Raw genomic sequence first — 72,089 nt, forward strand, 5'->3', positions numbered from 1 at the left:
AGCAAGAGGATGGTGAGCTGTGTGCAGGGGACAGCAGCATAAAGAGCACACTAACAAACCAACACCGCAATTTGAACTTTAAGCACCACTTACAACATAAAGATCCACAGTGAGGACCCTGTAGCCCCGATACTGTTATAACAAATGAATAACATTTGCATTCAACCTGATTGAAAATGTAATAAAACCCAATAATGTAAAAACTTGACCAATTATGTTATTGACTGATAACATTAACATAACATTTATATCGATAACATAATTACGTTTGCACCCAATAATGTAACGGAAGTTGGGATTTTATTATATTTTCAGGTTGATGGAGTTCTACATTTTGTGTTTTAAGAATTTAATAATGTTATATACATTGGATTTGAAATGAAATAATGACTGTTAGGTTAAAGTGCATACTTTGAACATCATACATATTATGCATTATGCTCATTTTGGCCACTAGATGGAGCTCTAATGGAGCTAAACTATCTATGGATCCTATTATACATCCAAGCTATTCTGAACATAACTCCAGCACCAGCTGTTCCTCCCTGTAGGACATGATCCCTTGCCAGGGTACAGTTTGAATATCACAGCATCCTGCTCACTTCTGGAGGATATCAGAGAGAGTTTGAGAGGAAGTGAGGCTGAGGGACGGTCAGCTTACATGCTAATGAGAAGTTAATTGAGCTAAGTATTAGGTTAAGTGTCGGCCTATACCGTTGGTGGTCAGAATGTATTCTACAGTGCACTAATAACAACATGTTTGTAACATACTTTGACTAACTCGTCATTTAATTGACTACACATTACTGAAAGGTGATTGCTACATTGTGTAGTCCCCCAAAGTCAGTGCACCACAGGATGGGGGGCTGCCCAATGTTCCCAAGATCAATTATTTCGAAACCCCAACAGTACGAGGTGCACATTTTATTATATTTTCACGCATTTTCAGGAAATTGTTATACTATAGGGTGCTAAAGGTGTTACATGTGAAGCAAAACATATCAGTCAAGACATTGCATTACATTATTGGTGAAGTTATTACGTTATTAGGTTTAATTACATTTTCCTTCACAGAGCACAACATCTAATCAATAGCAACTATTTTAGAATTTTTGCTCTCTACAATATCTCTGAGTTGCCAACAATGGTATGGTTAAAAATAAGATCGAGCAAATAACTGTGTTCAAGGTATGGTTAGCATTACACAACTAAAGTACTTATAATATAATTAAAGGATTGTGGTTAGGTTAATAAAAAGGCAGGTGTCCTGTATGAAAGTCAGACATGCAGCTCCACCACCCACACCTCCTCCTCTTCTCTCTGCTTTACTACAACTACTTTGTAAATGGACTAAATAGAAATGCCAAACTACTTCCTGTATTGGCACTAGGTATACATGGAATCGCAGTTTCGGGCTTCCGGTGGAATCGCAATGCATTCTGGGGTGGCAAGACTAGAAAAGTGAGCACCAACTCCACAAGGGCCGCCATATTGGATTTCTTCTCCGCGTGTTTACATTGTATTTGGCTAGTTTTTAGTGTGTAATCATCGCTCTTCTAGTTATGGGATTTGGACACTGACATTGTGTGGTGAAAGGATGTTCAAACAGTGGGAGAAAGATAAATAAATGGGCATAATCTCATTGTGAGCTTCACGATTGCAAAAATTGCGACTGCAAGCCCCCGTTCGAACTATTTCCATTTCCAACAGCACTAAAGAACAATGATAGAAGGCTAGCATGGACCAAAGCTGTAAAGAGACAGGATTACAATGGGAAGTCTTGGGAGCCCAAGAAATCTTCGCGGATTTGCAGTGAGCATTTCATGCAAGGAAAACCAGCAAATGAATTCCCTGATCCTGAACTCGACCTGGAGTATGTAGTCTATCTACTTGATTTATATATTGACAAATGTACTTTCTATATATTGAGTTTTATAATAATTAACAAACACAAGTTAGGTATATATTTATAATAGCTTACCCTGCAACACAACTGCAATAAGCACTTATGATATCGCCAGTTTTCTTGACTGTGCAGATCCATGCCGAACGTGGCGTATGGGAAACTTTCATTGAATGAGTACATTTTGCTTTCAAAAAGCAAAACTCAGAATCTGCGAGAGGATTGAAAGATATGTTTCAACCAGCCAGAGTCAAACAGTCTAAATGCTTTGCCTTCTTTGTATTCGTTCAAAGTTCGTTTATGAAACTCGACATCGTTCCCCGGGTGGTCAGACATTAAAAATAATGTTATATCGCTGAGGTATATCGGCTGCCAAGAAGTCATGCTGTTGTTTTCATTGACCCAGTCATCCTGCAATGTCAAGGGATCAGGCACTGAAACGCCACTCGGCATAACCAAAAGCTTAGTCTTTTCTTTTTCTGTGATTGAAAGTCTTTCGTTAGCTGTTGGTTGCTCCTCAGTGCCCATCTCTGATGCAGCAACCACCTTGGCAATAAGCTCCAGTTTTGTTCCTGAAACCTTTAAATTCCGCTTGCGGCAAAATACTTTCAAAGCTTCGACTTTCCACATCTGACCCTCATCATAAGAAAGGAGTTCAGAACTCATTGTAGAGTAGTAGGTTTGTTTATAACACGCTTGAAGAATAAGCTTGCAGTCGCAATCTTTGATGGTGAAGCTCACAATGAGATTCTGCCCATTTAGTTAGTTTAGTTTTTTCCCACTGTTTGAACATCCTTTCACCACACAATTCTGGTGTCCAAATCCCATAACTAGAAGAGCGATGCTTACACACTAAAAACTAGCCAAATACAAGCTTGTGGAGTTGGTGCTCACTTTTCTAGTCTTGCCACCCCAGAATGCATTGCGATTCCACCGGAAGCCCGAAACTGCGATTCCATGTATACATCAGAATTGTCCAATATGGATGTAATTCCCAAGTATACTGTGACATCACAAGTGCCAGCTGTGGGGAACACTACATCAGTGAAACAGGACCCTGGACAAGAGACTGAAAAGAAACAGACAATATCAGTCTGTGAACAACAGACCAAAACCTCTCCCAGCATTCACTGGGAAAAGGTCAAAGGTCATGGACCAGGAGTCAGTGGGAAGAAGTTCCTCACTTAGGTCCCATGATGACAACTGAGCCAGCACCATTTGATGATGAAAACTGAGATGTAATTGGAACCTAATAAGTGGACGTTGCATTAGGATTCTTTTCAAACTACTATTTCCAAGAAGTAAAGTTCATGCTCACATTGTGTCATATATAGAAGGCTCTCACAGGACACCAAAGATGTGAGACAAACCAAGATGTGAGACAGACATCAAACGAACAGTTGCTTAAATACACATTGAGTCAACACAGAGCAACGTTAGCGTTCATTTGGAGTCATGTTTGTTCCCTCCTGATGAATGTCAGTCCAATAATCGCTCTCCTTTTACTTCTGATTTGGACTGAAAAAATATCTGTCTTTTTAGCTTCTGGTCTGATTCAACAGTTCACTGTGTTTGTCTTCTTTCTGGAGCAGGGCAGGAGTTCAGTGGTTGTGTTGCTGGAATACATGGGAACAAAACTAAACAATGAAATAAAAGAGGTTGAAGAGCTCAGTTAAAATTAGTTGGAAGATCATTCTCTGCAATTTCACTGCTGAGCTATGAGCTTTTACTTTACTCATAGTGAAATCACACATTGAAAGTGTGACATCAGACACTGCATTATTGATGAAGTCGTAAAAGATTCATTAGCAGACAAGTTGTGTCTTTGTTTGGCAGTTGATTCATTGGACATTTAAGGTCAAGTTAGCATTTTTACTTTATCCTAAAGTCCTGTCCTGTAGACGTCCCTTTGTCCAAATCTGCTTTATAACTTTAATATTTGATATATACTGATATATGCCGAACCTATCGCAAGGTAGAATTCCAGTGTAGGGATACTCTTAAAGATGCAATGTGTAATACCTCCACCTGCTCTAAAGAAATGGGAGCAGCATCTCACCTCTACTACTGAGTCCATACAATCTAAATGTACAGTTTTTGTTAGGCTAGAAAAAAGGTGTGATGATGAAGATACTCAAGGCCTACGGTGTCCCTTCCAATTTACTCCGGGCCATATGGACCATGTACAAGGTACAAGAGGAAAGGTGGTAACCCCAGATGGCAACAGTGAAGAGTTTGACATCCTGGCTGGAGTGTTGCAAGGGGACACCCTTGCCCCCTTCCTCTTCATCATAGTCCTAGACTATGCTCTCAGGAAGGCCATCAGTGTACGGGAGCTAGAACTCGGCTTCACAATAACACCAAGGAGGTCAAGACGACACCCCGCTCTAGTCCTAACGGACCTGGGCTATGCGGATGACATCAGTCTGCTCTCTGACCGCGTAGAGCAAGCACAGGAACTCCTGGGCAGAGTGGAGACATAGTGCGCCAAGGTTGGCCTTCAGCTAAATGCCAAGAAAACTGAGTTCATAACATATAACATCCCCCCGGACCATCCACCTCTAAAAACAACAGGATGCACTGCTCTAAAGGAAGTCAATGGTTTCAAATAGCTGGGCTCGTGGGTCAACTCGTCCGAGCAAGACCTTAAAGTGAGGAAGGCGCTTGCATGGAGGGCCCTGAACGGCATGACCTCTGTGTGGAACTCCAACCTCCCCCGACAAATGAAACTCAGCTTCTTTCATGCAACAGTGGAGTCTGTTCTCCTGTATGGCAGTGAATGCTGGACCCTGAAGCCCACCCTGCAGAAATCCCTAGATAGGTGCTACACAAGAATGCTGCATGTGGTACTTGGCATCAACAAGGATGAGCATGTCACCAACACGCACTTGTATGGGGGGGCGCTAAGGGTGGATGAGAAAACAGCGGTCAGAAGAATGAGGCTGGCAGGTCACTGCCAGAGACACCAAGACCTGCCAGCCAGCAAACTTGTGCTGTGGCAGCCAACACACGGGCACCGATCACAAGGGCGTCCCGTGGATACGTGGATGTACTCAGGAAAGATGCGGGAGCAGAAAATACTGGCGAGCTAGCCAGATGCATGGAGGATCAGGATGACTGGAAGCACCGATGGAGGGCCCGTCTGAGGACGACCTAGTAGTAGTAGATAGTGGATAGAATATCCAAATTTAACCAAACTGCTAAAACTGCAGTTCACAATGCAAGAGCATCCTTAGTGATGTGGTTGAGTTTAAACATCTCACTAACAATAACACATTTGCAATTAATTAATTAATTAAATGGGAATTTTATTGTGAAAATCTAAATGACATTCTTTTGAGGCCCCTGGCGGTCTGGGCTGGGAATGGTTGCCTAATTAATTGGCCTACATCAGTTAAGCAGGTTTATTACAATGACTACACACTGGACTGAGAAGGTGACAAGTATTTAATTGCAAATCAACAGTGTTAACATGTGCATCATTAATACTATAAAAAAACAGAGACAATAATCATACAGGAACTGTTAGTACATGCTGAGTATAAAATACAAAGGTGGAGGGTTGACACAGAGGTGGAGGATACGGAGCAGAGCTGAGCGGTGAGAGGACAGTCTGACATGATGTGTGTGCACAATCATTGGATGGTAACTGACATTTTGGATAACAGTGTAACTGTGTATGCTAACATATTAGCATGGTGCCTACTCTCACTCCACATTATGTGAAGTTAAGTTACAGAAAGTAGTCCCTTCATCTTCATTCACCCATGGAAAGACAGCTGAGCATGCTTTGCCATTTTAACATTAACAATCATTTTAGCATTTCAAAAGCCATTGTGGAAAATTCAAATCTGACAGGAGTAATGTCGCTACACGAGTAGCTGATAGACCTTTTTCACAGAGGAGATTATGACGTCACAGTAGAAAAAGTACAGATGTAAATAATCAAATGAATAACAGCATTAAACATTCAGAACATTATAGAACACCTGCCTTTATTACAAACCTTTTTAGAAACTTTCAATGGTTTCATCTAAAGTCATGATAGCTAGCTTGCTGCACAAGCATAAAGCTAAGACCTGAAGCCAGTCCGTACTTTCATGTTCATAGACACAAAGCTATATTTGCTTTATTTCATCTATTGCTGACCATTAGAGGCTAAAGGCGAATTATGCCATGGGGTGTCTACACTCACAGTCTCGTTTGCTCCTCCCACTGGACAGGCACATCTACTTGCAACATATGAAATATGAAAATAAGAGCCAACACAATGACTGTGCCATGTTTAGAATCTAACAGACTATAAGGATATGTCATTTAGTCAAATCTGATATTGTTTTCTTAAGGCCGGAGCTGGTCTGCAGCCGCAAAGTTGGGTACTAAGCCAGCGAGGAAAATTATATTATTTTCATCACGCATGATGGCAAAAAGGCACAGATGGTCTGACTTGATACCTTGTACATACAATCCAGCTCCAGCTGCTCAGTGGCCCCCAGTAGAGCAGTGCAGCCATCATGAAGGTTCAATGTGAAACAGAGAAAGCACGCTTGAACAGCTTTCCTTGGATACAAATGATCTTTGGAGTATCTGAATAATAAATGCAGGAACTGAAGAAGGGAAATTACTAAATTAATATCATGCAAATTGTCACTCAATCACAATCAGTTAATACTTATCTCTCTGTGTTAATGTTGGCCGGCAGAAAACAAGAGGCCGTTACATACAGTACATCACAGTTCAATTATTACAGAGAATACTGCAGCCGACTGAACAATACGGAGGGACAGCAGCAGGACGATGAAGTGACTCACACTAATGTGGTCAGAGTGTGTGATCAGCTACACTCAAACACTGAATAAGTGACAGAAAGAAGCTTTACCCTGCTAACCCCAAGTGGAGTAATTGGTCAAACCATCCAACTACACACCTTGTGATGATGGCACGAAGGCACATTTTTCTCGTTTGTCAAAATGTGTTAACAACAGCTGACAATCTTTTTTCTGCTGTGGATTGACTCCTCACCATGCAGCAGTGATGTATAAGTGTACTCCAGGGTGGAACAGCACACAATGACATCGCTGTTAGGTGTGCTCACAGGTGCAACAGAGCACACCTGTGACCACACCCAGCAGAGAGGGCCGTCTTTAAAGGGTACTAGGAATCTCCTTTGCCAGCATATTTTAAAAAATGTAACAGAGGAGTGGGGTTTAGGCGGGAAGGCAAATACATCAACGACTTGTCATCTGAACACATCTAAAGGCAGAGCATGTGTGCCTGTTCTGGAGGGTGAAACGCCTGCCTTCACAGAGAGAGACGGGACGTGATGAACTGTACAAATGGTTAATGCCGCTGAAGACGTCCCTCTGTCTACATCTGCAAAGGCATTTTAACATTGCCTGCTGCGAGCCGGGCTAATCAAGCGCAGCCATAACGGAGAGGAGTAGAGTTGCTGAGGGTGCTGCAGCAACCCCAGCCCTAGGTCACTGAGGCTTATTGTTAATATTTTTATGTTTTCATATAGTGTCCTAAAGAAGGCCTCAGTGTAGTTATCTTGATTTCTTTCTAAACTATTCTGTGTTTTTTTTTTACTGTGGTACATTGGTGCTGTCAAGGTGTGATTTACTATGTTGGAAGTGCAATATGAACGCCTTTTGTACAAAAGCATATGGAATTTATAAATTGGTTTAGCAAGAAACTCACATGGAAACAATACTGTGAATCTTCAGAAGTGCAGCAGCCTCGCACACAATGTAAATGAAAAAGTGAATCAATCTATCCCTGAATTCCATTTGGCAATATTGGTGAAATGAAATGAAAATTCTGACAATTGTTTTCTATTAATGCCCGTTGTTGTTAATGAGTAATGAACGGAATAAAGTTTTCTCTGGCTTAGGACTGCAGAGCTGCAGAACTACAGAGCTGCAGAGCTAATTAATGAATCACTAATTATAGAAATGGTAGGTTATATTTCGCACATCAACTATCCTATCTTACACCTCATCTGGCTCAGTGACATGTGAAAAGGAGACTGGATCACGATCTTGCAAAGTCAGTGACCACACCTTCAACAATTTGATATCATACTGAACATAAAACTTGTTTAACTTAACGACTTATTAGTTTTTCCTTCCTTTTCCTCCACACACATCTCAAAAGAAGTCCTTGTGTCTGCTGTATCCACTGGGTGGAGTACTGAGCAAGACTGTGAAGTAAATACTTCCACTAGCATTAAGCATTATGTACTCAACCAATGACATAATGACTATGTGTATTCTATCTGTGTCAGGTAATAGATAGAAGTCCGTTACGAGAAGTTACTCTATGAAAGAGAAAGATGATGGACAAAGTAAGCACGTCTCTGTTGATTTGGCACTTGAATGTGGCCTTCAAGCTTTATAGAAAGTATCTTAAACAAGTTCAACATATAAACAGCATGTTCAACTTTCTCAGAGGACATTTGACCTAAGCAAGAATGACTGCATTGCCAAACATTTGCGGACACCTGTAGAAAGTATGCCATAGTTGTGATGCTGACACTATGTGCATTGATGTGCTGCTCTAACAGCATCCACTATTCTGTTTCAGGCTTTCCAACACCGAGGTTGGGTGATAAGGCCTAAGCTGTACACATACTTTTGGTGATATAGTGTACAAGTTATATAGCCGATAACCATGGGAGCTGTATGTTTAAGTTTCCTCTCCGCCCTGTATATGTCAACATCCTTCCAGAAAATATGAGCTCACATTTGTTTCACATGTATCCATATTTGATGCACGAGTAAAAACTCAAACATAATTTCTCATTTAAAAACAATCCACTAGTTTGTCCCATACTGAAAGAAAGAAAAAATTATTCTTCATCTCATTTTTTATGTGGGGAAAAAAAAGAAATATAGAAACATAGCTTTTTTTTCACATCTCTCATTCTGATTGGATGAGGAGCATCAGCATTCCTCTGGCAGGTGCAGGAAGAAGGAGGCTGATGGAGGGATCAGAGGTGACTCTCTGATTCGCATTTGTCAGCAGTCCCGTTCTCCAGCGGCCAGGTGGACAGTCCCAGCTCACTGAAGGTCATGTTGCTCTCGTTGAGCCGTCGCACCCGGTACGTCTCATAGTGGATGTTGTGTGTCACGTCTTTCAGGTCCTGCAGGTGAGACCTTTCGAAAGAACACAAACAGAACGATTGAAAGCGTGGTATTCATTTTGCTGCTTTCAATTTCATTCATTTGATTCAGACCCAAGTCCCTGTGGAGCAGGTGAGGAGGTCCTCCTTCAGGAAGTGATACATTTTACATTTCTGATATGTCATCCCTCAGGAAGTGCTTGATCAAGCAATGAAAAGAAAATGACCGAGCCCTACAGTTATATTCTTTAAAGAAAGTTGATTCATTACAAAGAAAGATTAACTCATTAATTGAAATTGAGGATTCATTGGAGAATTAAAAACAGTTTTTTTTAAGGTGATGACATCATAAAGTATGACGACAGACATTCAAAGCTGCATTCAAAAGCCTCAAGAGAAGCTGCTTTAAGTCTTTTTGGTTATATTTTAAGCACTACGGTGCTATCTGTCTGTCTGTCTGTCTATCTATCTTTGTTGTTTAGCACATGAGGCCAGCGGAACCACATTATCTGAAAAAAACGGACATGCAAGGTGATGCATGGTGTCCATACCGGACACTTTCCACACCCTGACTGTGCCTGGAGATTTTGTCGCAACACAGGAAGTGCTTCATGTTCTGTCAAGAATTCCGACACAGCTCTCACTCAGGTTTAACAAAGATTATACAAAAATAAGAAAACAGAGCTGTTAAAGTTACAGAAATGTTTGGACACAGTCCCTCCAATCCCACTTCTGAAAGGTGTGACGGGAAGAGGATTGACATCTACACAGTATACTGGTCCACTGTCTGACCACCAGGGTGGAATCTCACTTCGCTCATTCTCAATCTTGACAAAGGTCCCTCTAACATTTCCAATGACTCCGGAGGTCCTCACTAGGACTCATATCCTGTCTCTTTATGATGAACTGAGTGTAGCAACACAGTGACACTCACCTGATGAGTAGATCCCTCAGGTTGGCAAACTCACAGTGTGCCACATTTTCAACTGTGGAAAGAGAAAACATATTTCAGCTGACACAGTGGAGACGTATCTGTTCAAATAATTAAATATCACATTTGGTATTTTTTATAAAAATACTTTAGAATGTAGAGAAGAAAATGAGGAGCTTGAGTGTCTGCCTGTATGATATCACTTCCTTCACTGTCATCTAACCATTCTTATATAAATGATGATATCAAGTCTGTCAGGGTGACCCCTTTTACATCTGTTAATAAACTGGACATGTTCGGGGTAATAATACAGCACAGCTGTTGTCATCAATCGTCATTGCCAGATTTTAATGATCCTTGGTGGAAGGGCGTAGCATGGGCCGAGGAAGTACACCATTTATTTAGGAGAGGGATCTCAACCATGGGGTAGATACATGAACAAAGCTTCACTTAGGGCATTTGTGCTGCATTCATGTGATGTCGGAATCATTGAAAAAACAAGTTCCTGACTTGAGTTACCGCTTGAGTCGGAACAACAAGTTAGAAAGTCAGCTAAATCTTTGGTTCACATTTCATGGCTCACCTGATCAAATACTGCAAAATCAACACTAAGAAATAAAATACAACACATCTTCTTTGTAGTGTCCATGTTGTTTCCACATTACGACGTAAAGCTCATGAACACACCGGAAGTCGGAAGAAGGACTTCCCAACTCAGGAGATGTGAACATCTGAGGAGCATGTGAACGCACCACTGGCCATTCTAGTTAATGTTGTATTTCTACGCTGCGACCATGAAATATGGATTTATTCAGCCGGCTGCCTCTCACTCCTTACCAGCCAAAGAAAAAGAAGTAGAGATTTAGTCATTTTTATTTTGTTCAGGTGTTTTTTGCTGGTCTCTACTAAAACAACTTGGAAACACTTTGTAGACGCAAGTCGCTTTCACACAAAAACAGCATTTTAAAATGTAGATAACTTAATGTATTCGTAATAATAGCATGCACACATTGGAAGGAATATCCTCATCACATATTGTTAATGATGTTAGAGGCAGCTGCACATCGTTTACTTCGTACAGTGGCCACTGTACGAAGTAAACGTTAACAGCAGGTGATGTTAAATTGATTTACCTTCAATGATTCCCCACTTTGTTTTACGTCCCAGGACCTTGTTTCCATTCACCTGGTGCTCCTTGTCCGTTCCCACCACAGCAAAGGGAATGCTTTCCTGGACACACAATATGATGATATGACATTATTCAAATGTGCGTGTCTCAGTCAGACTGATTCATCACACTGTGAGGGCTGCAGCACCAGCACACTATTAACTGATTGCTAATCCCTGCACAGTAAACACGACAACCTTATATAATAGTTGCATAATATAATGCTATTATAATAAGTGTCAAATAATATGAGATTATAACAGTTTTTTGACTATGACAGTGATGTTCATTTGAAGACATATTTACTTTATTTCAGTTTGTCATTTGATTTTTTCTGACTTTTTGATCACTTGACTTTATAAATATCCATAAAATAAATTGTGTGCATAACTGTTGTTTCCAAGTTCCCTTCAAGCACAGAGCACCCCCACACTCAGCAGGCTGGGGTTGGGGTTACAATGTGACCACAATATAAGCTACAATAATTAAGCTTTCAAAACTAGATTTTAAGACAGGGCAACAAGATGAGCTGGTGAATTGTAATGAGCAAGCCAAATAGAATACCATGTTATAAAATGCTTCCATTGAACAGCTGTAACTTAAGATGTTCACACAATCTATATGTAGTAGAATGAAGAGTAATGGAAGACAAAGTCAATGTGACTAAATGACGGGAGTGGAGACGTTACCCTGATCCGGTCGTTAAGGAAGCGTTCCTCTGGATCCTCATCGAACTCTTTCTGAGGGTAAACACGAATCCCATTGGCTGCTAAGTCTTGCCTTATCTGTCAAAGGGTCAAAGGTTAAACACGGGTGAGGTTGATTACATTACACTGAAGGTTATACGTTACGGCAGGAGATATGAGGGCCGAGCACATGCATGATGCCAGGCGATGTGGTGGAGATTTCCTCAAGCAAGAAACCAGATTTTGTTCATGTTGCACAATCAAAACATCATCTGGAGGACACTGAGTGATCTAAGCTTTAGTTGTGTGTTTGTGTGCGTGTGTGTGTGTGCATGTGTGTGTGTGTGTGTGTGTGTGTGTGTGTGTTCCCTTACCCTCTCTTTGAACTCCTGTCTTTCCTCAATGGTGAGTGTGTCGGCTTTGGCAATGACAGGTACGATGCTCACTATCTTTCCCAACCTCTTCATGAACTCAACATCGATGGGGCGTAACCTGCAAACACACACAGATCTCTGGTCAGTTGTGACAATAGAGGTCTAAGGGACAAAATGTAACACTGCAAAAGTGTAAAAATGCTTTAACTGGACAAAAGCTGAAACCCAAGAAAAATAAATAGCATATTTTAAGTCATATTTTTTGTCCCTTCAGACAAATTCTAATGACTTTGGTTATCCCTTTTTATCTAGAGCCATTACAACATTTGTGCAATACTTTGGTTTACATAAACCGATGACACTCCCATCAGCCATGGGTGTACTTTGTGTTTAATGCTCATGCTAATATGGTGAACATGAGAAGGGGGTGCAAATCTTTACGGCATGGCAGCGTTTCCAGTTGCCCGTAAGATCTTCTTAACGCTTGTGGTGCCAAGATGGTGAACATAGGATAAGATACTCAGTAGCACTTTTTTCCTTTTCAGTGACACACATTTAGCAAGGTCATAAAAGTAAGCTAAAAACATATATTTTTACTTTAGCCTTTTAATAGTGATATTTTATATCTCTTTACTTTAGCCTTTTAATGGTGATATTTGACATCTTTTTATCTTAGCCTTTTAATGGTGAATTATAACTGGTTTAACATTGAATGTGTAAAGGTAACTAGGATACATTTCCAGAGTGTGTATTTTTGAAAAACCTGAGATCAAATAGACTGTTTTACCACGGGAAAAAGAGGGAGTTTCTCTGATAAATGTGTTTACATGTTCTTTACACAATTAGTGTAAATACAAATAAAGCTTATTATTATTATTATTATTATTATTATTATTATTATTATTATTATTACACTGTAGGCCTTCTGTTCCAAGCTAGTGCCGCGGTGTAGGAATGAAGGAACATAAACCGATGACACTCCCATCAGCCATGGGTGTACTTTGTGTTTAATGCTCATGCTCATGCTCGTGTGTAAACACAGAGTTTGCACACGGTAGTGTCCTATGCAGTAATGACACACGGCAAGAAACATATCGGGAGACTTCACAACACACAGATTTGAGGCAACAAACTGAATTGAAAGAAGGACTCTGATGAGCACGCACCAGGCGTCAAAACGTTAGTCTGTCAGTAAAGTGTGTCACCTTAAAAGTGTGTGCTCAAGTATATAAGTCTCTCCTGATACATGATGTCCTACACTGACAGACCAGGCAGGCGTGCAATCCCTTGTGAGGCGGTTGAAGCTTGTTTAACCTCTTCCTTTAGTACAACATTTTTTACTTGGATGTAACTCCAGTTGTGTAAGTATGTGTTGCTGTTGCTCTGTGTCAGAAAGTAAATGAACGTGAACACAGTTACTGAGGGGATGTAATTAAAGCATGAAACGATCATGTGCATTACTGCTGTTATTAACAGGGGAATCCAAGAGTTACATCATAGATCCAGTGAAATGTGAAACTGTTAGTGCTGTGATCTATTTATAATTCAACATGGTTTGTGAATGAAATATGTTACTGAGACTATAAAGTGCGACATGCCCAGCTGGATATAAACCCAAACAAATCCGATAGCCTTGTGTGATTGAGGGCTGACCTGTGTCCGGTGGCAGGGAGGAAGTAGATGCAGCAGTGGACTCTGCTGTCTGGGATTCTCCTCTTGCGGTTGATATGCAGCTCTTCTCTCAGGTATTTCTCATACTGCTCGTTGACGTGCTTCACTATGGGCTCCCAGCTGGAAAGAGAAGAGAAGAGTCGATGAGTGAATGTTCTGGTCATTTCTTTTAAGGAGAAGGTATGCTTGGCTCTTGGCACAAAGGCAACATTTATACTTGTCACATGGATAATTGCAATCAGATGCAAAATCAGCTGTCGAACTTCACTCTAATATCATTGTTATCATGTTATGGGTATCTACAATTGCAATTGAAGCATCTCTTGTTGGTGGCAGGTGTGGGTCAAGGTCATGTGCAAACATACTCACACACCATCATGTCATTACTGTGGTTACTTGGGGCAGTATTACTATAAAAGTCATTCATGTTTGGGTTTCTTTTAATGAAGACTACATTTCCCTTTAACTTGGTTGCTTTCTGGTTTGGATTAAAGCAACTGAATTCAATTATTCACAAACACTATAGTAGCCAGATCTGGAAAGCACCCTTTTCTTCTCTGCCTGCCTGCATCCATCGTTCCTTTCTTATCCTTCCTTCCACTCACCAGTTCTCGTTGTTGATCTGGTCTCCAAATCCTGGAGTGTCAATCACTGTGAGCTTCATCCTCACCCCCTTCTCCTCAATCACTGGACAGAGTAGGACGGGGGGATTAAAGGGGAATAAAAAAAAGAGGAAAGTCAGACAGGTTTCCAATAAAGTGTTGGCTTCAGGGTTGGGGCTGGTTAAAGTTAGTTCATGGCTATAGGGATGACATGAGAGCAGCTTTAGGCATAACAAATAAACGACACGCAAAGTGAAATATTCCAATGTCGTCCCAATGTCAGGCGGCCTGAGCAGTAGCAGGTTCGCTACTTTGCTCAAGGATACCGCCAGGTCCCCACACATTGAGCTACTGTTGCTACATCCTTTCATTAATTCATGATGTTTGCACTACATTACGGAGCCTCCGTGTTGTTGTTTTGATGATCCTCATACATATAGGTGCAACTCTTTTTGCAGCCAAATATTGGAGTTCTGTATGAAAGTATTAATGACAAAAACAACAATTTGAAAATATATATTGACATAGGAATTAATGAGATGGAAGAAAACGGCCCCGGTGTGTAAAGGTCTTTGGTTTAGAGTGAGAATGGGGGTTAGGATTGGCCATGGGAATGGTAAATCCTCATAAGCATAGGAAGACATACGTGTGATGATGAGACCAAAGTGATACCTTCGCTGTGTGGCTGTAATGTCTGTGTGTGTGGCGACCTGTGAATGTTTGAGGAAAGCCGAGCAGAGGAGTAAAGACTATAATTTGGGTCCATTGCCATTGTTGAGTAAGCACACAGGAATCTCCTCTGAGTGGAAACATGAGAGCAACCATCTGGAACCTGATCATTAACATTTTCACTAACCTGCAATAAAGTAACACTTTGGGGCTGCCAGTCAGCCAACAGACCTGTACAGCAACTGGTTTCACTGGTTCACACAACTTCAACCAGTGAGGAAGAACTACTTACAAAAACATGTCATTAAGGAAATACACACGAGGACTGAAATACTGCTTATCTTGATTTGAACGCAGCTTTCGCTGAATATAAAAGTTGAGTTATGCATACAGAGGAAGTACATTGGGCTTTAGTACATGCCATCACTCAAACTAACTCATGGACTGTACATGTCATTATACTCAACGTGTGTACAGTGTACAATAGGGACCATTTTAACAAATGGATTTTGTTTACTTTAATCCACTATACAACTCATAAATGTTGTGTCTTTAAAATGAGATCATTGTGCACTTCTGAGCAAGTTCACTTTTTCACATTTTGCTTTGTTGCAGCCTTATGCCAAAATTGTTTGAATTAATTTAAGTAAATTATTTAAGTTACCTAAACAAGATTGTTTTTTGTTATGAATAACAATAAAATATTTGATTATTGATTGTTATCCATCCATCTGTTGTGTTGGTTCAATTAATCGTGTGCATGTGACGTCACGCTTATTTCCCAACACGGAATTCAGCCATGTTGGATTGAAATACAACCAAGACTGCGGCGTTCACGTGTGAGTTGCTGCAATGCTTCGTAATTTTCTTTGTATTTAAACGTCTAAGATTGAAAGAAAATGCCAATCTTATGTGCAGAGTATAATTGTGGTAATAACGCTACTCGTGACCCAGAGAAACGGTTCTTTAGATTTCCTACAATCATCAAAAACAACGATCCACAAAAGAGGGATGAATTGCTGTCTACTGAACGCCGTAAACTGTGGTTTAGCAACATAACTCGTAAGGATTTAACAGAAGAAAAAGAAGAAGAAGTGTGTGGCGTCCACTTTATATCTGGTAAGAGCTCATGCTAAAGCTATGTTTACGTTAGCGAGGATAACATCGCCGCTCTTCTCACTCACAAACCACGGCTTGAGCGGTGTATCTCGAGCTCTTCGAGAGTGATTTACACGGGCATGGACGAGCACCCTGTCATCTTTCAGTGGTGTAGTAAGAAGACTACCAACCCAGCCAGAAACAAAGAAATTATAAGCATCTAAGCTCTTGTATGCCTTCATTTGTGCGTTGGTTGCCCACAACGTTTGTAGCACAAGGTAGTTTACAATATCCGGATATTCAATCGGCGGTAATGAATCTAAATCCTTAATATGATCCGACGGCTTTAGCGTGTACGGATCACGGCCGCAAATTTGGACTTTTTCTCTGAATCTTGCCTTTGTAGAGGACTCCAGAGAGTCAGAATACTTTGAAGAAGTCGGAGTTGTATTGTTGTTGTTGTTCGCTTTAGATGCCATTTTTTATTTGTATATCATCCAACATGGCGTTGCACGCATACGTTACACAGTTTTGTCACGTGATTGCCCACGAAGAATATGTGCAAGGGGACAGGCCTTTCACAAGAACTAAATGACTGTTTTTCAATCCGTCTTTTCAGTGTACTTGCAGCTCGAAGTGTTTGACACGGTTAGGTTCAGCCCACCATGCAGGGGGACAGTAAAGCCAGGAGTGATGGGGATCACATGCACACGCACATGCACACCCACACCCACACACCTTTTACTAGGTTTCTAATGGGCTTTACAGTTGCTGGAGGGTCACTACTGCTTTTCACTTCCCGAATTCTAGCGGATTTATAGGCAGTGAGGTCAGCATGGCCTCTGACTGATGTTTGGGAAATGTTGAGGAGTTAGTACTGTAACTGTAGATGTGGAACTCCACTTTTAAAGCTCCAGGGAAGTTTCCAAGTCCGTCTTAAAGAATTTTACAAAGACAGGAGCTGGTAGCCAGAGGTGATGAGACTGTAAACACTTCTCAGTTTGTCCCTGAGGCAATGGTAGTAAAAGGAAAGACTGTGAAACAGATAGTTGCCTGTACTAACAAATGCATGAGAATCACCATATACTGTACAAAATATAGTAGAATGACCTGTAATAAAGAGCTCACCGTCAGCTCTGGTGCTCTTGGGACACACATTTAAAGAGAAACACAGATCTAAGATCCAGTTTCAATCTGACAGCGTGGAGTGGAGGCGAGCTTCACTTCCGTATCTGCTCCTCACATCATTTTTTTGTTTTTGTTTGAATTGTTACAATGAAGCGGCAACCTCCGAGTTTGAAAGGTGAAGCCAATGCAGAAGTACTTTAAACCTGCATTATTTCTAAAGGCCAGCACTGGGGTGTCTCCACTGGTTGCAAAACGAAGTATATTGTATAGAAGTCTATAAGAAAATGTCCTTTCCTCTCACTTGATGTATCAACTTAGTAACATTTTCCTAATGAGTTGTCTCAATCACTGGTTTCAACTCTTCTTCAATACAGCATGATGTTTTAGAGTGTGCAGAACATAAATGTGACATGCATTTATTTACGTTAAAAGAGCATGTGAGTGCAGGAAAAGATGTTTATGGAGGATATCATGTCATGGTCTACAGCTTCACATTCTTTGAGTCACACATGGAAAGAGCATTCCCGGAACACAGAGAGACAGACTGAGTGTGTGAAATAAAAGATGTTTCTTTGGCCTGATGTTTTATTTTAAAGGAGCAAGCACACAAACCACACACACACACAAACACGCACATACACACACACACACACGCACACACACACACACTCACACACACACACACACACACACACACACACACACACACACACACACACACACACACACACACACACACACACACACACACAGGATGACTAACTGTTTGTACTGGTGGAGTACTTGCTAAAACGTCACAGAGTGATGACAGCTTGAAATTGTAATTTTCACCACCTTCATAAATCAAATCGTCAAAAAAGGATACCTATTATCTAATGTAAGGCTACTTAAGAAAAACAGCTGTTTGAATGTAGCTAATAAGGCTTCTGAAGAAGAAAAGGTCAACAATTTCCTCTTAAAAAAGTAAAAGTTGCATAAATGTTACTTCAGCCAGGAATCATTGTCACATAAACTCCTGCTTGTGTACTCAGGGTGTAGTTCATCCTTAAAGTCATTAAAAAAATATCCTCAACCATCAACAGGTACTTATGTAAAACTCCACTGAATGAAAATGTAAGAACAAGACTCAGACTCCACAGCCATGCTAGCAGCTCTTTGGACTCTACTTAGGCACAGTGTTTGGGCTAAATGCTAACATCTGCATGCTAACATGCTCACAAGGATAATGCTACAGTTCAGATGTTTAGAATGGAACGTTGACTGTACTCATCTTAGTTTAGCATGATAGCAGCATGCTAACATTTGCTAATCTATGTTATAAGGTAAGAATACACAACTGCAGTCTGTTTCTCTTGCTGTCATCAGTGGACATCAACACTAATGTGCATTAGCATCCAGTTTCCAATATTACCATAAATCAGTCTTGCTCATTAATTTATTACACATTGCCTGATACAACGTGAGATGTTGAAGAAAGGGCTACCTCAGCATCGACAGGCAACATCTCTGACAGTTAAAATCACTTCTCCATATCATCTTACGGTGTCTCAAAAGTGATGTGAAAGTGTTGTCTGTTATCATTAGTCATAACCTCTTCACACTGGCCTCTTTACACAAATGTAATCAGTTGTAGCAGAACGAGGAAGACAGAGAGTACAGAAACACACACACACACACACACACACACAGTCCTATATATTGACAGGCAAGGAGGTCACATCATGCCTTCAGGAGACTCGGGAGTCCTAACACATGAGAATTATGTCATTTAGATCATTGCCGATGCACAACGTAAATATATACCAGTGCTTGACTGCTCTTGTGGTGTAACAGCTAGAGCAGGGATGAGCAACTTTGAGGATAGGGAGGGCTACAAAAAGTGTGTCCTCACTTCCAGAGGGCTACTTTGCACCCCCCCTCGCAGAGCTCCGATAGATTGAAATTGGCTCGCGGGCCGCACCAAGTGAGGGCGCGGGCCGCCCATCCCTGAGCTAGAAGATGATATGTGTGTGTGTGTGGGTGTGTGGGTGTGTGTGTGTGTGTGTGTGAGTGTGTGTGTGTGTGTGTGGACTCACCGTGGCTGACTGAATGCAGTTTGACTGTTTTGGAGATCTTCTCTTCGTAGTTGGGCGTACATGACTTCCGGCTGACTTTGGACTTGAACAAAGTGTTGACCAGCGTGGACTTCCCCAAACCACTCTGACCTGCAGGCATAAAACCAATGCTTTTAATTATTCTACAAATATGTGTAAGAGAGTTTTGTATTCTGCCATGTCTCCTTATCTGAAGAAGAAACTAAAAGCCCTGCCAACTGTAGTTGGAATAGGTGCTGAGAGACACCACCACTCTCCCTAACCCCCACCACGGGGTATGAGTTCTTAAAGGAATACTTCACTCTTAAAAACAGTCTCATTTGTATATTAATTACTTACCTTGAGCTCTAAATTAAAATTATTTTTGTCTCACTTCTTTGTCTCTCATTAATAACTCATTATTTGATTTAACGAAAGAAGCCAAAGATGTAAAATGTTAAAGCTGCTCTAATAAATAGTTTTAATAAAAGTAGAGATTCTTTAAGTGGACACAAACACCACTTCAAATGAATGCTTCTGGTGCTCTGCGTCTGCTGGATGTATAACCACAAATGGTTTCTAAGATGATAACATGTCAATGTTGTCTTTTCTATTCATACAGCTTTAAGTGATGAGGTCAAAGCCAAGATGGCAAACAGCAACTGTACTGCTGTGCTGCACGATAAAGAAACATTCCTACGTGAGCTTCCTGACTAAAATGGCAAATTGTTTGTTCCAAATTTGTGCGTTGCATATGGTCTCTTTTCATGTTCACATATTCTCAATTCAATAGAGAATCACATAAAGAGACCTCTCTAAGGTGTAAAAACTAAGTAAACAATCAGCAAACTTGAATTAAATATAATTATCATGGGGAAACTTCCTGTTTTCAATCGAACAGCAGGGAAGTGTATATCATCTCTTCGTGTGTCGCAGGAAAGAGCGACAGCACCAACTCTCAAAACCACTTCCTCCTCACAGAATCACACTTCCTCTTCCAATAAGCAAACTATATTATCTCAAAGAGGAAGAGAGCCAGCAGCCCCAAACCATCACACACTCAGCAAACAGACTTTTCAAACACGATGCCACTGTAGATGAGAATTTATTCTTCTAAGTGAAAAGTGAAAATGCAAAGAACTGACAGGAAATCCTTTGACATGTCACACACACACACACACACACACACACACACACACACACACACACACACACACACACACACACACACACACACACACACACACACACACTCCTATATGACCAAGTGTGGACCACTATTTCTAATTAATTTAACAAAAAAAGAAAATATTTATTTAAGTTCTTTTTTCATAAATAAATCATCACCCTGGCTGATGTTTAAATGTATATTCAAATGTTTAAAATGCATAATTTAACAAATTTCCCAGTTACTTTTTTTTAACCTTTACTTACTCTGTTGATACTTCCCCTCACGGTACCACATCTGCTCCCTGAGGCTGGTGCTACATGCACATTCAAATCAGTAATTTTCTCTCAGTTAAATGTATAGCTTAATCGAAGCTTATGACAAACTGTCACACGAGCAGGCTGCAGTGACACAGAGCTGGCCAAAAAGCGGCAAAGCCTCAACACAAACTGATCAGACACAGGCACGACTCACACGACGCGTATGTGCATCACACATAGCACAGTGATGATGTAACATTGATAACAAAGCAGGTGTCGTGTGTGAGACTCACCAACCACCATGATGTTGAACTCGAGGCCGGCCTTCATGGTCTTGCGCCTCATCTGGTCCAGCACTGCCTCAATGCCCACATAGCCAAACAGGTCAGTGCCACGGATGAAGCTCATCTGCAGGCCTGGCACAGACGGGCACAGCTCCATCTTCACCTCTGCGTCCAGCTTCATCTCCATCTCTTTCTTCAGTTCTCTTTCCTCCATGCCCTTCTCCTTCCCCTTCTCCTCCATCTCGGTACAGACCTCTACACAGTTCTCCTCTGTTTCTGTCATGGAGTTCTGGGTGTCCATGTTGGCTGGTTGTCCTTGGCACTTGCCCTCATCTTCACGCTCTTGTCCCATGATGCCTCTCTCCTCTCTCTCCTCCATTGGGCTGAGCGGGTCCGTCTCCAGCACTCCAGCAGTTTCTGTTGATAACGAAATAGGTGAAGATCAGAGAGAATTGTAGACATAGTTTCTACTGATTTGGCTTTCGGGAGGTTCAAGTTACATTGTTGGATTGTAAAAGCTGATAGTTTGCATTCTGCATCATCCTCAACATCTTACACTTTACAATTGACAAAGTGCTCCACGGTGGACAACCTGTGTGTATATTTGTGGTTTTAGGGGGGGTGATGTGCTGTACAGTTATCACTGCAGGGTAGGTGGGGGTCATGCCCCACAGCAATATGTGAATTATGTAATGTTGATAACTTAAATATAAACCAGTGCAGTACTGCTCTTGTTGATTAACCCATATATATGTGTAATCACTGCGTTTGTCAGTGTAACAGCTGGAGGTTGATCACTTTTGGAAACTGGATCTATTGTCACTTAACGGCGTCACCGTGAACTCACCAGGATATTCATGTTGATAGTCAAAGCAATTCTGACACATGCGTGTGCACCGCATTGTTTCTGGTGCATAGTCCTTATAGCCTCAAAGAAAAAGTTGCTACTGTCTGCTACTTCATCACCATGGACTCCATGGATCACCAGAACGTGGCGCTGCAGCGCCTGGCCGGTGGAGGCTTTCAACTCCCATAAATCTCAGTCAGATAAAGGACCAATGAGTCAGGCTGACTAGACAATAACCCCTCTGCCCCTGGACTCTCTGCTACTAGGGGATGGAGAGGTGGGGGGCAGGGTAACAAGGCAGATGCTTTTTGGTCATTTTACATTTGTAAGGAAGATGGCATTCCCTTCATATCACCCAAAAACTGACCATCCATGTAGCTACTGTTTAATACTGATCATACAGAGAGATGCTGTAAGAATAACCACTTGTTTGTTTCTGCAAAACAAGCTTGAAACGGACTTTGTGGCAGGTGTGAGTGCATTTGAATTCAAAGAGGAGGCTGACTGTCAGGTGAGGTGGTTGGTTAGGCTACTTCCAGATTATATCAGGCTGTCTACATATGGAGCCCAGCTGATTTACTGGTGCAGTGTGAGTGAGGTTTGCAGGTTTGGTAGTTGTACAGGGACCAAAAAGACTGTGGCAACCTGTTACACATACACTCCACAGCAGTGTTCTGGGCGGATGTGGTTTGTCAGAAAATAGTTCCAGCACATATCCACAACCTGTCATATTTGTGTTTGGATGATACAACAAGATATAACATGTTTGTGCACTTTAAAGATGTTGGTATTTATGCACTTTGGAAGGAGGCAGGCTAGCTGCTTCCTGTCTATGCTAAGCTAGGCTAACCAAGTCCTGACTCTAGCTCATTACTTAATACACAGACAAGAGGCTAATATACATCTGCTCTCACACACACACACACACACACACACACACACACACACACACACACACACACACACACACACACACACACAGACACGCACACACTGAAGGACTTAGCTGGTCTAAGTAACTGAAGTTTATCATTATGTGTGTGTGTGTGTGTGTGTGTGTGTGTGTATGTGTATTTGTGTGTGGTCTGTGCTGTGCTGTAAGAGGATTGGATGGCACCCCCTGTGAACTTGTAGTTGTGTGTGTGTGTGTGTTTGTGTGTTTCTGTATGACTCATCGAGCTGTACCATTTTACTGGGCACACACAGCCAAGCCACACTCACGCAAACACACACACACACGATGCACACAAAAGCTGTTGGTTCGTGTTAGTCCACATAATTTAATCAGCTATAAATATCCAACTGTACAACCATTGGAACAGAACTAATCCCCATGAGTCAGGACACAAATCTGAGTGTCAATCATTCTGTTTTACACTCGACTCAAGCAGGAAGTGTTTTACTATCACAAATAATATGAACAAAGCCCAGATGTAAACATACTTGTTGTTAGGTTTAACACTTCTTAACCAGTGTTTTTACCAGGCAGGGAGGGTCTAAAAAAAATGCAGTATGTTGCATTATGGGAAATGTGTGATGTGTTTGTGAAGCTTGACTAGGGATTAAAAGTCAAAATATCTTGTGCGTATATTTGAACCATTATTACCTCCACCAAGGAGGGCTACAATCATGACACTTGGTATGGTACGGGGTCGCCGTTTCAGGCTAAGTATATTGGTCCTTATACCGTTGCTGAGAAAGTGTCAGAGTTGAATTATATCATCGCAACGCCAGTTAGGAGAAAGTTAACGCAACTCTGTCACATTAATTTACTAAAACCATACTATCAGCGTGTGTCTGATGCTGATAGCATGAATAAAGATGGGGTGCTCTATGTCCGTTGCGCGTGAGGACGATGGGGTGCCAGAGCCGGATGACAGTTTGTTGTACGGACGTTTGAAAAATTCTGAGTCGCTTTGTAATTTGGACAAGCTACTCTCCACATGTCAGAATCAAAACGGAGTGAATTGTGTGCACTTTTGCATAAATATCCCTGTTTATTTGGTGACATTCCCTCTCGTACCACATGGATAGAACACGACATTGATGTCGGAGACATGCAACCGATTAGACAGCGGTTCTATCGTATGTCACCTGAGAAGCGCAGCCAACTAGATGCTGAGATTGCATACATGTTACAAAACAATATAGCTGTGCCGTCAGCATCAAGTTGGGCCTCTCCTTGTATTTTGGTACCAAAGCCGGACAAAACACCATTTATTTGGTGCCAACAAGCCTTTGAAAATGTTAAATCACTCTTGTGCTCTTCCCCTGTGCTAGCAGCTCCAGGTTTTCATAAAACATTTATGCTGCAGGTAGATGCCAGTCAAGTGGGTGCAGGTGCCGTCTTGCTCCAGGAGGATGACCAAGGAGTGGTGAGATCGGTCAGCTTCTTTTCAAAGAAGTTCACAAGTTATCAGTCCAACTATTCCGTCATAGAGAAGGAAGCATTGGCACTGATTTGGGCTCTACAGCATTATGTATATGTAGGAGCAGGGGGAACATCGCTGGTGGTTTACACTGATCATAACCCTTTCATTTTCTTGCAGTCTCTTAGATGTTCGAATCAGAGACTTATGAGATGGTCTGTGTTTTTGCAGTCCGACGACCTTGACATTAGACACATTAAGGGAAGGGACAATGTCGTAGCATTTTCACGTGCTCCTCTGCTCTGAGTTCTCCTGTCTCTGAGCGCTTGACTAATTTCTACTGCCTTTCTAAACCTGTTTTTACTGTTTCGCGTTCTCTTAATCTGCTTCTCAGGTACCGGGGTTGCTGAGGATATGGGGGGTAAAGTGGCAGGCCTAGGGGCATGTAGAATTAAGAGTTGTGTGTGTGTATATGTTGTGTTTTTTGTTTTTTTCACTTGAGTCCCGATTTTTGTACTTGGGGATGGTGATACAGTGCTGATGGCCCAATGGGACAGCCCCTGCTTAACCTGTCTTGTGTCAGTCACTGTGCTGTATATCTTGTCAGTGGAGCTGATGACAGTGTCCGTCTGATCTGGAGCACCTGGGCGCAGCGCACCTCAGGACCATAAAAGGCCAGCATCCGCGATGCTGCTCTCTCTCTCCCTGCCTGAGCCAGGAAACCGCAGGTTTTTGGCATTGTCTTTTGTTTGCATACCTTGCTGTGCAAGTTACGTCTTTGTTTACAAATAAATCCCTTATATATTTTACCCTTTGGTGTCCTTATCGTCTGTTTGTCCTGCCCTAGAGCCGGGGTTGTGACAAAGGGTGTAGCATGGGCGAAGGGAGAACCCATTACATTTAGCAGCGCATCTGAATTACGGAGCAAATACACGCATTATTTCTCACTTACAAAACGTGCTCGGTGGAGTTCTCCGAGTGCCCTTCTAGTTTTATTTATGCGTCTCCTGTGAGTCCTCCCAACCTTATGAAGGTGCAACACTAAACAACTGGAGTGACCCTTTACATGGACCTGTATCACTCACTAAGATATTATGAGAAACATAGCTTGAAATACCTCGATGAATTCTCATGCATGTAAATGTCATGGACTGCTTTTAAATAATGCGTCATCAGTTATAACTTATTGCAGTTTATTCTGTAATATATAGTAGTTTTAAAACCGAATCCGAATCATTCTGTGAAAGATGGGATAGGATATGTTGACAATATCTTTGGCTAATTTGGTGTTAGCTGATCAGCATGTGGCTCAATATGTAACTGTGAAGACATGGAATGAAAAGCAAAGACAATAATATGGAGACACAGAGACAGTAGAAGACAAAGGAACCCATGGAGTTTGTGGTGACTAGAGACGCATGTGAAAAGCAAACAGTGTGTCCAACCACAGGAGAGAGAGACTGGCAGCGTTTGCTCAGGGCGGCAAACTGACAAATGAAAGGCAAGAAAGAGAAAGACAGAAGGAGACAAGCTTCTCTTTCTAATGCAGGGCAGTTTCTATCTTACAATACACACACACAGCAGTAATGTATTAGCAAAGTACAGAAGAATCACAAACATGTTGTGGGTCATGTCCAGGACCTTGTAAGATAGTAAGTGAGAATACACAGCAGCATACACACCTCCTTCTCTGACGAGTACATTGATTTCACTTTTATCTGGTTTGCAATACTATTAATAACCTCACTGGTAGAGGGGTAACCCACACATACTGGTTTTAATTAGCTCCACCTTTTCAGTCTTGTTACAGCTGGTGCACATACCACCATAAAAGCACAGGCCTGAGGTCATTCTAGAACATAACTAGTTAATATGATGTGGTATCTGAAGGTCACACTTCAAAGCAGGAGAAACGCCTGCCATCATAGGAAGGGTGGAGACAAGGTAGTGGCGGACATTTCGTTAGACAGTGTCTCCTTGAACGCATTAGCAGTGCTGTGTTTGGTTGTAAACAAAGTGTCTTTTTGTGAGTGTGACGACACAGAGAGGCGACTGTTCGCTCAACAATGAAGGCTCCTGAAGAGGTTAGTGTAGATGCTGCAATAGGTAGTGTGCAAAGACGTGACAAAACTGTGTGACGTATGCGTGCGACACCATGTTGGTTGGAAAACAAATCAACAATGGCATCTTAAGCGAACAACAACAACAATACAACTTTTACTTCTTCAAAGTATTTTGACTCTCTGGAGTCCTCTGCAAAGGCAAGATTCAGAGAAAAAGTCCAAATTTGCGGCCTTGACCCGTACACGCTAAAGCCGTCGGATTATATTGAGGATTTAGAGTCATTACCGCCGATTGAATATCCTGATATTGTGAACTACCTTGTGCTACAAACGTCGTGGGCAACCAACGCACAAATGAAGGCATACAAGAGCTTAGATGCTTATCATTTCTTTGTTTCTGGCTGGGTTGGTAGACCAGTGAAAGATGACAGGGTGCTCGTCCATGCCATGCGAGATACACCGCTCAAGCCGTGGTTTGTGAGTGAGAAGAGCGGCGATGTTATCCTCGCACACTGTGATTGTGTGGCGGGAGTAAGCGAAGCATGTTCTCACATTGGTGCTTTTCTTTTCGCAAGTGAAGTAGTCTCAAGAATAAGCCAAACAAAAACATGCACAGAAGAAAAGAGCAAATGGCTGCTATCATAAAGCTTTGCCACTTCTCCTAGTGACGAGAAGTAAGGTCTTACAGTGTTCGGGTATAGCATAAGCAGAAATGTTTAACGTAAACATTGAAAACATAGCTTTAGCATGAGCTCTTACCAAATATAAAGTGGACGCCACACACACGGGTGAATTGTGCTTTTTCTTCTATTAAATCCTCACGAGTTATGTTGCTAAACCACAGCTTACGGCGTTTGGTAGACAGCAATTCATCCCTCTTTTGTGGATCGTTGTTTTTGATGATTTTAGGAAATCTAAAGAACCGTTTCTCTGGGTCACAAGTAGCGTTATTACCACAATTATACACTGTGCACAAGGTTGGCATTTTCTTTCAATCTTAGACGTTTAAATACAAAGAAAATTACGAAGCGTTGCAGCAACTCACACGTGAACGGCCGCCGTCTTGATTGTGTATACCAACCAACATGGCTGACTTCCGGGTTGGGAAATAAGCGTGACGTCACATGCACACGATCTATAGAGTATTTCTTCATTAAAAGAAGATACACTGAAGGCCTTTCTCAATGGAAAATATATTTTTGCTTGGCTCAAGACTGATATAGTCAAGACTTCATTGACAATCACTGCCAAGTACTTGCCAGCCCTTTTCTAAACCATGTCTCAGATGGCTCTGAGTAACAAACTTTCTGATGTGTAAGGTTGGTTTCCACAGCCAACCAACCAACCAACCGACAAGCACTTCTGATGAAGAAAACTGGCCCATATAAATCTTATTCCATGTTTTCCTTGCGGTTTCCGCATGATTCAATTTCCGATAAGGCTTCAAAAACATGGATTGTGATTCAGAAGGTTGACAGGATCCACACAGAACATCAGCACACTGCAGCATCCTCACACTATAACATGTTTTAACCTGTAGTTCTCAATGTTTCCTCAACATCATCCTCTAAACAATGACATGACAAAGTTCAGGTGATGACTAAGAAGCAGCACACCTACACCAACGGCCTCGCCCGCTGTGTTCCTTAAAGGTGTTAATGCTCTCATGAATATCTAAATATGAAGCTGAGTTTGGTTAGATGGGGGAGCCATCAGCCATCACATGTTGAAACATTTGGGCTGAGAGTGATTATCACTTCGAAACCATTGACACAATGTTTGCATTTACCAAATGGTGCAAAGACACAATGGTCCGTCATCTATCACCTCACCACACATTTAAATTGAGAAAGTATCCCCATTTAAAATCCTGATTTAAAGCCATAAAGACGTTGTTGAAAAACCCATCAGGACTGATGAGGAACGTGGCAGCTGAGCATCTGTGAAGCTCTGTTTCTGTCTGAATGGGGCTTTGGTCAGACTCCCAACTATGACGTGCCAAACTCACTCAGTGCTTGTCAATGACAGCTTAGGTGTCAACTCTACTCAAGTCCCACCCCCCCCCCCAGTCTTTTTAGTCATGTTCGGCTTAAAATGTACGTTTGAAACAAATTATTTTGTGTAACGTCAAGGCAAAAGTCTAGAGATAGGTGCGATGAACTCTACAAATTGAGGTATGGTGCGCACTTTGAGACAGTCTGCCCTTAAAGGCATTCAGCTGTTGGACTCAGTTGTACACAACAAAGGTGACGGAGTCGTTGTGGGATGAATATTAAAAAAAAGAGCTTCAGCAATGTTAAAATGTGACAAATTGTCAGTGTGATCGCGCCCTCTGAATGAGTTTTTAAGATGTTGTTAGACAATTTGACGAGCCCTTTGTTTGAAGCTGACTGAGGCCTTCAGTCAGACTCTATACCTTGACAAGCCCAAGCTAAGCCCAGCTCACTCAAGCCTGCCAATGACAGACCATGTTAGCTTAGGTGTGAAGCCAAACTACGTCCGTCAACTGAACTCCCCCAGGGCTTGTTGAGCTTGACCTGACACAGCCTGAACTTACTACACATGATGAGTCATGATTATGAACAATTTGTGTGGAGTTCCAAAGAGGTAGAGCATTTAACACAAAACTTGTGATTAGAGTTTGGGACGTGGATAAAGTCAGAAGTAGACAGATTTAGTACAATTAATTTTGCAGTGAACCTGCTAAAGTATGAAGCATAGATCTACATGTCCACAAGTATTAAGCAGGGAGTCTCTGGCCTCTTATAAATCTGTAGCTTTGTGGGTGAGTTTACATACTCTGATGTACATACTACGCATGACTGACGAAGTACTTAATTTCCTGTTGCACAGTTTGCAGCTGGAGTACAGAATAACTCTGCTTGTGTTATTATTTAAACATGGTATGTGTTGTTGATTCCATATCTATCGCCCACAATGCATCAGAGGGCATTTGAATAAAGTTGAGCTTCTCTCAGTTTTACCCTGTAGAGCGTCTGGTCGCCTTTTAAATCGCTGTAGTTCAGCGGTCGCCGCTGTGCCGCTTTTTAGTCTTTGAGTCTGTATGTGTGGATGGCACATTGGATTTTGTACTCCCCAAATGAATTGTTGAGTTCTGGGAATTACAAATAAGGCCTAGTCCACATGCACATGAGTAAAAAACTGGCTTTTTCCTCCATCATTCCCTAAAAAGAAATCACTGTTTAAAAAATGTCTCTGTCCCCATGACAAGTGGGCTGGTTGGGCCACACACCCCGGCGACGCTATTTTGGTCACGTCCGCACGAAATGTCGCCTCATTTGTGATGCCTCACAAAAGGAGATTCAACCGCACACTCTGACGTTAAAGGCCAAAAACAGAGTTTCGGAAAATCTTGGCCCTCGTCGCAGTTTTACAAAATCTCTGTTTTCAGTGATCTTAGACACCGCGAAGACGAAAGGCCAAATCACAAAGATAAATCTATGTTTACAAATATACCTGTGTAAATGTGGACTAGGCCTTAGTCTGATGAGAAATCAAACTTGAGCAGTCACATGATCAGGTTGGAATAAAACAAACTAGAAGTAGACTATCTAGATTATCTAAAACGCTATATTTGGCAGCCAAACTGGAAGTCATTGCACCCAAACTGTTGCCCATAATCACAAATTGTACAGTGAAACTGTGCAAAACTACAGCAAGTGGACTACTGTGGGTCATAGTTGAAGCAAGAAGTGAGTCTGTGAACTATAATAATGTTACGGTTCACCTTCATTTTCTCTTCCTAAGAGTTTGGGCTAACCGGGAGATTTGTTTGTTTGTTTATTTCCAACCTTTCGGGTCGTCTGACTGCTCTGGTTTCTTGACTCATGTGATTTTCTAACCTTCAACACCATTTTGATGAGAATAGCATCATCAATGCTGTATAATGGCACCAATGAAAATAAGATCCAAGTTTGAATAAACCTGAATGATCCTTTAACCATATATATAATGCCAACTCTCACACAAAACTGACGATGATAAAATAGACATGACCTGGTTAAATGGATGCAATTGAATATTATACCATGATATAAACGCTGTAACAATTAGTTGATTTATTAATAAGATGATCGACAGAAACTGTATCTGCAAATATTTTTGGTCGGCTTGGATAACGTAACGGTCATTCTCCACAGTTTGTAGACCACATGACTTTTTGATGAATTAATTTAATGAATCAAGAAAAAAGTCTCCAAATAAATCAATAATTCAAATAATTGTTAGTCGCAGCCTTACTGTGTTTACTATTTAATTTAATGGGGTATGAAAGTATATATTGGGAGGAAAAATAAAAAAGAGCCTTAAAATAACGGCAGCTTGCTACATAGTATAGAAATAAATATTTGAATAAAATATCAAGATTTTAACATTATGTAATGCATAAATATCAATCTTCTATTAGCATACCATTTGATATAGTTTTGTGATATGGAACATGTTACAGAGAGTGGAATATGGAGAAGTGAGCAAAGCAGCAATTGAAAATGTGCTTGGTATTCATAGAGACACTTCAGTGTTCACTTTGTACGTGTTTTAAAACCTCAACGTCTTGTATACAGAGCAGAAGTTCCAGCACTTTCTGAGTGTCGCAGCCACGGTTCACTTCAGTTTAGAGCAACAACACTGACGCTTAGGATCACTTTGATTCAAAAGTTAGTAAAGAAGCCAGCCGAGGCCTAACAACCCTCCCACCCCCATCCTGACCGCCAAAGTGGACCAGTCCTGTCAGCTTTCATTGTTAGCCCAGGAGACTGAGAGTACCCCACCAATATCCATGGGGGATGAGGGACAAAACAAAATCCTACCTTCTCTCATTCACAAAAGCCAGTTGTATGACTCCCTGGTTGGCAGTGAAGGGCTCTGAAAAGATGGAAGATCTGTCTCTGCTCACTAAACTCCTCTTTCTGCAAAGTTTGTCCGCCGCAGTTGTGATGGTCTCTCTCTGTCAGTATCTTTCCCTCTCTTACTGCCTCTCTCCCTCTCTCTGCCTCTCGCTGATGTCAGGAGGAGTGTGGGGAGAGGAGAAAGAGTGAGAGAAGAGAGAGAGAGAGAGAGAGAGAGAGAGTGAGAGGGGGCTGTTGGTGGCTAAAAGCAGCTCCAGGATCCATTCACATGCAAATGGCCCAAGAAGCTTCCACTAATCCCTGAGAGGAGAAGGACTCGCCTCCCCCTCCTCCCCCCACTTCTCCCCCTCCCCCGTCACAATCATTTACCCAGCCGTGGCTGAGCTGTCAGTCAGTGTGGGATGGAGGTGCTGGGCAGTTCCAAGTGGCTCTGGAACTGACCTATAACACCAATTACTGTGGTTGAATTCATCTGTGATTCCTTAAAGGGACATCAGCATGTCCACTCTCCCCAACTTCTGCTTTTATCATTTCTTCTCTCTCTTTATCTCGCCTTTTTCAAAGTTCTATTTTGGACCGTCCAATATGTTTGGCTTGGCTTTTGGATCTAAAATCTCTGTCAACAGTTTCTTCTGTGTTACTATGTACCCTGTTCAGTTTGCTGTCTATGACATGTACTACTGGATGAAAGTAGGTTTAATAAAGGTTGAACTTTGATCCATTTAGCACCTGCTCGATGCATTTGTTGTCGAGGAAAATTATTTCTGCAGCTTGCATCAGAAAATGGAAAGTCCCTATCAAAGAAGATGCACATAATACGTCTGTAGCCGCCAAATGTCCCCAAAGATCAAAACAAAACATTGAGACATATGTACAATATTATACATGTAACCACATATCTTTTACGTTGACACTGTCTCTGTCACTGTGCTGCAGTCATTTCTTTGTGTTTGATAAAGACTATTAATTGTAACTTATCTACTAAGTATCAGAAGTCCTAAAACAAGATACTTGAAGAAGCAAATGACCAGAACTAATAAAAACTTTAACTGCCAAATGTTGTCACTGAACGTTGAGGCAGGCATCACGGCCAGGTCATGTGATGAGTTTCTGCACCAGTAAAGAGAACTTAAGGTTTGGTTTTGTGGAGTCTTGCAGCTGGCAGAGGTGGTGCAAGTCTCTGCAAGCTGTAATCAATGTATCTGTCATTACAATGTTACTTATTAATTCATTAACACATTCCCTTCACTATTACTTTGAACATGTGTATTTGCATGTGTCTTGACAAGTAGTAAATGTATTCTGTCATATATTAATAAAGATATATTATCCTCAGCTGACAGATGTGCAGCTAAATCACACGTTTTGTTGTGTTCTATAGTCAGAAACAGAGGGAAACATGTCTTTACACACAGGAAGAGGCAGAGGGAGAGAGAAACATTTGAATAAAGTGAAGAAAAATGGGGTGTGACCGTATGAACATTATTTTCACGTCAACACTAATAAAAGTGTCACAAAGTCAAGAGCACAGCTTTGTGTTGTGAGCGGAAGCATCTTATCTGATTTACTGTACATCTGGTGAACTGTGTCACACACTGCAGTGTAATTCTACTTATTATTCCCCCACATTAAAACAGCCTGATCAAATGTTAGTTAACTGATTCATATTCCCTGCCTCTGGATCTCACCACTTTGGGACCAAAAAGACATCCACAAACCAAAATAATCTTCTGTTCAAGAAGTAGTGCTGTTAATGTCTGACGATCACAGCTACTCACTGTCTCTCATATCCACTGTTGGATTTTGTTGCCCTTCATCTCTTTTAATTTTAGACATCAACAAAAGACTAATTAAAGCTGGTTTCTAATCCGTAAGTGTTATTTTGTTAACACATGCGTCACTGTGGTTACAGTATCAAGAAAGATGATGGGAAACAACTTTAAATTTATTGAGGTTGTTTGGACATACTGAGTTTGCAGCTTTTATAATTAAAAGTAACTTCTTTTCACCACTCCCTTTAGGTTTCTCTGCGGTCCTGTTCAGAATGTGTCTGACAGACAGTCACTGCAGGTCATAAGCAGCATCTCCTGCACTACAAACCCTGAGGCTTCTTTGTTAGGACTAAACGCAGCGAGAGGTGGCTGATAAATGCTTCTGGTTCTGTATGATGACTAAAGATATGAAATATTAGAAATCAGTTATCATAAAGTTATTGTTATGGAAACATTTGGTAACACTTTCTACACCATGTCTAAAATGCATTATAATCTTATAGCGCTGTATAATTATAGTTATAAGCACTCTCATAAGAAATTAATATTCAGTATGCTTCATAAGGGTGTAAGATCAAGTTTCCTAATACTTCATAACCACTGACTCCTCAATGATTCCTATAGTTGTACTACATTATAATCTTTTTATGATGCATTATAATCCCTGTTATGATTCTTTGTGATAAGCAGCTTTTACAGTGACCAAGATCATTATAATGTGCAATACATGTTAGGAAACAGAGTAGATCCCATTATTGCATGTTCTTGTCACACAGAAGACAAACTGAACTGATGAAACTCAGGAAGAGGAAACTCAGAAACACACTCTTAACAGGCCGAGCGTCTATCTAGGAAATCTCTGTATTTTTCATTATAACCTTATTGCTAACCAGTCCCATGTGCAGACCTTCTAACAAGTATTGTGTGTATCTCAAACCTGTCTGCCCGGTTACGGTAAGCGCGTCATTTCCGGTTGTTAATGTTTCTGTGTTGTTGGTAGCATACTTCGGCAGCTCCAGCTTGACCCAGTTAATGTTGTTATATTCTTGATCACATCGGCTAATTACCTGTCATCTATCTAAACCTATACTTGTACTTCCTAAGCACTTACAACTCTCTCCTTATCCTCCTTCCAACCAGGTTGCTGTTTCTAACAGATTCTCCCCACTCAGTGACACACCAGCTGAGAAGCCAACTCTGGTTATCGGTAGCTCAATTTTGAGATACGTTCATTTTGAGACACCAGCGACGACAGTCACGTGCATTCCGGGGGCCAGAGCGGGCGACATAGAAGCACATTTGAAACTGCTGGCTAAGGCTAAACGTAAATACAGTAAGATTGTTATTCACGTCGGCGGTAATGACACGCGATTGCGTCAATCGGAGTGTACTAAAGTTAATGTGGAGTCGGTGTGTACATTTGCCAAAACAATGTCGGACTCCGTAGTTTTCTCTGGTCCTCTGCCAAATCTTTTGAATGATGACATGTTTAGCCGCATGTCATCATTCCGTCGCTGGCTCTCACGGTGGTGTCCAGATAATGATGTGGGCTTCGTAGACAATTGGCGGACTTTCTGGGGAAGGCCTGGTCTGATTAGGAGTGACGGCATCCATCCTACTTTGGCTGGAGCAGATCTCATATCCGATAATATTACACAGTCTATTAGTGGACCTAATCCATGACAACCCAGAGTTGAGACCAGGACAAAGAGTTGTAGTCTTACACACTTCTCTGTGCTTCTTTCCGGGCAGTCACCCACTCAAATCCCCATAGTGACTGTGTCTGCCCCACGACCACTGAAACTAATCAAGTCTATGGTTAACAGAAGAGGAGTTATACATGAAAACCTAATTAAAATAAACACCACCGCTGCAAAAGTGCAACTAAATCAAAAAATTAAATGTGGGCTCTTAAACATCAGATCTTTATCAACGAAAGCTGGATTGGTAAATGATTTAATATCAGATAATAAGATTGATTTATTTTGTCTCACTGAAACCTGGCTGAGACATGAAGAATATGTCAGTCTAAATGAATCTACTCCACCTGGTCATATTAATACTCACATTCCTCGAGGTACTGGCCGAGGAGGTGGAGTTGCGGCCATATTTGACTCAAACCTCTTGATCAATCCTAAGCCTAAACTAAAATATAACTCTTTTGAAAGCCTTGTTCTTACGCTCTCAAACCCAACATGGAAAACAATAAAGCCAGTTTTATTTGTTACTGTGTACCGCGCTCCTGGTCCGTATTCTGAATTTCTATCTGAATTCTCAGAATTTTTATCAAATTTAGTCCTTAAAACAGATAAAGTAATTATTGTAGGTGACTTTAATATTCATGTGGATGTTGATAGTGACAGCCTTAATAATGCATTTATCTCAATATTAGATTCAATTGGGTTCAGTCAAAATGTACATGAACCAACTCACTGTTTAAACCACACTCTGGACCTTGTTCTGGGATATGGTGTTGAAATTGAAAGTTTATCAGTGTGTCCACATAATCCTCTTTTATCAGACCATTTTTTAATAACTTTTGAAGTCCTGTTACTGGACTACAAGCCAGTAGGCAAAATATCCTACGCTCGATGTTTATCTGAAAGTGCTGTGACTAAATTTAAGGAAGTGATTCCATCAGCACTTAATTCAATACCAGAACTCAATATCAATATAATGGAGGACTCCAATGCTAACTTTAGTCCCTCCCAAATTAATAATCTTGTTGATAGTGCTGCAGCCTCATTGCGAATAACACTCGACTCTGTCGCTCCTCTAAAGAAGAAGATCATAAAACAGAAAAAGAAAGCTCCATGGCTTAATTTACAAATCCGCAAACTAAAACAAAAGTCGAGAAATCTTGAAAGTAAATGGCGTTCCACTAAATTGGAAGAATTTCGTTTAGTCTGGTTAGATCATCTTAAAACGTATAAGAAGGCTCTCCGTAATGCCAGAGCAGCTTATTACTCTTCCTTAATAGAAGAAAATAAGAACAACCCCAGGTTTCTTTTCAGCACTGTAGCCAGGCTGACAGAGAGCCACAGCTCTACAGAGCCTTCTGTTCCTATATCTCTCAGTAGTGACGACTTCATGAGCTTCTTTAACGATAAAATTATAATTATTAGAGACAAAATGAATCTCCTCCTGACCTCAATTGGTAATGACTTAACTTCAACTGTTGGAATTTTAAAAACATCTGTAACTCCTGAAATATATCTAGACTGTTTTACTCCAATCAACCTTAACCAACTAACTTCAACAATCTCATCGTCTAAACCATCAACCTGTCTTTTGGACCCGATTCCAACTAAACTGTTTAAAGAAGTTTTACCCTTAATTAACACTTCGTTATTAAATATGATCAACCTGTCTCTATTATCTGGCTACGTACCAAAATCCTTTAAAGTAGCTGTAATAAAACCACTTCTTAAAAAGCCTGGTCTTGATCCAGAGGTTTTAGCCAACTATAGGCCGATATCTAACCTTCCCTTTCTCGCTAAAATCCTTGAGAAAGCAGTCGCAAAACAGTTGTGTGACTTTTTACATAATAATAGTTTATTTGAGGTTTTTCAATCTGGATTTAGAGTTCATCATAGCACAGAGACGGCACTGGTGAAAGTTACCAATGACCTTCTATTGGCATCAGACAAAGGACTTGTCTCTGTTCTTGTCTTGTTAGACCTCAGTGCTGCTTTCGACACTGTTGATCATGACATTCTACTACAGAGACTGGAACATTGTGTTGGCATAAAAGGAACCGCACTAAGCTGGTTCAAGTCCTATTTATCTGAGCGATCTCAATTTGTACTTGTTAACGATAAATCCTCCATGACAGCCAAAGTCAGTCTTGGAGTTCCGCAGGGTTCTGTACTTGGACCGATTCTATTCACCTTATATATGCTTCCTTTGGGCAATATTATAAGGAACCACTCTATAAACTTTCATTGTTATGCGGATGATACCCAATTATATCTATCAATTAAACCAGATGAAACCAATCAATTGGCTAAACTTCAAGCATGCCTTAAGGACATAAAAACTTGGATGTCTAGCAACTTTTTGATGTTAAACACAGACAAAACTGAAGTTATTATACTTGGCCCTAAACGCCTCCGAAACGCATTTTCTAATGACATAGAAGCTCTGGATGGCATTAACTTGGCCTCCAGCACCACTGTAAGGAATCTTGGCGTCATCTTTGATCAAGATCTGTCGTTTAACTCCCACATAAAACAAATCTCAAGGACTGCCTTCTTTCATCTACGTAACATTGCAAAAATAAGACACATCCTGTCTCAAAATGATGCAGAAAAACTAGTCCATGCATTTGTTACTTCAAGGCTGGATTACTGCAACTCATTGTTATCAGGTTGTCCCAAAAAGTCGCTTAAGACTCTTCAGTTGATTCAAAATGCAGCGGCACGTGTATTGACTAGAACAAGGAAACGGGATCATATTACTCCTGTATTAGCTGCTCTGCACTGGCTCCCGGTAAAATACAGAATAGAATTCAAAATCCTTCTCCTGACTTACAAATCAATTAAAGGTCAGGCTCCAGCATATCTTAAAGATCTCATAGTACCTTATAAACCAACTAGAGCATTACGCTCCCAGACTGCAGGGTTACTTGTGGTTCCTAGAGTCTCTAAGAGTACAATGGGAGCCAGAGACTTCAGCTATCAAGCTCCTCTCCAGTGGAACCAGCTTCCAGTTTGTGTTCGGAAGGCAGACACACTCTCCACATTTAAGAGTAGGCTAAAGACTTTCCTTTTTGATAAAGCTTATAGTTAGGGCTGGCTCAGGTTTGCCCTGGATCAGCCCCTAGTTATGCTGCTATAGGCTTAGACTGCCGGGGGACACCTCCCTGCTCTCTTCCTTCTCTCCCTCTCTCTTCTTCTCCCTCTCTATCTGTATGCATTTATGTAAATGTATGTTACTAACTCACCATCCGGGGTATCATCCCCGGAGTGTCTGTCTCTCATGTGGCAGGTTGCCACTGATAAAGTTTACGTCAGGATCATGAATCGTGACAGCGCCTGCTGACCTGGTCCTGCTGGACACCGGGAAGCCTTATTGACATTTTCCTGGATTCATCCAAACTTTCTATTTCTTTTTTTTCCAACACAACATAATTTCTGTCAAATGTTGTATTTGTACTATGTTGTTTATCCTGTACACACGACATCTATTGCACGTCTGTCCGTCCTGGGAGAGGGATCCCTCCTCAGTTGCTCTCCCTAAGGTTTCTTCCATTTTTTCCCTTTTAATTTTGGGGTTTCTTTTAGGAAGTTTTTCCTTGTGCGATGTGAGGGTCTAAGGACAGAGGGTGTCGTAACCTGTACAGTCTGTAAAGCACACTGAGACAAATGTATAATTTGTGCTATTGGGCTATACAAATAAATTTGATTTGATTTGATTTGATCTGAAACCTGTTATATCTTATTCCTGTGTCACAGCTCTATTGTTGTCAAAAACCTATTAAAAACACATCAGTGAGCCACACTGTCACTGGCTGTCAACACACACACACACACACACACACACACACACACACACACGAGAGAAGCACATGTTTCTATCAAATCTTTATCTATTTAATCTAGTTTTATTTTATTTGAGGTTAATCTATTTGATTGGTCTTAACATTACACATTTCATTCATCATTTCATTCTCAAATTGTTTTACTTTTTACATTTGTTGTTATGTACATTTCTTATTATCAGTCATAAGCTGTATGTAAGGTGCTATATAAATGAACTATGTCCTCCTGTTTGAGCAACGCTTGATAAAAACTACACTGAAGAGTAAACTCTTTTTTATGCACACATATGAATGGACAGTTTGTGATTATTATATATATATATATATATATATATATTTAAACTATGATGTTGATAGACAGCTGTTCATTCAACATCAGACATAAAATGCTAAGTAATAAACTGTTGTGAAAAAAAAAAGTATTAACCCAACAATACAATTAAAACAAAATGAATTTGCTAATAATAATCCTAATTATAAAAATAATTAGCCTTATTTACAATTACAATTTCCTTCAGTTTTGTAGTATAGATAAAATGTTATTAAATCCTGTTTTCTCCGTTTCCTGTGCTAAGATGTCAACACACTCACAGCTGACAAACATGCAAACTAGTTTTCACTTGTTCGGTTGTGAAGTGGCAACCCTGGAACACCCTCACCACAGAACAACATGTGCCCGACTAACAGAGTAAAGCAGCACATGAAAAGAATCCGGCTCATGTAACACAGAGGACTGTGGAGCGGCAAGAAGCTGTTTACAGGGCCTGAAAACAGGAAGGAGAGAGCTGTTCTTTACCTGGTGTGGAGACACAGCAGTCAGCAGTGACACACATGTACAACTGGCCAGGATGTCATATCACTGCCTGTGTGTGTGTGGAGGGGCGTGGCACTGTGTGTGTGTGTGTGTGTGTGTGTGTGTGCGTGTGTCAGAGGATGATGCATTTCCTGGCCTGTGGGGGAAACTGTTTCCTGGTTAGATCTTCTGCTGGCTGTAAAACTCAACAACATACTGTTAGATGACATCAGTGTTACATGCATATTACCTCATGTTTTTATTCACACAGTTTGTGCCATTGTTGCAAGCATCTGGCAAATATCTGGCTTCTTAGCGGATTAATGCTCCACCTGCAATGCCCTGTGTCTGCCTGCTGCTTGCTGCTGAGCAGGTGGTGTACGGTGGGTTCATCAGAGCTTTTTCAAAGAAAACAGCTGCTAGGAAAACAGGTTAATAAAAGCGGAATTTGAATAGGACGGACAGATGTACGGGCATAAAAGCTGTACCTCTGGGGATGGGAGTATTGTTTTAAGATAGACTTAAACAAGGTGTATCCTTTAATTCAAGGTAAAGCTTGTTTTCCATCATCGACTTGTGTGAGTATGGAGCACGGACAGTAGTTTGCTCAGATTCCTCTCTTATCTGCTGCCTACATTAAAAATAAAATAAAAAAATCCCAATAAATGGATAGCAGCTCAGTTATATCGCTCTCTGTCTCTTGCCTTTCTGTCCTCAGTGTGCATCTGCTGCAGTGACTGTGTAAACACATGTCCAGTGTTCGGCTTGCTGGTTCTTTTGTCTTCCCATGAATGACGCTGCTAACCGAACACTGAGAGGTGACAGCATTCCTACATCACTCACATTATACATATGATATCACTTAACATAGTGTACCAACTCATTTCCTTTCTCTCATCGTGTCTTCCCAAACATCACATGAGAAAGACTCAACTAAATAATAATACCCTGCTGTGCTTACAGCAAAACCTTATCTCATATTGAACAAACCTTTTCAAACGATGTTCCCCCACCTGCTATTTTTAGTCTCATTTAGGTAACTACAAAGATCGACTCAACGAGTACATACATACAGTGTTGGGGAAGCTACTTTGAAAGCACTGGAAGAAGTTGAACTACAGCAAAGTTACCCTCGTGAGAAATCTAATTTGGTTAGCTAAGGCTACTAAGAAAAAGTAGTTGAAACTACTTTGATTAGCCTCCATGGAGCTGTTCCTCAAATTGGACTTTAATTGTTTTTTATATTATCTTTACATACTCAATAAAACTTGATATTTTTTGATCATAAGTAAGATGTTTGACAAGAGAGGCAATGTGTTCCTTAAATTGCTGCTAATAATTTAAACAAAAATAATAACACTAGAATGGTGCGTTCAGTGCCGATATCCGGAAGGACTAATATTTGAACTGACCCGAAGTAAAATGTAAACCGTCCCAAAATCAAAATGTTTTTTCTATACTTTGTTATCAGCTATAGTTGTTAGTTATAGTTGCATAATACAAACACCGTAAAAATGTAGGATATAAAAAAAGAAAATAGTCCAGATTATATCTGAGCTGCTGTTTCTTTCCGTTTTATATTTAGTATATGTAAAGCACTCTGAAATCCATGGGTCTTTATACTGTTCTAGAGATCTAAAGAAATAAACTCTTGATTCACAGATTAGATGTGAAAATGACCTGACCTGTAATAAAATATGCTGCAGGCTCTACAGGCTGCTTATCCCCTCCTTCTCTCTATGTCTGCCCGCTGAGGACACCGGCTACGTGGCTCACGTTCATCGGAGGCAGACCACTTAATTAAGTGACAAGACAAAGGTTGGCCAAAAATAAAAACAACAGCCGATGTACTCAGCTGTGTGTTTAGTTCTGTTAGCTGTTAGCCACACACCGTCCAAAACTGTACAAACGGAAGCAGCGGCCCCTACAGGACGGTTATGGAAGTGAGGAGTCAGCAGCCAATATTAAAGTTTTTGATCATACAGTCATTAATGAACACAAAATATATTAGGCTGATTGGTCCAGTAGCATGCAAGATTAGCCGTGGACAAAGACAGAGATGTCACACACGCACACACATGCAGAGATCATAAATCTAGGAGATGAGTGATGTTTTGTTGTTGTAACGTGTCACTAGATATGTGACAGTCTCCAGCGTTATCGCTCCTGAGTGGAGTGGAGCTTCAATTCATCTTTTTCTTAGTTTTTAATTACACACTTGCTTTGAATAATTCATCCGACAACACCAATTTGGAAAATGGTATAATTTTATTGAAAAACTGATAAATGATATCACACTAGAAAACATAATATTTTGGTTTGCATGTGCTGCCAGTTGCTATACTTCATTAACAACCATAGTGTCCAAAGTGTTTAACATTCATGACCGTTGTGAGACTAAAGGCAGGACTGACACAGTGTAATGGATGCTGTGTGTGAGGACACATACACTCTACAGTATGTGAATGTGCCTGTGTGTCTCTGCTCAGAACATCATATTAAATCTCTCTTGCTTTTTTGGTTTCTTGGTCCTGAATGATCTCAGGCACTTGCCTTTGTATGAGAACAGTGTCCCCTTCCTTTGTTGAGCAAACACACACACACACACACACACACACACACACACACACACACACACACACACACACACACACACACACACACACACACACACACACACACACACACACACACACACACACACAGGTGAGTAGAGGAATGTGGAGTGTGTGCCTCCTTGCAAGTGTCAACATGCACAGACAGAAGAACAGACTGCAGCCAGATGATACCCCTGATTCTCTCACTCCTTCTCTATTCTCTCCATCTATCCATCCACACGACTCTCCGGGGTTTCTGATGCATATGGATGTTGTCTATCAGCATGCATGTTATGTTGTGTTTCCAGGGAAAGTACTATAACTCAATGTCCTGATTAGACAAACATTCTGCCTGTTTGTTTAGCTTTTCTCTGAAAACTGCATGTTTGTCTTATCACTGTGGATATTTTGAAAATTCACAACATTTCTGTTTTGTAGTAATAAATAGGTCATATTTAACATATCCATGCAATAATAAAGGTTACTAAAGGGATTCGCACTGCGAGGTTTGTGTAGCATTAATAATGAGTCAAATATGCCAGTGAGTGAATGCAAAAAAACAACAACAAGGTTCACACCTCTGCTGATGTCTGAACAAATTGTTACATTGTTATGACATTTTAATATAAAGGTTCTGGGAAAAGTGATCACTTTAATCATACACTCATACAGCCAAAATCCTATCCCGATATAGATCATCTTATTTCTCGATAACAATATGTATCATGTAGCCTGTTTTCTGGTATGGTAACCACATGGTAAAAGGATGATTTAGTTTAGTTTTCAGTAGCATACAGTCTCTACTAACATGTGGGCAGTAGCTATGAGACTAGAACTCAGGATTACAGAAGTCATTCTTATATTATACCTATGGAACATAATGAAGCGCACAGCTGTAAGAGATACAGCTTTACAGGAGGATAGTGGTTCCCCCAAGTGGTGAAAAGGTGCACACACACACACACATACACACACACACAAATGTCAGAGATTGTAGCAGACGTATACTGTGGTGAATGAGCGGTGAAGACCGTGTGGTTTACATCAACAGTGAATCTGAATGTTCTCTTATTGGAATATGTTTCTCCTTCTCACTCACTCTAAATGTTGTTGCTATGCTTTAATCTAAATAAGGATATTAGTTTGTCTTCTCTGGAACAACACATCATATTTATGACACTACACGTGTGAAGGACATGCATATGCTGCTGGTGATTTATCTTTCATCTAAAGAACACTGACTTCAACAAGGTCATATTCAACCTTATGGTGATGTTAGTCAGGTAGGCCCAGTGATATCTACTGGTGATTCAGGTGACCTCCTGACCTTTCTCTTCACAAGTCTGCGTGCTGCCCTTTTTTCTGTCTATGGACTAAATATGGTGTCACCCATGTCCTTTACTGGGCTCTCCCCTCACCTCTATACCAGTTTGGGAATGTGATTTGCCTGAAGCCGCATACCCATATTCTTACTGTTTAAGCCCCAATAAGGGCAATACTTTTAGCCCTAACACTGATAAGGCTCTAAAGCTCCTATTATACTTCTGCATCCACTTGGCTACATGGATCCATGTGATGTAAATTTTGCTATCTGCAAAAATGTCTGAGTGCATCGACTGCACATGTGCGAACACGTTAACACGTCCGGCTACATAGACATCCAATATAGTACGAACAGAAGTGTGGCCCGTCTGGCGTCGCAGCAGGGTGCCAATGCAGACGACTCTAACGACTGCAGGAATTTATATATTCACTTGAGATATTACTTTTACTTACTTAGATATTTCCTGATGTTAGAAACATGTTTGGGCTAGTGCAATAACTAATGCAGGCATTGTGTTTCTCTTAATGAGCTCTTCATCTCTGCTTTGGACTGAGACAGACTTTTTTTGTGGCATTCAAACATGCACCATTCCACAAGTCTATGCAAGTATTCACAACAAATATGTGTACGATAGAGTGTCTGAGGTGATCATTTGCAACCAAAGCCAACTCATCAACAGGGTTTCTCATTTATAGGCATAGTTTAGCAACCACAGTCAACATTATGTCAAGACTGGAGACAGGTCTGGCATTCTGGCAAGTGTATCCAAACAGGCTTTTGGCTAAATGAAGGAAAACCTTCACAAGTCCATGACAGAGATAAACCAAGCCCCCAGAATCAGAGTGCACTGTCTGGCTATATTTGTATGATGACTTTAAGTTAATCATTGCTCTGATATATTCTTATACAACTGCAGCAGAGGGACCAAAGAGGTACAGACTTGGACAGACTGACAGTTGAATGGACAGATCAGCGTCCTTTGTTTACATGGCTGTATGTAACAGGGCTGCAGAGTGCGACTAACATTTTCATTGGTTGCACCGGTGCGCCTGATATCCAGCAGGTGTTGTTTCTCTGTGTGTATGTGTGTAGCATACTCTGCTTATGATTGGTTCTGACCCTGATGTTCTTCTTAGAACAAGAGAGCCGAAGAGAGAAGTTCAAACGCTGATCCCTTCTCAAGTTGCGGAAATTGTTCCCCAATAACCAACGTCAGAACGGTGTGGCAGGAGGTTTCAAGGTTCAAAGGTTCCACGCTGTTCAACCATTTGACGAGTCCTTGTGACGCTGGCACCTTAAAAGCACTATATATATATATATATATATATATATATATATATATATATATATACAGTATATACATATTCAGTCCCTTTTCAAAAGACACACACCTGAAATTGTCTTGAGCTTACACGTTCAGTCTGCCATCAGTGTGTAAGGCAGTCTTATTACCAGGAAGATCTTCTGAACTCACAAGCCTTATTCGCTGATATGATACGCGAGAAAGTCAAAAGTGCTACTGTTCAGATTAACTGTGAGCCAAACTAAGCACAACTAGACTTGGATTGTTTGTAGATATATATGTTGAAATTAATTAATGTCTTTAATGTCTATCTGAAGGTCATTTTGAAATCTTGTCTGAAGACTCATCAACTCTCTTAACTTTACAGTACAGTTCATTTAGCTGACGCTTTTGTCCAAAGCGACTTACAATAAGTACAAACAATCATGAGGATATAACTCCGAACAGCAAGAATCCTGCAAGTACATTATCTTCAAATAGTTACAATCCTTTAAGTGCAGAACAAGTGCTTCAAATAAGCCAAACAAATGTAAGTGCAGCATACAAAGAACAAATCTTTAAAAAAAAGAAACTATATTGGCCGAGGTGCAGTCGAAACAGATGGGTTCAGTCTGCGACGGAAGGCGTGCAGACTTTCGGCTGACCTGACATCAATGGGAAATCGTTCCACCATTTTGGAGCCAACTTTGCTTTACTTCTATCCATGTGGACTATCCCACCTACAGTGTAAAATAAATCAACATGTCTGTTGTGGTAATAAAGCAAAAGGCTGAACAGGAAGAATACGTGCTCATGTTATGTTGGCAGAAAAGCAGTGAGAAAAAGAGCAAGGTTGTTTGGGTCAGGGAGTTGATAAGGCTGTAGGAAAGCATGCACACTGCAAACAAACAGACACACCCCGGACTCTGCAGATACAGAGGAGTATGTACACATGCAGCTGCACCTCACTGCTGACCTACAAGCACACACAAACATTCACACACCAAAATACAAATGTCTTATCTTGGGTATTTCCTCACAGTCAGGAGGAGGTTTACGACCTGATGATAGGCTCAGAGGAACACAGGTAACCGTTTCCCCATCCGTCCTTGTATCTCACTATTATTTTCTGTTTCCTCATCCTCCTTTCTTTTATCCAGCGGAAGTATAAACACCAATACAAACTAGGGGTTTGTGTGTGTTTGTGTGTGTCTGCTCCACCTCCCTGTATGACCCGGTAAGTTTGTTGAATGAAACTGTTACAGCTCTCAATTTACTATAGTTTGCTGTTTGCTCAATGAGCTGGATTGTCTGTGGGGCAAACCAAAGAGCTGGGGATGAACACACACATACCCACACACACACACCCACACCCACACACACCCACACCCACACACACACACACACCTTTTTTCCTGTAATAAACAAGAGGGACATTTCGTCTCACTACAATTTCTCCCTTGAGCTCGGTACTTACTACTACCAGATGTACCGGCATCACTTCATCTAATAAGCAAAAACTAAGACCTGGTGCTGGGCTGAGACTCATTTTGTACACGTCTGGAAAAAAGCAATGGAGCTTAGAATAAAAATAACTTTTTGAACCGCAATCATGTGTTGCAGGCTATATGTAAGGAAATTGTTTCAAATTGAGAGCAAAAAGGTCATTCTTAACCCTTAAATAGCAGTTTAAGAAAAGAAAGAAAGCCTCTTAATATATGGTTGACTTAATAGCTTTTCCCAGAGCTTCCTTTGCACTTTGCATTGCAAGTGCTGCACAGCAATCTCCCTCACGATAGATAAGGTTTTATCTCATCTTATTTGATCCAGTTTTGAAAAAAATGGGATCTACACCAAGTTTCAAAGCGTATTTTGAAATTGAGTATTGCACTTCCGTAAAGTTAGAGGAATTGGAAAAAAAAGAGAATCAGTGCAGCAAAGGCTGAGCTATCCAGCCTTATAAAGCCTAAAGGCCCAGTCACACAGTGCCGTATGGCAGAAACGTATGCTGGCGCTTATGAAAATTAGCATATACCACGTATATGAACGTATACAGAGCCTATTGATAGCGTATCACGTACTTATACAAAACGTATCAGAGCGTATGGCCAACGTATTCGATGAATGCCCAACAGAGGCATAACGCATTCCTAGCGTATCCCTTCGGCGTATGCCGGAAACTATGCTGTGTATACTGAATATCAATACGCTGGCGTACGTTGTTGAGTCCGACAACTGAGGCCATGAACATTTTTTGAGCATGTTCAAAAACTCACCCTGATGACATCATCCGTGTTATTTTGTCAGATTTGACAAAGGTCCTCAAAGCTACTTGGTTGGCTGAGTAATACCCCTAATGTGTAGCAAACTGGCCTTAGAGTGTTACATCTCTACAATGTCCCTTTTCCAACTGCAAGCCATGATTCCCAGGTGAATTGTTTACTCTGCAGCGGATGTTAGAGCGGAGCCAGTTTGTCCTGTAAATGTCTCTCTATAGTTTGAACTCAGAAACAACCATTATTATACCAAAGAGGTTGTCTCACAAACAAGCGTCTGTACACACTCACTTCCACAGACAGAGGGGTCTATTAAAGATGAGTCAGGCTCTAAAGCTTTACTCAGAGTGGTACTTGAAGCTTTACAGTTTCCTGTTGATGTGAAGTTAAGTAAAGTACTGTGTGGCCCTGGGCCCACAACAAATGTTTTATAATTAGGATCACAGAAAGCAGGACTTGGATTTTATTTTCTTTTTAAATCCTAAATCTGGTCTGGGAATGCTATGATTTTGTACATAGAATCCATCCATCCATAACCACCTATCCTTCTACAGGGTTGCAGGTGAGCTGGAGCCAACCCCAGCTGAAATTGGACGAAAGGCACTTTGTCAGGCAATCACAGGGCTGACACATAGAGACAGAAATCAGTCAGGCTCACATTCACACCTACAGTAATTTAAGAGTCAACAATTAACCTAACCTGCATGTCTTTGGACTGTGGGAGGAAGCCAGAGAACCCAGAAAAAGCCATGCTACCACAGAAAGAACATCCACATTCCTTTCAGTTTAAAGTGCTGCAGGTATGTGGTTTTTTAGCCGTAAACCCTTAGGTCACAACTTAAATGAAATAGATCATGATTTAGAAGAACTTTGGAATAATATGTGGTGGAAAGATAATAATAATAATACTCAATTTATTCCAGGTCCATAATTTCTTAATACATTTAAGTTTTCTTGAAAGATCTACATAATTTGGTGCCACAAATTGGAAAATGGGAATTACCCCTCCAGAGAAGCTCCATGTTAACCGAAGTAGATCTTCATTCATTAAGCATTTGTAATTAAAAGCTTTGTTCTTTACAAGTTCAGTTTATCTGCATTGGTCGCACTCAAGTTGTGCAACTGCTCTGGACATGAACAACCTGAAAACCTGGGTGAAACAGAGTTAAGCTATTATTTATGATGTTCTAAAAGCAATAAATCAGGGCTGGACAGGTTGTTGATGTTCCCTGCAGCCCATTAGGCAGGTGCCACTGATAGAATCCCTCTAGAGGAGATTATAAATCATCAGGTTTTCCACTCGATACTAAATCACACACACTGTAGCTATGAGGACATGAAGATTGTTAGGACAGAGTTATGCATTTTCGCCAACTGCAGACAGGACATTGGGCCAGCTAAGGTAACAGCTTACAGCAAAGTAGCCTTTCCATTCATGAACTGAACCTCTACTGGACATACTATATTATTTAGTATACATTAACTTTAGTTAAGAAAGCACGGAACTGCTATACTGTTGTAAATGTATGTACTTGAGTATTGCCAACCTCTACTATCAAATAATTCAGAAATCCTTAAACCTTTATTAGCTATTGATATGGTAATTTTGTTTATAGTTATTAATTTAAGGATTTATTATATTTCCTAATTCATTGTCTCGTATATTTTATGAGACTACATTAACTGACTATCAGTTTCCTCTGACAGAGGTGGTTCCCCCTAGAGGTGATTTAATGTAAATTAAGTCATACTAACTAATATAATTAATAATTATATTAAGTTTAATAATCAATAGTTGTTTTTGATAGTTATTGATTATTAGCTATTTTAATGTATGTTGAGCTATTGCACCTACTTCATATTAGTGCCAGTTATTATCAACCCATATTTATGATTTTATGAATATTAATAGTTTAAATATATATATATTTTTTTTAATAACGAGACTTGCTCATACCAGAACCCCAACCATTACTAATCCTATGGCACTATAGCAAGGCCTTTAATAACTCCTTCTTTCTTCTTCATCCTTTCACTTACTCTTCCTTTCCTCCCTTTTTCCGTCTGTCTTTCTTATTTCCCCTGCTCTCTCTTCTACCTTCCTCTTTATCCCCCTGTCTGTCTTACTTAAGAGGAATTAGCAGTGAATGCTGGCCCCCTGAGGCCAAGGGCCACATTACAGGGACCTGTCAAAATTATGGGAATTCCCTTGAGTGAATCTCATTGAAGAAGAGATAATCTTTAGGGATAATAGCAGCTATATAGGTTAGGATGGGGCGGGCATAAAACACGTCAACAGGTTATGGAGAGTAGAACATTTTGACTTGAAGAATACAACATTTATTAAACAACTCACTCTTACTTACAGCGAAGTGTAACAGTAACATTTTAGACAAGCTCTCAGGTGTTTATTCACAACAGCGGACGTAAACTGTAAACTGATGTAAACTACATAATTACTTCATATGGTTACTAATGTCAGTGCTCAGGGTGGACTAGTCCCATTTATAACTGTGTTCCTTCTTTAAATGAATTATGAACCTGTACAAAGTCTATCTTTATTCCATGATGTCATAATCAACATGGGACTTTTATTTTGAAAGGAAGCACAATTGTTTATCAGATTGTTAAACAAGTTCATGGTTATAATATTATATATGATTATTTAGTTCATAATGTCTTATTTATGTTGCCTATTTATCTAATACTGAACAAGTTTGCTGGTACGGGTAGACAAAGTAAATCAAAGGAAACATGTAAAGGTCGATGTTGTACCACAATGAGTACAAGTACAGACAGAGATTACATGCAAAATAATAATGCAAGCAGGAGTCATGTCACTTACATAACTGAGGAATGCCAAAGAAAAACAACATCATTTCAAAAGATCTAATGAGAAATCTGGCTATTCTGAATTACTCAAATGACCCTATGTTCAGGCTGCATTAAGCTTTGTTTTATTCACATTGCATCAAGGGAATGCATCATAAACATTATATGGATATTTTATAAAACCGTAATTCAGTCAGTCCTTAAACCCTGACCCGGCCTCATCCCGCTCTTGGATAAGCACTCAGTAGGTGTGAAGAGCACACAGGATCGTTTCCACAGCTCTTTCTTTTCATTGGACAAGCCAAAGGGCAGCCATGTTAGGACAACTAAACAGATTGAAAACAAATCCAAGCCAAGCCCAGCTGCAGGCGCTTTCTTTACCTAACACACACACACACACACAAACACACACACACACACACACACACACACACACACACACACACACACACACACACACACACACACACACACACACACACACACACACACACACAGAATGACCGGTCTGTACGTGCCTCCAAGCAGAAATCCCTTCACACATGGCTGCAGCGAGTGAGTGCAGAAAGGTTGGCGCTACCACTGAGACATGTACTAACCAGCCTCTAGCCAAGCAAAGAGCAAATATGTGTGAAAAAAGAGATCCCACAACAGTTTTGCTAAACAGCTCATAAAACAAGAGAGGAAGACGTCCACAGAAGGATTTCCTCTGAACTCACTGCTAACTGTCCTCCACTACTATGTCGGTCTACTGTCTGTCCTCATCCTCAACAGTGCAAAAGGCGACAGATTTGACATTCGGTGTCTTTGACAGTTTTGCAAACTGATACCATTTTCCTCAGACTCGCATCACTTGTTCTCAGTCATAACTCACACAGAGAGTACACAGGCTGCAGAAATTAGTGAAATAATGTCCAGAAATCTTATTGGAAATCATGTCAATAGAATACACAATTCAGACCAACTTTATTTTTGATCTCAGCCTCCTTTCATTATAAGGTGAGTTTCATACAATGATGATATGGTATTATTTCATTAATTTACGTACATGGTTAAAACATATTTTGTGACCATTTTTTAAACATATGAACAGAAATGAGGCAGTTAAGTCAATTTCAAAAGAGGATAGCTCTATTGTGGCACAGTTGGGACATTTTAACATAACACCCAAACCTAACATGCATGGCAGCTTTGGTTTACACACTTTGGCAATATCCAACATCTCACTATTTACAACTGACAATTGTGAGTGTTATTCTATCATGACACAGGCTCAGTGATCTGTGTGACTCATCACCACAGGAGTGTTTTGAAGAAGTTCTACAAACCTCTTATGCAGCATGTGTTGATTTATGTTGCTTTGATTTACTGTGCACTCAGTTTTACCTTTACCTCTCACATTCGCCATGCTGTCAAACCTTTGAACCAAAAGCCTCACTCACTCATTTCTCCTGAATTCTTATCCTTTTGCAAATTGTTTAACTCTGTATTTAAAATGGAAGTCACCATTAGGGAAATATTTATTGTGTTTTGAGGACACGGTTACGGAATGTGGACATTTAGACTCTTTTTAACCCTGACCTACAAGGGGCATGTTTTGGGTTAGAATTAGTCATCTGAAGTCTTTTCATGTTTGCTTGTCAGTGTCTTCCTTACTTTCTGTGTGTGTTGTGTGTGTGTGTGTGTGTGTGTGTGTGTGTGTGTGTGTGTGTGTGTGTGTGTGTGTGTGTGTGTGTGTGTGTGTGTGTGTGTGTTCATAAAACAAGCCTAAACAGACAGGGTGAGCTAATCTTATTTGGTGCAGGAAACACATTTCAGGGCCTTGAACCAAACAACTGGACAGGAAGCGGGGGTCCAATCTGAAACAGCAACAAACAGCAGCAGAGAGGAGGTTCCCTCATGAAAAGATGTGATTGGCTGTTTCTTTCATCTATTTGTATGTGCTGGATCACCCAGCTCTCCGGGCCTTAATAGTGAGCAACAACAAAAGTGTGCTTCACAAACCCTTAACTTTCCTTCCGCTTCATGGATTTGGAAAAGTACTTTGTCAAAACGGGCATGAGCCTTCCGTCACCCCTCATTCAGGAGTGTTTGTATCAGTACTGCTAGAACTGAGGCCGAATATTGAATGACATGACTTTAAAAAAAAAAAAAACGATGAAGGTTTTTCTTGATCCTTCTCCACTGACTCTTTCATTGCTGTAAGTGGTTTTGGTCTGGTGTTCACAGATAGCTGATGTTCTGTTTCTGGGGTTCATTCAGTCTCGTGGACAGGGACCTTACTGTTTTACTGATGTAGACTCTAGCCAAACACTACCAGCCATAAACCATTGAACACTTTAAGATCTCTGCAGGTTATCCAGTAAGACAGGGCTCCCCGAGAGCAAGACTGGAGTAGTGTACACTCAGAGAAGACAAGGAGAGAGGAGGCTTCAGAGGAGACAAGGCGAGAGGAGGCTTCAGAGGAGACAAGGCGAGAGGAGGCTTCAGAGGAGATGAGGAGAGAGGAGGCTTCAGAGGAGACAAGGAGAGAGGAAGCTTCAGAGGAGATGAGGAGAGAGGAGCTTTAATCTCTTCTTTATTCTGTCTGTCACAGAGAGGATAAAGTGAGGAGAGAGAAACAGGACAGTGGCTTAGACATCTGCTGGGGAGGAATTTATTCCCAAAATCACTGTCATTAGAGCTTGAATCAGAAAGAGAGAGGGATTTGGAGGGGAAGTCCAGACGAGCCTGGGCATGATAGCTAAAGAGAGAATGAGGAGGCCAGAAAAATAAAGAATGATTAAAAGAGCAGAGAGGAAGGACTGAGTAAAGTTATTCTAGATCATGACAATGCAGTTTGAGCTGTTTGGACAGTTTGTATTTATCATTGCTAGCCATGCCTGTAAAATAAATGTACATGTGACTGCAGCAGAAATAACGAGGGGGAGAAGAATGCAGAACTGATGAAGCAAAGAGATGTGGAAACTGGAAAAGGAGATAAGAATGCTTTCCCAAGGTGGAGGAGATGTGAGAGATATGAACAGGTAGATAATCTAAGGGGTGAACAATGCTGGACTTTATTCGGTACATGACGATAGACAGCGCATTAGATTATGGGTTGCATGATTGACTGAGAAGATAAAGATGTAGAAACAGATAGATCCACACACCAAAAAAGCTCTTCCTCAGACTCAGATGAAGAGCTTTTTGGTGCTCCTAATGTGTTCTTCTTCTTATATTTGATCCAGAACCCCTCCGATCAGACTCTGGGATGTGCGTTTATCAATTTTATTTGACCCAATCGTTTCTGCTTCAGAACTCTTCAATGTGAGTTTGATCTTGTTAGTTTTTTCCACTCTTTCTTCCACTGTCTGAATTGTCTTTTCCTCTGTATGTTTCTCTAAGAGGAAGGGAGTAGCTTTTTTGTTTTCATGCTTTTTATGAGTAAAACACTGGATAGAGCAAAACAATAATTTCACTGTGAACGCCCATTACCCCACATTAGCCTTTTACTTACAACGGGAACACTGATGACAGCAAAATGTTGTGAGGCTAGTGAGTTTCTGCATGTCTGCTTAGAGACAAATCCACCATGTTCCACACGCCGCCATTACTGCAGTGGCAGAATTGAATTAGCCTGAGTAAAGGTGGACGTTTTTCAGTTGGAAAACACTAGTTTAATGTGGAACTTTTCCTTTCAGGTCCTTCCTTTTCCAAATATATATAATATCGAATATCTCCAGTGTTCAATATTAGTATGATTATTCCTTTCTCACCCTAAAAAAACAGTCTAAAAAAAGCATAAACTACTCAAAGGGGTCAGCATGCAGCAGGAAGCTATGGCTACGCCACATGTAGATGCAGTGACTGGTAGCTCCCATGAACTTTGCCACATTTTTGTTTGATTGTTGTCTTTTCCTCTTTTTTTTACTGTAACACATATGACATATGACAGAGACACACTCATCAAAATAGGAGAAGGAAGTGTGGCCTTTGAGTAAAGTGTAGCGAACCTTGAGACGATCACTGCCTGCGCATCTTCAAGCCACCCAGCCAGACAAGCCGGACAAAACACCACCGAGGGTGGAGTGGAAGGAAAGAGAGCCGAGATGGGAGCTAAGCTAACCCAAATAGGACGTTAGGCTGGAAAATAAGAGGGATGAAATAAGACTCTGCTAACATTGTAGACTGTGCCCACAGAGACCTGGCTCCATTGTGGCACTTGACGAGTGCAGGACTCCAGTGGGACGAGAGGAGGCGCACTCTGTGTTTACATCAATGATGCTTGGTGCTGAAACATCAAAGTTGATGGAAAATGTTTCTCTGAAAAAGAATCTATGAGTAGAGTTGGGTGTTCTGTTTTTTAATCTTTCAGCTCAGAGGTATTGGACTAATTCTCTGATGAGAGTGGAGGAGGCGAGAGGAAACCCCAACACGTACTTTAACAGATGCCTCCTGTTTGATGAAGAGCTCAACTGAGATTTTAAATCTGGACAAGATTCTTGTGTAAACATCCAGGCGTCAGAGTGGAAGAAGTCAGAACATCTCATCAATCCATCTAACTGACATGTTATAGAAAACATTTGTGCAATTTAATAAAACAACAAGCTGTAATTGGTTTACTGTGTGTTCACCGTTGTTGGTTTGTAACAAGTCTTCATACCACATCGTATAATATCTTACGAAAAGTTATTTTGTTATTTTTCATGGGTTTCCTACAAATATCCAGCAACAGCTCTTATACTAAGTCACCTGTCTTGGCTGAGGATTAGGTGGGTTGTACACAAATTGATTACGTCGGTTATTTACAAATATTACTGCATTACTTTTTGTAGGTATGAGTGTAAACAGTTTATGAGAACAGCCTGCGGTTTAACTTAACTGATTTTCCTCAGACCTACCATCTCCCCGTTAAACTATAAACTGTCCAATAAAACAGATAAACCAATGAATATGGAGGATTTTCTTTGAATGTCTTGGTTTTGTGGCTTGATAGAGTGATATTCATTGTAACATGTTTTTTGTAAATGTGGTGCTGAGACACAGAAATGTTGACTTTGTTATCAGAGGAAGCAGGAGCCAAGCTGGGAGGAGGTGGACTAAAATAGCTTTAAAACCCCTGTTAAAAATGTCAGACAAGCTGTAAACACAAAGACACACAATGTGTGACTGTGTATGCATTAATACAACGTTTGTTCTGTAGGAGGGGCAACTAACAAAATTAAAATAGGGAAAATTGTGTAGATAGAAAATAACATTTTAAAATGTGGAATGTGTGTTGGGTTGTATATTGCTTTGTGTGTGTGTGTGTGTGTGTGTGTGTGTGTGTGTGTGTGTGTGTGTGTGTGTGTGTGTGCATGTGCGTGTGTGTGTGCTGGAGCTCAATACAACAGGAAACCATTACAATGGGTGTGACTGCTAGGCTCATCTACTAACCTTGAATTGTCTTCCTACACCAACATGAAAACAGAAAGAAGTTCCCTGTCATCATATGTTAAACCGACCTTTGTGTACACACACACACACACACACACACACACACACACACACACACACACACACACACACACACACACACACACACAGGAACCTAGAATAGTGTTACAAGTGTATTAGTATTAATGTATTTTGCTTCCCCAAGCTTTTACTTCTTTGTCAGAGTGTCCAGCCACCAACAGTTAAAGGTTCAATGTGTAAGATCTGCCAGAAATGAAACCTAAAACATTAAAACTATGAACTAACATTATGAACAGAGTTTGAATAAGTAACAGTATTGACGTTATGTCAAACACATCTCTGTGTTGTGTTCCAGAGATATCTACTGAAGTTAGCATGCTAACAGCTAGCTGCGCTCCGTCCAGTCTATAGTACCACTTGTTCCACTAGAGGTGATAGTGAGTCAGTGTAGCTGCAGTCTGCCTCAGTACAGAGGGAGAAGAAGTACAGCTGCCTCACTCAGCAGACTCATGGTCATTATTACATCCATGATGAGTTTGTTTTGATTAAATCCAAAGATGCAGAAACGAGAAAAAGACTTGCACCCTCGCCTCGTCCTCACATGAGAGGCCGACTCGCTGGGAGTAGAGAGGCTGGTTCAGAGGGAACGCTTTTTTACATGACTGAAGTACTATATATATGTGCCGAAATGTACAATTTGCAGGAATCTAACACCAGAGGCTGAGGTTCGCATCCTGAGTTCTATTAGAGGTTAGGTTTAGTCAAGGTTAGGGAAAGGTTGTGCTGTCATCAAACTCTGATCTGGTTAATTTGATGGGAGCTTGTATGAATTGAATCAGTCTCAATAACAATGAAAACTTGTGTGTGTGTGAGAGTCTATACGTATAGTGGTCTTATCATGTCAGTGGTCATAAAAAAGGACAGATGTTGCATGTTGCAAGGTTAACTACACACCAAAGACGCAAAAAGACAATTCCCTCTTGCCCTTTTTACTCATGAGCATCACAGCACAGACAAATCTGCACGCAATTATTTATGGTTAGAAGTTCCTGCAAATGCAGCTTTTTAAGGACTTTAAAAAAAGACATCTTACCTTTCTTCTTTCCCTGTTTCCATGGAGGCATGAGCGTGGTGTCAGCAGGACACCCAGATTCAGAAGATAACCCACCATTGCTTTGGACTGTAGGGGGCTGGGTCACAGTTGCTGGGGTGCTGTCAGTAACGACATGCTGGGAGAAGGAAGCAATCCTCTGCAAGATTGAACCTACACTATCTCTGGCATCACCTGGGCCATCCTCCTCAGACAAAATGGCTCTGGGGGTGGAGGAGCTGGAAGGGTTAGTTAGATTGGGGACTACCTGGACAACTTGGGACCCTGAGAGAATCTCCAGCTTGGGGCTGTGGCCTGGAGAAAGGGTCACCGGGGAACTCATCTCAGGGATAGGGATGGAACTCTGCGAGTGAGTTTGAGAACTTGGGGAGAAAGGCAAAAAGGGATTGTGGAGGGAGAGGGATGGGGTGTCAGAGGAACTGTCAAGGCTGCTAAGAGAGGCTGAGGGACTGGCCAAGGTAGATGGCGGGCTGGTGTGGTGCTGGAGGCCTCCTGTGCTCCTTGGCGGAGGCTTGGGGGGGTTGGGGCTCATTGATCCTCCTTCAGCCATGGTGTAAGACGTGGTCGAGGTGCTGCATACCAAGCTGTCTAGATCCAAGGGAAACTTGTTGAGACGTGAAGTCTCTTTGGCCTTTGGCTGGGGAGCCTTGAGGACCTGGGGCCCTTGCTGCTGGTAGTGTTGTTTTGGGCCACAGTAGCCCTCCTCCCCAAAGGAACTGGCACTATGAAGACGACCACTCCAGTTAGCATTAGCATTGGCATACCTCAACCCTGGAGACATCCTGCCTCCACCTCCACCTCCACCTCTTGGCATACTGACCATTCCTCCTCCTCCATCACAAATTTGGAGGTCTAGGCTGGGCATGGAGCCATGATTCATCGCCCGAGGCTCTGGAACACCCAGCCTCATCCCTGGCCCCTGGTCCATCTCTGAGTGGAAAACACTACCATGGGAGGAAAACTTATTCAGGTTGTGGTTGCTTTCCAAGTTGGCACCTCTCTCTTTGTGCTGCTGTGGGAGCTGGGGCTGGGTTCGGTGGTACCCCCCCTGAGGTTGAGGGCTGATATATGACCCCATTTTAGTAAAAGGAAGGGCACCCCCACCCACCCCAGAGTACTCCAGGCTGGACGTGGAGCTGTGAAGGCTGTCGTTGTCACTGCCTGGTCCAGACAATATTGAGTAACCGTTGGGGTTTAACCTGCTCTGGAAGGATGCAGCTCTGGTCACGGAGGAACAGTTGTTGTGGATGGCCGGCTTGTTCATGGTTCCTCGGTTGAAGGACAGGCTGTTGACTACACTACGGGACTTGAGCACTGGGCTAGGATTGGAACCAAGGCTGATGCGTGAGTGGTGGGCTGTGGAGCACAGGCTGTTGTTGTTGTTGTTGAATGCCAATGAAGGGGACTGGCCACCTCCTCCCCGCCCCTCACTGGCTTTGTTGTGGTGGAGGAAGAAATGGGAGGAAGAGGGAGAAACTGGGGTGGAGATGGGTGAAGCTGGGGAGAAGGATGGTATGTCTTCCACATCTTCAATGTCAAAGGATCTCTTCAGCGCTGTAAGTGAGAAGAAAGAAGATATGAGTTGTTAATTAAATATCTCAGATCTAATACATCTATCCAGTGCATCTTGGCATATGTCATGTTTTCTGGGAGTCAGCCTGGACTCACATTGTCCATTTGTCTTAAGTATATATGAAGCATACATTCTGTCAGATAGACAAGTGATGGACATCAAAAATATTACACCATCCATCCCATATGGTATTACTATGTCTCCTGCTGAACTGAAGCTACTCTTTCTTGCTCCAATTGAATATATAGCAGCATCTGACCTCTTACATCACCAGAGCTTCCTGTTTCAGCCTTTGTTTGAATCAGGGCGTGAGGCCATCAAATTGACCAAATGGAGGCAAATGACATATTTCAACCTCAGGTGGGGCATAGTCTGTACACTGTAAGGAATGTTTACAATGAACAGTTTGGGTAATGAGTTTATGCCATGTCCTGAGAGTTCAACATTATTATTACTTATGTTCAAATTCAACTACTTGATCACTTAGTTGACAACGTGTTGCAAAAACGATCTACGATCTATTAAATAGAAAACATAATATTTTGATTTGCATGTCATGCAAGTTGCTATACTTCATTAACAACCATAGTGTCCAAAGTGTTTAACATTCATGACCGTTGTGAGACTAAAGGCAGGACTGACACAGTGTAATGGATGCTGTGTGTGAGGACACATACACTCTACAGTATGTTAATGTGCCTGTGTGTCTCTGCTCAGAACATCATATTAAATCTCTCTTGCTTTTTTGGTTTCTTGGTCCTGAATGATCTTAGGCACTTGCCTTTGTATGAGAACAGTGTCCCCTTCCTTTGTTGAGCAAACACACACACACACACACACACACACACACACACACACACACACACACACACACACACATTTCCTTCAAGCTGCAAACACAAAGGGTGGATTGAGGTCGGAGCTGGAGTCAGGGCATCCAGGGGGGTTTTGTGTTACAAAAACCAAGCAGTGCAACTTGAAATACCATGAGAAGGAGTGGGTGGGTGGGTCGCAGGAGGAGGGGTATATAATTATAGTTCCAAAGTGAAAGCTGAGATGTCATCCATAGCCATCACAGCTGCTACCTGTATTATGTTGTGAAATAATGTGCCTAAATATCTCTTTGATCCAATTAATCTGTTTTAACACATTTTGTTTTCATCATCTTTTGTACGCTTCAATCTGACAAAAACTACATCGCTACATTCTGAAGTGCACTACCTATCAATACGTTTGGGCTGCAAAACTACAAAATTCACAACATTTCTAGAGCACAGTTACTTTGTACATTGTTTATCCATCTGTAGGATGAAACTAGTTTATCTACACTACAAGGACAGATTTATGGCTGGTTTACAACTAGTTTGTATGCTGGACCTAAATTTAGCAATGCCGCTGCCTTACAAGATCTCAGCAATTTACTTGATGAGGAGAATGTTATCATAGCTAAGAGAGCCAGATGCCAGAGCTACGAAGGTAAAACCTAAGTGTTAATACACCACAGTTCTCCTTTAAAGGCTAGAAGCACTGCAACACACACACACGGCAGATCATTCACACTTATGTTAAGATGAGGCGAGAGTGAGTGTGTGCTTCCATGCTGCTCAGCTTAGAGAGCCAATGTGTAATGACAGGACTCCTCTCATGTCATTAAGACTCAAACACAGTCTCTATGTGTTGTATGACCAGACCAATGACCTCTCAGTGACACACACACACACACACACACACACACACGCACACACACACACACACGCATACACACACACGCACACACACACACACGTCTGTGTTTCTAACTTCAAACTTTACAAACAGCAAGTTTACTGAATCTATTCACTAAGGCTCATTTCACATTCAAAACAACCAAAATGACATATTATTTAACTGGTAAATGGTGTAAACCAGTCACTTTTCATATGACATATCTGCAGGAAGTGTTGATTTTTATTGTCAGTAGTTTGACAGCAATACAACATTTTTTTTTATAAATTGTTATAATCAATACTTATATAATTACAATGTCTCAAATGACAATGTGAAAACAATGTAACAATATGAAAGGAGTCACTCATGGTAAACCTACAGAGAATTATCAGCTGAATCTGCAGCTCCCCTCGGCTCTACAGAGCTTTATAGTGAGTTGTATATCTGTTGATCTGTTGTTTAGCTGCCTCTTTACAGGGAAAAAGCTCTAAAGCCCTCTGAACACTCCCTGCTCAGAACCAAGCAGCAGACAGACACAGTTAAAGACCAGCTGGGGAACATAGTGGAGCATTTAGCAGCTAAAGAGACATATGTTTTCCTCAAGTAGTGTTGGTAGTAGACACAAACTCCACTCCAAATGAATGATAATGTTGCTCCGTAAAACACTGGATGTTTAAATAAGCAACTGTTTGCTAACAAGTTTACCATATAACTTAAAGTAGCAGAAAAGTGGTGTGTATGACCTGACTCTGTACTCAATGAATTAGTGCTGTGGAAAATGGTACATTATATTACATCGACCATGTGAAACCTCATGGTGCAGGTCATTTTAACACTACTCAATATTTTTTAACTGGAATATATTTGTCTGTGCTGACCATGGCCATACATTACAGTAAATATATCACGCTGTTGTTACTCAGAGCTATTTAAAACAGTGTTCTGTAATCATAATTATGCAACATTGCAAAGTATCCCTGGACTCCCAACAACATAAGTTAAGACAATCATTTGGTGACAGTCAGCTCAAACAATACAATACTTTATCCTTTCCTTGAGAGCCCTCACACCGTCCTGCAGCCATTAGCAGTTTCAGGACAACAACCAACACATATACTTGGTGTGGGCGGGGCTGTAGTTTGCACTTATGGCAGCTTTCATTTCCATTAATGCTGAAACAATAAGTTGTTTAACAGAAAATTAGTGACAAGATTAATAATTATAGTTATTTATCAAGCAAACATGACAAACAATCACTTGTTCTAATGTAAGGATTTGTAGCTTGTTGTTATATATTATTGCATATTTTGTTACAGTTTAAGGACTAAATAATGAATTGATTGAAAAAAACAAATAAAAGATCATTCTTAGAGAAACCAGCCTTATATCACACACCTAACCTTTTTCCAGGTCCTACCTGGGCAGCTAATGGCTCACAGCCTCTGGAGGCTCCAGGCAGGCTGGGGAAGGGTATGTGAGTGTTGGAAAGGGGGGCTTGTGTGGACTCGGCTGGGTTCGCTGAGGCTACAAGTGTGAACCTGCCCTCCATACAAAAGATAAGGAGTTCTGGTATCAGGTAATTGCTGGCACCCTGTCAAACACTGGGGAAATAATTATGGTGGCAGTGGTGTGCACCGTCTCTGCTCTGTACCTGTGTGTGTGTGTGTGTGTGTGCGCGTGTGTGTGTGCGTGTGTGTGTGTGTGTGTGTGTTTCTACGTTTGGTTCCACTCCCTCTGTCGTCAGTTTTGCAGACTCTAATCCTCTCCTCTTACACAATGCCAACTCAATCTGATAGAGAGACGCTCACTCTCTCTCTCTCTCTGTCTTTCTTTCCGTCTCTTTTTCATACACAAGCACACACCATGCATTCACCCACAGAGTTTCTGGGAAAGTGTGTGTAGATGTGTGAGGCATCCGGTCATGGCCACTGCAGATCAGGTCACTGGGAAATGTAGGTGTGTGTGTGTGTATGTGTGTGATGACAGCTTGCTTCCTGTATGAACAGTCTTGCATATGATTCTGTTGACCTCTGTTGAGTCTGTTATCATGCTTTGTGCTTCATCCTCCTCTATCATGCTGCATTTGTGATTTATTTATTTTAAGTTCAGAAAATTAAACATCAACACAAAATATGGCGACGGTGGCACATGATATGATGCAATGCCACTGCTGGAGAACAGATAATAAAAATTTAATAAAAAGTTATTTCACAGGCGGATACATTTTAAATCTCTTTTACACACTAATTAATGACCATCATGAGTGCAAGGGAGTGAACCTCATAATAAACCTCTCCTCATCAAGTGCATCATTCATTAGAGAGTTCTGCTGCATCTGATAAGGTGGTAAATAGAGATTCTCATTGAATCCCTATTAGCTCACAGTATGTTAACATGCAGAAACTATAGAGGTTTGGCTGGACTGATTAATTGGTTCCCTGGTTGCATTTTTATAAACCGAATTAACATGAGAAGAATCACCTCAGCAACCTGAAACAGGCTCATTGACAGTGTTCCCTGCTAGTTTACTAAACTGGATTTATTTCCATTACGTTCGTGCGACAGCATTCAATTCAGAATTGTGCTGTCTTGAAAGTGTAAAAGAAAAGTTTCAGGTCTAACCTCTTCAGATTGCTTTTGTGACCTTTACGTAATGACGTTGTCTGGAAGGGGCTAATGTGTCTTCCTGTTCTGATGTCTGTAAACACTGGCAAGTGAGGAGCTGCAGTTGTTGCAGCTTTTGGCAAAAGGCCAGAACCCCAGAAGAAGGAAAACATGGAACAACTGGCTCCCAGTTCAGCTGGTCAGAATCACATTCCCTCCCAGAGGAAACCGATGCTGTGTGTGTTTATGTTCATGCACCTCTATCCATACGAACACCAAATGTGCTTTCTACATTAGGAAAGATGAGGGAAATTCTTAATAGAAAAACATCTCTTTTATTGATTCCACAAACAAACTGTGGAGTGAGTTCAAATGCAGCTCTTCCTATGCACTTTCTTTATCCAGGGAAACCCATTTCCTGTAAAAGTCTGAGGCTCGACTGTGAATATATATGGGATAATCAACTATGAGCAATAACAGATGACACTGAGGTTTGTCTCTAACTTTATGTGGTAAAGCATGGGTCTTCAACAGGGGTCCTCAGAGTTACTGCAAGGGGTCCACCATATTATAGTTTGAAAGTTTATTTTCAAAGCAAGGGGGGAGGGAGTGGGGATGTCTCTGACTCTGACTGTAGGTGTGTGTCGCCGCCCTTCGCGAAGTACAGCAGAGGAGGGAATGTGAATGGCAAAGCAAAAAAATAAATATATATATATTTTTAATTGCTTTATCTACAAACAATTTTGTGGACCCCCCGTTGAAGACCTATGTATTAGGGGATCCATGGTCATGTCTCTTTTAGCTAAGAGGTCCTTGGCCTGAAAAACGTTGAGACCCCTGTAGTAAAGGACAGCAGTGATTATTCAAAGGTTATAGTGAAAACGTTAAACTCATATATTACAAAAGTCCTCACCATGCTTGTCTCTTAAAGTAAAAAAAAAGTAAAAGTAAGACGTTTCTGGATCGTATTTAACAAATATGTTGTAGTATCATCCTATTATTCTGTTCAAGAAAGTGAAAAAGATGTCGCCCAGGAGCCGGCTCCCATCGTTCAAAGCAGGGGTGGGGAACCTCCAGCCTCCGGGGCCCGCAAGAGACCATTCGATCCGGCCCTTGAGGTTATTCATAAACACACGCAAAAAAATTCACTAGAAAAATAACGTGTTATCACGGCGTCACGTCATGTCAAACTTCAATATTAAACGAGACTGTCATTGACATCAGTGAACGCAGCATGGCGAGTGTAAAACAGAGAAAGGTGGATGCGGAATGTCGCACTTTCACTAGTTTGGACTTCGTTCGCATATCTCTTGCAAGAAATCAACTGTTCCAAACCTTGCATAAAAGTAATTTAGTAGATTGACGTCTCATCCTTGTTTAATCTCTTAAAGGGTGGGGGAATTTACCCGAAAATACCTACAAACGACATACCCAAAGTAATCTGAAGGCTGCTCTTCAACCATTTGCACTAGCTACATGAGTTTAGTCTCATTCAAAAGATAACTCTCTTATTGGTCTTGCAAAAGATGAATAATCACTCCAAGGGCTTCTGGCACTGAGTAATAGTGGTCTGAATATACTGAATTTGAAGAAAATAAACTCTGCCTCTGCTTGTTGAAAAAGATGCCTGAAGATGGGTATAGCTGGTAGGTAAGAGCTGGAAAACACAATAGGAACATAGCATCAAGTGTTACCAAGTGCAGGTTCAAATTTTAGAACAAAGGCACAAAAACGTAACTTATTAGACAGGTTTTTCTAAGAATAACACCAGGCGTTCACAAGCTGTGCATTTGGAGATATTATAATATATAAAAAGGCCATAAATAGCTATTGGCCTTTACTATAAATAACTATTATATACCCAATATTCCCTGTCAGTAGTAATGACACAAAGTAAATGAAGTATTAACAATTGTTTTGTGTTTATTTTGTATTTTGTAATTAATAAATACAATTATGAAAAGATAATAACATTTGTAAAAATAAAACTATGGTTGTCACATTGTCAAGTTGACACACATTGGCTCTTGAAGGTTGTCAATAAGGCATGGAAGCTCCTATTGGCTCAAATGAAGTATCAATCGAAAGGTCAGAGTTTGGCATCTGGTTAGCAAGCATCAAAATAGCGGTAATGGCTTGATACATGCCGTTTTTAGCGAGTATCATCGCGGAAATAAACCCATCGATCAGCTGATTTCAAAGATTGCAACAGCTGTTTTTGGGCTTTTATCAATGTGACGATGTTCAAGATGGATATATTTTTACTGGAAACGATCTATTGGACCACTGCAATGACAAAGGAAGTGTTTTCTTTTTATTATTATTACTGATTACAGGATTATGATGAGACTTCATAGGTGAGTTGGCTCAAAGTTATGGGTTTGATTGTGAGTTTGCTTGCTTGTGTGAGATGCCTACTGTACTTGCTGTTGTGATTTTGATCTCAAAACCATTTTGACGAGATTCTAAGCTTTTGAACGATATGTGGTATTGCGTAACAACTCCATCATGGCGGACAGTAAACAACACAGGGCAAGATACAACCTCTCTGAAAATGCAAAACTATCACATGCCGGCGGGCCGTCCACCTTTTAAGAGGTTAAAAAACATACTTTTTAGCTGGACCATGTTCGTCATAGATTTTATAGAATCCCCCAGTTTTTGGTGTTCATTGATGAGCAGTGAACGTGAAATTGTTCCGTTTTCCTTCCTTAAATTCTCATTAAGTCCCTACAAGGAACTATGTACTTTTTAATTTCTTTGGAAATATAGAGTTTGTTGTTTTCTTTAGTGTTCAGAAATTGTCTCTGAAGAATTTTATATAGTCTGTAGTCGTGTATGCTGCCTATTCTAAGTCCTAGCTGGAAAGAGATCCCAGTCGGTACAAGAAGAACAACTTTTCAGAGTTTCAATGGAGTCATTGTCCCAGACTTGGTCTCCATACTTGGTTCATGATGGGACTTGAATCAGTGACCCTCTGGTTCCCAAGTCATGTCCCCGCATACTGAGCTACCGCCGCCACATTTATCTACATTTAAATCACCAACAATGAAAGGGTTTTCTGGAATGCGTTGCAATTGTCTGTGCATACAGTTAAGTTGTATGCGTTTCAACTCGGTGGGATATGAACGGAACATAATAAAATATTTCCGAATTCCCAAAAAGATACATGGGTCTGAGATTTAGGCATACCAGCTCAATGTCAGGGCTGCTAATAGACTGCCTTTGTGTAAAATTAAGAGCACCCATTTCGGTTGACAAAGTCACAGATGCCTCCTCACGTACTCTTGCCCAGTCGGACCGCACCAGAAAAAAAGTATTTCAGTGGCATAGTTTGTTAAGTTTGCTCTTTAGGGAACAGGCATTGCAGAGAATCACAGAAGACGATCAAACTTGACTATCTAGAGGAAGTAAAAGTCGTAACAAGGTTTCCGTAGGTGAACCTGCGGAAGGATCATTACCGGTATGCCTGCCCGCGAGGGTCAGCGCAGCATTGTCATGGTTTGTTTGCTCTTCAACGTAGGCGCTGTCTCAACACTCCACACTTTTGTCTCTTCTGCGGTCGTACCTGTTCACTCAGGGTCAGAGACCACAATTCTCTCAGTAGTTGGGGAGAAGGTGAGCGTTTGGAGTGGAGCAGAAGGAGTTGGCCTCAGGTGTAGTGTAGTTCTGTTATAAGTTTCAAGACGATTAAACTCAGAAACAGTCCTTTCAAAAGGATCTCAATCTGTTAAACAAATGTTAAGGGTGAAAACACACGCTGCATAGCACCATTAAAACACTAACAAGAAACCCCCCCGGGCCGCAACGGAGCAGTGCCGCAAGGTGAAGGAATGGTGTTTGTTATAGTCTGCTAAAAAACTGAAATATTAAATCAGATTAGATCATTTAAAAGTGTTGTAGTAAATTTCTTCCAGTAAATGCTCTGACTTTGAATATATATAATGTAATACAGTATAATAATGGATATTCAATGTAGTCAATATCTATCTAGTGTTAGAAGGAGACAGTGTGCCTATGACTAGGGTTGTAGTACATGCTTCAGGATTGAAACACATGTTTTTATAAAAAGTAATTTGACAAGTCCCTGACTTAATGGAGTCATGGATGAGCACATCTAACCGCATGGGCCCCAAACGCCAGGATTACATGTAAGCATGACCAAATATGGAGAAAAACCTTAAAAGAGCACCAAAGCTATTCGTACCAGAACAAAGTGTGACCCAAAACGTGATACCGTTATATAAATCCTAAACAAAGTTTCTGTAAGAAAATGAGGTAGAGGGGGAAACATTTTGCCCCACTTTCCACCAATGAGGGCAGGGTACGTTGGGGATAAAAGCACGAGTAAACCCAGTTATTGTCAGTCTGATGGCGGTATCATACTCGGGTTTATCTCTCTCTTTTGAAGAATTAACTCTTCTGCATCGAACTCTGTTCGTCTCCAGTGAATTCCTTTTTGAACCTGTTTTACTTTTTAATCTACGAAGTCGCAATAGCTATTAAACTGTACTGAAGCTACGCTGTTGGCGAAGAGGTCCTGACTACTTCTGGCCCAGAATTGGACTTCTCTCCTCCGACAAAAGTATTCTTTATCTAAACATATGGAGAGAACCACACAACAAATGTGGTACGCTTATGTTGTAGTGGGGTGGGGGGAAAATTAAGGAAAGCATTCTCTCGACCCCTGACAAAACTAGCCCCTCTGATGAGTAACAGCTTCGGGCCAGTGAGATGGGCTGATTTGGGAACCAGTAAGCACTGGGAGAACGGGAGGCTGTCCTGTGGACATACAATGAGGGGATGCTGAGTCTGGGCTTGTCCATGTCCAACCCCCCCTTGTCTGCACATTCCATACAGGTAGAACCCTCTGACAGACAAGACAGCATGTGCATTGACACGTGTGAACACACACACGCAAACCCACAGTTAGTAAAATGCATATTGCAACCAATTGCAGCCACACTTTGTCGCAACAGCACTGTGCAGCCTAGAACTGCAACTAATGATTATTTTCATTATCGATTAATCTGCCCATTATTTTCTAGATTAATGGTTTGGTTTATAAAATGTTGGAAAACAGTGAAAAATGTCTATCCCGGTTCTCAAAGTCCAAGGAGATGTCTTTAAATGTCTTTTTTCGTCATCCAAAACCCAAAGATATTCAGTTTAAAAAACAGAAAAGATGGAAATCTTCATATTGGAGAAGCTGGTTCGGTAATGTTTAGTGAAATAGTTGTCACTATGTCACTCTCTCTCAGCCACACACACACACACACACACACACACACACACACACACACACACACACACACACACACGCACACACACACACACACACACACACACACACACACACAACTTCCACTTACTAAAAGCACATCTGGAAGACACATTCCAAGCAGCCGTTTGCAATGTTGTAACACTGAAAATAACACGGTATCTGAGGACTCATAAACAAACACACACACACACACACACACACACACACACACACACACACACACACACAGGGTGAGATGTCTGGCTACCATTTGACTCCTAAGCACCTGTTGCGTGAAAAATATTGGACAGAAGCTGAAGTCTATTAAAGGGACAGTGCGTCCAAAGTTTATCTGCCGGTGCTTCATGTCTGTTCAGAGAAGGAAACAGCACAGTGGTTGCATGCAGATTCCCCCTCGTGTTATTCAGCCATGTCAGTTATAAAACCCCACCTCCACACCAAATACAGTGAATCTAAATTGCATTTTCTTTGTTGTGCACAAAGCAGTAAGAATTGAAAACTCAAAAACGGCAACTCAGAATGATCCCCAGACCTTAATACAGAACGTGTTTGATGAGAAGATAATCATAGCTACAACTTTCAACAGCCATCTTTTAAACCTGCATGGGTGAGTGTGGGATCGCCAATAGTTAGTTTTTCACTTCTAATAACATTTTTGTTGAGTATCTTAGACTCATTTTGTCTTCTAAACATTCTGAGGCTACAGCTGTTGTCATCTTTAATATGCATGTTACCAGAGTAACAGGTGTTGCTCTCGTTCTTCGCGAGGTTAACAGAAGAGGCACTATTTTCCTGTTAATACCAGACTGTAATGTTTCACATACTCAGTGCCCATGTCACTCTGCTCTGCAGTAATGCACCTCTCTGACTCTCAACAGTGAATCCAGGTGTCACTCTCAAACTCTTGTGTCAGGTACCTGTGCTCTCATCATTCAGAATCTGGATTCTCTCACTTGTTCACCAAAATACTGTTCATTGTCTGGGTTAAGCTGGAGATGAGCGGCTAAAAGGTGAAATGACATCAATGCAAACGTATTCCATCCTTTATTGAACATGTAGAGAAAGATGTAGATGATTGACAGCCTATATAAATCCTGCATTCATTCCCACTGACAGTCTAAAAGAGACCTACAGCCTTTAATAACATTAGATTAACATTAACCTTTTTTTTTATAAATGTCAGCATACCAAAATGCAACAAATGTTTTCATGGTTTCGTTGCAGCCTTTTGTCTAACTTTCAGTGGGATTTTCCGGGAACATTAGCTAAAATGCTAAATGGACTGCAACAGGTCAAGCAGCTGTATAGACTTCTATAGATGACATGTTTTGTTATGGCGAAGTTCGCTGTTTAAAATTAGCACCATAACTGATGTGCATGTTTTCAGCTCATTCACAGATTTAGAATTGAGCTGCAATGAGCCACAACAGCCATTTTTCTTAATTAATATTTGAAAACAAATAGGTCTGCACATATAACCAAGGCATACAGGTAACAAAGCAAAAATAACAAACTCAGATTATGATACTGACTTTGAACCTTACTGACTTTTTTTTCATACTTTCCCTGCAGTAATAGTTTTGTCTGTGCTCTCTGATTGGTTCATTAGAACTGATCCAGTGTGCCTTCAGGGCCTGACAACTCCAGACATGTCTGAGTAGCAGCCAGCCTGCCCTGATGTCGTGCCAAATTCTGATCTATTATGGAAGAATGGCTTGGCAGCAAGACACATCAAGTGCTACCTGTATGTATGTGTGTGTGTGTGTGTGTGTGTGTGTGTGTGTGTGTGTGTGTGTGTGTGTGTGTGTGTGTGTGTGTGTGATCATGGGCTCAGGACAGAGAGGAATTTAGGCTCATTAAGTGGAAACACTTGTCTGTGACATTAGGGGAAAGTGTGTGTGCAACATGCAAGCGTGTGTAACCTGTAAGCCTCAGTATTATTTTATTTTGTAATAATGACAAATGTTTTCTACAGAAAACACTTTTTTTCCCCATCAGTGTGTGTGCTCCACTGCGTTAATGCAGACTGGAATGTACCACTTATCATAAGCAAAGGCAACGGGCTGTGTGTGTGTGTGTGTGTGTGTGTGTGTGTGTGTGTGTGTGTGTGTGTGTGTGTGTGTGTGTGTGTGTGGTCACTGGGTCAGTAAGTCATGGGACCCCCTCTGATCTCTTCAGGGTTCGTGCCCTGCTGCAGTGCAGTACCAGTATGCGACAGGGCTGGGAGGGGCTGTTCTTAGCCTCCCTGACCTCCTCTAATCTCCCGTGTCACCCAAAGGCCCCACCGCCCTCCTGTCCCTCCCTCCAATGTAGTACACACCTTCCACTGCCTTCACTCCGTCTGTTGACTTTCACAAGTTTTATATTTGCGCTCACCTCTGGAATCCCAAATTTACTACGGAAGAATGAATCTTCATCATCTTTTAAACATTTTATGCCAACAAAAGGCTTTTATTGTGTAGCGCACCAATACAAAAGAAGCGTGATGGTTAAGAGATTAACAATGTGAGGTGTGTGACATCACTTACAATCTTTGAATAGAGGCAAAGTTTCACTCATGAAACTGTCAGTTCAAGATCTAGTCAGTAAAAATATTCCCCGGCCACAGTTGGACATTAAAAACAGAACTAACAAATTAAAGGTTGGATTGGATAAGGCTGTACATGTGTACCTAATACAGTGCACACTGAGTGTATATGTCTAGACAAGAGCAGATAGTCTGACAAACTATTGCACTTTTTATTAAACCAGCCATTCACACGCAGTAACAGTCACCACATATTCATTACTTTGCAGGAACAATAATCCATGTGTGTTAATAAGATTCAAGGCACAGGCATTTATACTGAACAATTCTGTAAAACTTTGAGTTATGTATCGAGTTATCCATTCAGTAGTTATCTATCTGAATTAAACTGAAGTGGGAGCTGGAGATGAGGTACCATCTTTCAGCAGCATTCCGCAGCTGGCTGGCTAGCCCAGCATCAACAATCAGCCCCCTGTTACCAAATCACATTTAGATCCGTCACATCTGATGATCTTCTAACATTGGGGCCCAGTTGCTGGAGGAACCAGGTTCACTGCCTCCAACACAGCATCATTATTTAAGTGAGTGTAACTGTGGGAGGGAACCACATGTCAGACAGGAAGGTATGGAGCCTCTATGAGATGATCAAGTGCTCAAAGCTGACCCCAGTATATTTGATTAGTCTTAAAGGACTAGTTCAGCCACAAAATGATCATATGTATATCAATTACTCACTCCGTGTTAACTTGAATTCTTGAAGAACACACATTCCTCCGTGGTGAGTAAAGAATCCCGAAACGGAGAAAAGTTTTGATGAATTGAAGTAAGTGGGGGCCGCGTTTAACAACAGCAAAACTATATCAAAACATCCGGTTACAAAGTGTCACACAAATCATGCAGAATAATCCAAGTGTCATTCATCCAGTCGTATGGTAGCATGCATTATGTGGCAGTGCTTTAACTAGTAGGGTTTTAGTGAAAATGCATGATATCATATTCATTTATTGTTTTTTATGTATCTCGGTGGTCACATATAACTGCTTTAAAAAGGACGTTTTACAAAAGGATAATTACATGACTAATCTTTGTACATGGAACACACAAAGTCTGATTCCTTTAACTACTCTGCATGTGTCGAGGCACTGACGGTCCTATAACGTCGGTTTGAAGTGTCCAATGGAGAACAGTTGGGCAAAAGCAACTACAGTGGCGGTCTGCGGCCGAAGGCTACACTAATTTGTTTAGAGGCACAGATCAACACCTGTCTAAACAGAAGAATGTGGAAAGAAAGTAAGAATGAGAGGAGGGGGGGGGGCAGCTTTTGTTGTACTGTCCCTGCTGGGTCCCAGGACATGATGGATCACCCTGAGGAAGAATAAAGTCTGTTCATTGACATTCTCTCCGTCCCTCACTGTCTTCACACTGACGATACTCATAGTTAATACGGTTTTGTTACTTTTCATTCTCTTGTTTTTCTCAATCTTTACCTGAGTTATACTGTTTCATATCATAACCATCACTGACAGCTGCTGTATACTGTGAAGGCTTATATTGAAATTCCAAATAACTTATGACAGTCATTGGCGACAAACAGCTTGCTGGCAAGTGGAAGTCCACTGACTGTGAGAGGGTGATCACATGACAATCAGATCATATGTCGTGTTTTGTGCATGTCCACACTGCTAATTTAAGGTACTTCTGTGTTATGATGGTTAAGGTTTGGTTAAGGCCCTGTCACACATATCCGTATGGCAGAAACGTATGCTGGTGTATATGAACATTTGTCAGAGTCCAAATACGTCCAACTTTTCATCGGATCGGAAAAGTGAACGTATACAGATACCCTATTGATAGGGTATCACTTACTTATACAAAATGTATCAAACAAATACCCAAGAAATGCATAACGTATACAAAAATACGGTGTATACAAAATATCGGCAATACGCTGGTTTACGTTGATATAAGGTAAGGCATAAGTTCAAAATTACTGGACGTACCCGACGTGTGCTTCATAAGATATGCAGACATTACGTTACGTTAGACATACGTGAATACGGAATACATACGTGAATATTTACCTACGTAAATACAGTATGTGAATACTTACCTACGTAAATATAGTACGTAAATACAATATGT

The 72,089-nt window shown here is 41.0% G+C and overlaps 1 protein-coding gene across 3 annotated transcripts; it reads right to left on the reverse strand.

Moving 5' to 3' along the window:
• Positions 1 to 5,332: 5,332 nt before the first annotated feature.
• septin12 (septin 12) lies at positions 5,333 to 57,339 on the reverse strand. 3 transcript variants are annotated; one of them, XM_029437425.1, is made up of 10 exons: positions 56,235 to 57,339; positions 21,147 to 21,554; positions 19,429 to 19,557; positions 14,462 to 14,543; positions 13,839 to 13,976; positions 12,186 to 12,303; positions 11,815 to 11,910; positions 11,091 to 11,187; positions 9,961 to 10,012; positions 5,333 to 9,060 (listed from the first exon to the last, which is right to left on the reverse strand). In XM_029437425.1, the coding sequence occupies exons 1-10, from the start codon at positions 57,328 to 57,330 to the stop codon at positions 8,895 to 8,897; spliced, it is 2,382 nt and encodes a 793-aa protein (XP_029293285.1). In that variant the 5' UTR covers positions 57,331 to 57,339; the 3' UTR covers positions 5,333 to 8,894. The 3 variants fall into 3 exon arrangements, with proteins under 3 accessions (XP_029293285.1, XP_029293286.1, XP_029293287.1); XM_029437426.1 differs by lacking the exon at positions 56,235 to 57,339 and adding an exon at positions 39,395 to 39,482; XM_029437427.1 differs by lacking the exon at positions 56,235 to 57,339 and adding an exon at positions 31,246 to 31,438.
• Between the last annotated feature and the right edge of the window lie 14,750 nt (positions 57,340 to 72,089).

This window comes from Cottoperca gobio, chromosome 8, assembly GCF_900634415.1.
Source record: "Cottoperca gobio chromosome 8, fCotGob3.1, whole genome shotgun sequence".
Lineage (NCBI taxonomy): Eukaryota > Metazoa > Chordata > Actinopteri > Perciformes > Bovichtidae > Cottoperca > Cottoperca gobio.

Excerpts from the sequence above, each read along its gene's own strand:
- septin12 (XM_029437425.1), bottom strand. The coding sequence starts at position 57,330 with ATGGGGTCATATATCAGCCCTCAACCTCAGGGGGGGTACCACCGAACC. Across the intron at positions 21,555-56,234 it reads GAAACAGGGAAAGAAGAAAG|AAACTGCTGGAGTGCTGGAG; the intron begins GTAAGATGTCTT and ends CGTTATCAACAG. Across the intron at positions 13,977-14,461 it reads CAGATCAACAACGAGAACTG|CTGGGAGCCCATAGTGAAGC; the intron begins GTGAGTGGAAGG and ends TTCTCTTTCCAG.